Source organism: Microcaecilia unicolor, chromosome 14 (assembly GCF_901765095.1).
Source record: "Microcaecilia unicolor chromosome 14, aMicUni1.1, whole genome shotgun sequence".
NCBI classification, from domain to species: domain Eukaryota; kingdom Metazoa; phylum Chordata; class Amphibia; order Gymnophiona; family Siphonopidae; genus Microcaecilia; species Microcaecilia unicolor.
This window is the reverse complement of record NC_044044.1, coordinates 14,404,038-14,476,126: the sequence shown is the minus strand read 5'-3', so window position 1 is coordinate 14,476,126 and position 72,089 is coordinate 14,404,038. Positions and strand designations below refer to the sequence as shown.

Below are 72,089 nucleotides of genomic sequence, written 5' to 3'. Positions count from 1 at the left end.
TTTCTTCATAGGGAAGTCGTCCCATCCCCGCTATCATTTTAGTCGCCCTTCGCTGCACCTTTTCCAATTCTACTATATCTTTCTTGAGATGCGGCGACCAGAATTGAACACAATACTCAAGGTGCGGTCGCACCATGGAGCAATACAATGGCATTATAACATCCTCACACCTGTTTTCCATACCTTTCCTAATAATACCCAACATTCTATTCGCTTTCTTAGCCGCAGCAGCACACTGAGCAGAAGGTTTCAGTGTGTTATCGACGACGACACCCAGATCCCTTTCTTGGTCCGTAACTCCTAACGTGGAACCTTGCATGACGTAGCTATAATTCGGGTTCTTTTTTCCCACATGCATCACCTTGCACTTGCTCACATTAAACATCATCTGCCATTTAGCCGCCCAGTCTCCCAGTCTCGTAAGTTCCTCTTGTAATTTTTCACAATCCTGTCGCGATTTAACGACTTTGAATAACTGTGTCATCAGCAAATTTAATTACCTCGCTAGTTACTCCCATCTCTAAATCATTTATAAATATATTAAAAAGCAGCGGTCCTAGCACGGACCCCTGAGGAACCCCACTAACTACCCTTCTCCATTGTGAATACTGCCCATTTAACCCCACTCTCTGTTTCCTATCCTTCAACCAGTTTTTAATCCACAATAGGACATTTCCTCCTATCCCATGACCCTCCAATTTCCTCTGTAGCCTTTCATGAGGTACCTTGTCAAACGCCTTTTGAAAATCCAGATACACAATATCAACCGACTCCCCTTTGTCCACATGTTTGTTCACTCTTCAAAGAATTGAAGTAAATTGGTCAGGCAAGATTTCCACACACAAAAGCCATGCTGACTTGGTCTCAGTAATCCATGTCCTCGGATGTGCTCTGTAATTTTGTTTTTAATAATAGCCTCTACCATTTTCCCCGGCACCGACGTCAGACTCACCGGTCTATAATTTCCCGGATCTCCCCTGGAGCCTTTTTTAAAAATGGGCGTTACATTGGCCACCTTCCAATCTTCCGGTACCACGCTCGATTTTAAGGATAAATTGCATATCACGAGCAGTAGCTCCGCAAGCTCGTTTTTCAGTTCTATCAGTACTCTAGGATGAATACCATCCGGTCCAGGAGATTTGCTACTCTTCAGTTTGCCAAACTGCCCCATTACGTCCTCCAGGTTTACCGTGAAGTCAGTAAGTTTCTCCGACTCGTCCGCTTGAAATACCATTTCCGACACCGGTATCCCACCCAAATCTTCCTCGGTGATCTGCAAGGGCTGACTTCTACATGGAATGTTGCTAGTGGAATAGCAACATTCCATGTAGAATCTCAAATAGTAGCAACAGTGGAGGAGTGGCCTAGTGGTTAGGGTGGTGGACTTTGGTCCTGGGGAACTGAGGAACTGAGTTTGATTCCTGGCACAGGCAGCTCCTTGTGACTCTGGGCAAGTCACTTAACCCTCCATTGCTCCATGTAAGCCGCATTGAGCCTGCCATGAGTGGGAAAGTGCGGGGTACAAAAATGTAAAAAATAAAAAAAATAAAAAATCATTGGCATCAATGTAATTCAACCTTAATAAGCACTTCGCTTTGAAGATATATTTGTATAGGAATAATAATTTTCCGTGTTATGCCCAATGTGGTATATATAGGTAATGTCATTCATGCATCTACATAGTTCATGCATTTCATACAACAATGTTTGTAATTTTAGCAATGCTTTTTGCAACCACCTTTCCCTTAAGAGTAAATACACTTGTAATATGTTAATAGAAGTTACATTGCAAGTTCAAGTAGTGTTCATGTCAACGGTGTTAATAAAGTTTCCTTTTTAGTGACGTCATTGGATTATTAAGTTCCAAAGTTATCCTGCCTCCAAGGGAGCCTTTATAAGTACCACGCTGTGGATTCTCAACAAGGCTGGCGCCATAATTGAGCAAGGACACCTCTAACCCGAGTCCCTGAAGAAAGGTTTTCTGAAACCCGCAGTGTTGGGCGGATTTTCTCATCGCAGGGGAGAGTTGTTTGGTCCTAACAGTCTGAAGGTGTCTTAAACACTGGAGCCCTATACGTGGATATTGATGCAGGACTCACAAGCTAAGTGCTCTTACCTACAATTTTATTGTTATGAAAATGTTGTTCTAATTGAATCTTCGGGCTGGCTCGGTTGGTTTACAAGAGTGAATCGCATTTATATTTTTAAAGGAGTGCCCTATTGGCACTAGTATACACTTATACACGCTTTTGCACATTAAAGCATATGAGAGAGCTACCCTATGAATGAAGTGCAAAAATGTACCCGTTAGTGGTCTGAATAAGACTACCACGTGGGTGTGATCATTTGTGAGGGTGCTCCTCTTCTATGATTTATTATAGATGTTGTAGCAGGTATATTCTCCTGATTAGTATAAGGCGGTTGTAATTTGGATTACCAGAGAGGAAAGGGATTTTTGTGCTCTATGCTGAATTAGTAGTGGCTGCCTCATAGAAATAAGTAAAGACCCCATCTGGGACTCGATGGCTCATTAAGCTATGAGATATTAAAAATATGGAATTCCTTAAAGCAGGGGTGGATAACCTCCGTCCTCGAGGGCAGCAAGGCAGTCGGGTTTTTAGGACAATCCAAGCAATAAACAATATGGCTCCCTAAACTCCCTCCATACCTTTCCCAGTGGTTACTGTAGATGCCACCTAAGAGGCAAGTGCAGACCCTGATTTCCTTTATTACATTTATAACCCACCTATCCAAACATCTAGGCAATTAACCCCCTCCCCCCCCCCCCACACACACACAAATAATATACAATCTTACAAATCACTAAAATCTTACAATCTTGCCTTATTACCTTAAGAAAAAGTTCACAGATATTATAAAACCAGTCCATTGATTTCCTCCTTAACACTATAAGACAGGGATGGGCAACCTCAGTCCTTGACGGACACAACCCAGTTGGGTTTTCAGGATTTCCCCAATGAATATGCATAAGATCTATTTGCAAGCATTGTCTCCAATGTATGCAAATAGATCTCATACGTATTAATTCAGGAAATCCTGAAAACCCGACTGGGTTGTGTCCGTCAAGGACTGAGGTTGCCCATCCCTGTCTTATAGTGTTAAGGAGGAAATCAATGGACTGGTTTTATAATATCTGTGAACTTTTTCTTAAGGTAATAAGGCAAGATTCTAAGATTTTAGTGATTTGTAAGACTGTGTATTATTTGTGTGGGGGAGGGGTTAATTGCATAGATGTTTGGATAGGCGGGTTATAAATGTAATAAATAAATAAAGTAATAAAGGAAATCAGCGTCTGCACTTGCCTCTTAGGTGGCATCTACAGTAACCACTGGGAAAGCTATGGAAAGAGTTTAGGGAGCCATATTGTTTATTGCTTGGATTGTTCATGGGTCAGGAGTGGTTGGACTATGGAAGGAAGAAGGGAAGGAACACAGGGAAAGACAGTTCCTGAAACATAGGCTGGAAACAGAAAACATGAGAGAGTAAGTTTGACTGCTAGAGGGTGTGGAATACAAGTGAATTTTAAAGATTGTTTTTCAGCTCTGTCTTGACCGACCAGTGCATTCGGGATCTGTATTGTTGATCAGAAGTAATTCTGTTTAAAAATGATTGTTTGATTGTGTGAAAATAAGTTGGAATGCAGAAGATAAGACACAGCTCTAATTAATTTGGTATGTGAAGGGGAGGATGGCACTTGTTTTCCAGGCCCAGTTTGGCCACCTGGACTTGGAGAGCAGGTGACCATGTTCCCACAGTATGGCTTGTTACCTAAACAGAGAAGCATTCTGTAATTTTCCCTAGCTCTGAACATGAGTTCTGAGCCTAAATAAAAGGGGAGTATCTTTCAGTGAAATTGGGAGCTCATCTGTGAGTAACATACGTACTGCGCAGTGTATTGGCATCTGCCTCTGCGGTGCGATGTAAGCCACATTGAGCCTGACGCTGTTGGGAAAATGTGGGGTATAAATGAGATAATAAATAAATAAATAAATTATTGCTTCTTTTCCTGGGCTAAGAACACTTACCATTGCTTAGATGTAGAGACCAATGATGTAATGAAGGGCAACGAAAATGATAAAGGGGCTGGGACGACTTCCCTATGAGGAAAGGCTAAAGCGGCTAGGGCTCTTCAGCTTGGAGAAAAGGCGCCTGAGGGGAGATATGATAGAGGTCTATAAAATAATGAGTGGAGTTGAACGGGTAGATGTGAAGCATCTGTTCACGCTTTCCAAAAATACTAGGACTAGGGGGCATGCGATGAAGCTACAATGTAGTAAAATTAAAACGAATCGGAGAAAATTTTTCTTCACTCAACGTGTAATTAAACTCTGGAATTCGTTGCCAGAGAATGTGGTAAAGGCGGTTAGCTTAGCGGAGTTTTAAAAAGGTTTGGACGGCTTCCTAAAGGAAAAGTCCATAGACCATTATTAAATGGACTTGGGGAAAATCCACTATTTCTGGGATAAGCAGTATAAAATGTTTGTACATTTTTGGGATCTTGCCGGGTATTTGTGACCTGGATTGGCCACTGTTGGAAACAGGATGCTGGGCTCGATGGACCTTTGGTCTTTCCCAGTATGGCAATACTTATATAGCGAATGCTACATACCTGTAGAAGGTATTCTCCGAGGACAGCAGGCTGATTGTTCTCACTGATGGGTGACGTCCACGGCAGCCCCTCCAATCGGAAACTTCACTAGCAAAGTCCTTTGCTAGCCCTCGCGCGCCCGCGCGCACCGCGCATGCGCGGCCGTCTTCCCGCCCGAAACCGGCTCGAGCCGGCCAGTCCAGTATGTAGCAAGACAACACACTTCAAGGGAAGACACAACTCCAAAGGGGAGGCGGGCGGGTTTGTGAGAACAATCAGCCTGCTGTCCTCGGAGAATACCTTCTACAGGTATGTAGCATTCGCTTTCTCCGAGGACAAGCAGGCTGCTTGTTCTCACTGATGGGGTATCCCTAGCCCCCAGGCTCACTCAAAACAACAACATTGGTCAATTGGGCCTCGCAACGGCGAGGACATAACTGAGATTGACCTAAAAAATTTACCAACTAACTGAGAGTGTAGCCTGGAACAGAACAAACAGGGCCCTCGGGGGGTGGAGTTGGATCCTAAAGCCCAAACAGGTTCTGAAGAACTGACTGCCCGAACCGACTGTCACGTCGGGTATCCTGCTGCAGACAGTAATGAGATGTGAATGTGTGGACAGATGACCACGTCGCAGCTTTGCAAATTTCCTCCATGGTGGCTGACTTCAAGTGGGCTACCGACGCTGCCATGGCTCTAACATTATGAGCCGTGACATGACCCTCAAGAGCCAGCCCAGCCTGGGCGTAAGTGAAGGAAATGCAATCTGCTAGCCAATTGGATATGGTGCGTTTCCCTACAGCCACTCCCCTCTTGTTGGGATCAAAAGAAACAAACAATTGGGCGGACTGTCTGTGGGGCTGTGTCCGCTCCAGATAGAAGGCCAATGCTCTCTTGCAGTCCAATGTGTGCAGCTGACGTTCAGCAGGGCAGGAATGAGGACGGGGAAAGAATGTTGGCAAGACAACTGACTGGTTCAGATGGAACTCCGACACAACCTTTGGCAGAAACTTAGGGTGAGTGCGGAGGACTACTCTGTTGTGATGAAATTTGGTGTAAGGGGCCTGGGCTACCAGGGCCTGAAGCTCACTGACTCTACGAGCCGAGGTAACTGCCACCAAGAAAATGACCTTCCAGGTCAAGTACTTCGGATGGCAGGAATTCAGTGGCTCGAAAGGAGGTTTCATCAGCTGGGTGAGAACGACATTGAGATCCCATGACACTGTAGGAGGCTTGACAGGGGGCTTTGACAAAAGCAAACCTCTCATGAAGCGAACAACTAAAGGCTGTCCTGAGATCGGCTTACCTTCCACTTGGTAATGGTATGCACTGATTGCACTAAGGTGAACCCTTACGGAGTTGGTCTTCAGACCAGACTCAGACAAGTGGAGAAGGTATTCAAGCAGGGTCTGTGTAGGACAAGAGCGAGGATCTAGGGCCTTGCTGTCACACCAGACGGCAAACCTCCTCCAATGAAAGAAGTAACTTCTCTTAGTGGAGTCTTTCCTGGAAGCAAGCAAGATGCGGGAGACACCCTCTGGCAGACCCAAAGAGGCAAAGTCTACGCCCTCAACATCCAGGCCGTGAGAGCCAGGGACTGGAGGTTGGGATGCAGAAGAGCCCCTTCGTCCTGCGTGATGAGGGTCGGAAAACACTCCAATCTCCACGGTTCTTCGGAGGATAACTCCAGAAGAAGAGGGAACCAGATCTGACGCGGCCAAAAGGGAGCAATCAGAATCATGGTGCCTCGGTCTTGCTTGAGTTTCAACAAAGTCTTCCCCACCAGAGGAATGGGAGGATAAGCATACAGCAGACCTTCCCCCCAATCCAGGAGGAAGGCATCCGACGCCAGTCTGCCGTGGGCCTGAAGCCTGGAACAGAACTGAGGGACCTTGTGGTTCACTTGAGATGCGAAGAGATCCACCAGGGGGGTGCCCCACGCCTGGAAGATCTGTCGCACCACACGGGAATTGAGCGACCACTCGTGAGGTTGCATAATCCTGCTCAACCTGTCGGCCAGACTGTTGTTTACGCCTGCCAGATATGTGGCTTGGAGCACCATGCCTTGACGGCGAGCCCAGAGCCACATGCTGACGGCTTCCTGACACAGGGGGCGAGATCCGGTGCCCCCCTGCTTGTTGACATAGTACATGGCAACCTGATTGTCTGTCTGAATTTGGATAATTTGATGGGACAGCCGATCTCTGAAAGCCTTCAGAGCGTTCCAGATCGCTCGCAACTCCAGAAGATTGATCTGTAGATCGCTTTCTTGGAGGGACCACCTTCCTTGGGTGTGAAGCCCATCGACATGAGCTCCCCATCCCAGGAGAGACGCATCCGTGGTCAGCACTTTTTGAGGCTGAGGAATTTGGAAGGGACGTCCCAGAGTCAAATTGGAGCAAATCGTCCACCAATACAGGGATTCGAGAAAACTCGTGGACAGGTGGATCACGTCCTCTAGACCCCCGGCGGCCTGATACCACTGGGAGGCTAGGGTCCATTGAGCAGATCTCATGTGAAGGCGGGCCATGGGAGTCACATGAACTGTGGAAGCCATGTGGCCCAGCAATCTCAACATCTGCCGAGCTGTGATCTGCTGGGACGCTCGCACCCGCGAGACGAGGGACAACAAGTTGTTGGCCCTCGCCTCTGGGAGATAGGCGCGAGCCGTCCGAGAATCCAGCAGGGCTCCGATGAATTCGAGTTTCTGCACTGGGAGAAGATGGGACTTTGGGTAATTGATCACAAACCCCAGTAGCTCCAGGAGGCGAATAGTCATCTGCATGGACTGCAGGGCTCCTGCCTCGGATGTGTTCTTCACCAGCCAATCGTCGAGATATGGGAACACGTGCACTCCCAGCCTGCGAAGCGCCGCTGCTACCACAGCTAGGCACTTTGTGAACACCCTGGGCGCAGAGGCGAGCCCAAAGGGTAGCACACAGTACTGGAAGTGGCGTGCGCCCAGCTGAAATCGCAGATACTGTCTGTGAGCTGGCAGTATCGGGATGTGTGTGTAGGCATCCTTCAAGTCCAGAGAGCATAGCCAATCGTTTTGCTGAATCATGGGGAGAAGGGTGCCCAGGGAAAGCATCCTGAACTTTTCTTTTACGAGATATTTGTTCAGGGCCCTTAGGTCTAGGATGGGACGCATCCCCCCTGTTTTCTTTTCCACAAGGAAGTACCTGGAATAGAACCCCAGCCCTTCTTGCCCGGATGGCACGGGCTCGACCGCATTGGCGCTGAGAAGGGCGGAGAGTTCCTCTGCAAGTACCTGCTTGTGCTGGAAGCTGTAGGACTGAGCTCCCGGTGGACAATTTGGAGGTTGAGAGGCCAAATTGAGGGTGTATCCTTGCCGGACTATTTGGAGAACCCACTGATCGGAGGTTATGAGAGGCCACCTTTGGTGAAAAGCTTTCAACCTCCCTCCGACAGGCAGGTCGCCCGGCACTGACACTTGGATGTCGGCTATGCTCTGCTGGAGCCAGTCAAAAGCTCGCCCCTTGCTTTTGCTGGGGAGCCGCGGGGCCTTGCTGATTCGCACGCTGCTGACGAGAGCGAGCGCGCTGGGGCTTAGCCTGGGCCGCAGGCTGTCGGGAAGGAGGATTGTACCTACGCTTGCCAGAAGTATAGGGAACAGTCTTCCTTCCCCCGAAAAATCGTCTACCTGTAGAGGTAGAAGCTGAAGGCTGCCGGCGGGCGAACTTGTCGAATGCGGTGTCCCGCTGGTGGAGAGACTCTACCACCTGCTCGACTTTTTCGCCAAAAATGTTATCCGCACGGCAAGGCAAGTCCGTAATCCGCTGCTGGATTCTATTCTCCAGGTCGGCGGCACGCAGCCATGAGAGCCTGCGCATCACCACACCTTGAGCAGCGGCCCTGGACGCAACATCAAAAGTGTCATAAACTCCTCTGGCCAGGAATTTTCTGCACGCCTTCAGCTGCCTGACCACCTCCTGAAAAGGCTTGGCTTGCTCAGGGGGAAGAGCATCAACCAAGCCCGCCAACTGCCGCACATTATTCCGCATGTGTATGCTCGTGTAGAGCTGGTAAGACTGGATCTTGGACACGAGCATAGAGGAATGGTAGGCCTTCCTCCCAAAGGAGTCTAAGGTTCTAGCGTCCTTGCCCGGGGGCGCCGAAGCATGTTCCCTAGAACTCTTAGCCTTCTTTAGGGCCAAATCCACAACTCCAGAGTCATGAGGCAACTGAGTGCGCATCAGCTCTGGGTCCCCATGGATCCGGTACTGGGACTCGATCTTCTTGGGAATGTGGGGATTAGTTAATGGCTTGGTCCAGTTCGCAAGCAATGTCTTCTTCAGGACATGGTGCAAGGGAACAGTGGACGCTTCCTTAGGTGGAGAAGGATAGTCCAGGAGCTCAAACATTTCAGCCCTGGGCTCGTCCTCCACAACCACCGGGAAGGGGATGGCCGTAGACATCTCCCGGACAAAGGAGGCAAAAGACAGACTCTCGGGAGGAGAAAGCTGTCTCTCAGGAGAGGGAGTGGGATCAGACGGAAGACCCTCAGACTCCTCGTCAGAGAAATATCTGGGATCTTCCTCTTCCTCCCACGAGGCCTCACCCTCGGTGTCAGACACAAGTTCACGGACCTGTGTCTGCAACCTCGCCCTGCTCGACTCCGTGGAACCCCGTCCACGATGGGGGCGTCGAGAGGTAGACTCCCTCGCCCGCATCGGCGAAGCTCCCTCCGCCGACGTAGTCGGGGAGCCTTCCTGGGAGGTGGCCGCGGTCGGTACCGCACGCGGTACCGACGTCGGGGACCTCAACCTGGGCGATGGGCCAGCCGGCGCCACGCTCGACGGTACCGGTGGCGCAAGCACCGCCGGTACCGGAGGGGTAGGGCGCAACAGCTCTCCCAGAATCTCTGGGAGAACGGCCCGGAGGCTCTCGTTTAGAGCGGCTGCAGAGAAAGGCTGAGAGGTCGATGCAGGCGTCGACGTCAGTACCTGTTCCGGGCGTGGAGGCTGTTCCGGGCTGTCCAGAGCGGAGCGCATCGACACCTCCTGAACAGAGGGTGAGCGGTCCTCTCGGTGCCGATGCCTGCTGGGTGCCGAATCCCTCGGCGACCCAGAGCTCTCGGTGCCGACACGGGGAGGAGACCGGTGTCGATGCTTCTTCGATTTCTTCCGAAGCATGTCACCGGAGCTCCCCGGCACCGACGAGGAGGACGTCGAATCCATCCGTCGCTTCCTCGGGGCCGAGACTGAAGAAGGTCGATCTCGGGGGGGCTGTACCGCAGGAGCCCTCAGGGTAGGCCCACCCGAGGGCTCACCGCCACCAGCAGGGGAATGGACAGCCCTCACCTGCACTCCACCCGATGCACCACCGTCCGACGACATCAGCAGACGAGGTCCTGGTACCACCGACGTCGATGCAGCTATCCGATGTCTCGGCGCCGATGCAGAGGCCCGATGCCTCGATGCACTCGATGCAGGGGCGGCCGAGGAAGATGGTCTGGACGCTGACGACGTCGATGCACTCGAAGATCCCGGTGCCGATGCCGACGAAGAGCCCGAGAACAACACGTTCCACTGGGCTAGTCTCGCTACCTGAGTCCGCCTTTGAAGCAGGGAACACAGACTGCAGTTCTGAGGGCGGTGCTCGGCCCCCAGACACTGAAGACACGACGAGTGTCGATCAGTGAGCGAGATAACCCGGGCGCACTGGGTGCACTTCTTGAAGCCGCTGGAAGGCTTCGATGTCATGGGCGGAAAAATCACGCCGGCGAAATCAAAAGCCGAAATGGCGAAATTTGAAGCACCAAATTTAGAGGGAGAAAAATCTCGACCGAGGCCGAAAAAAAGGCCTACCCCGACGACGAAAGAAAACTTACCGGGGCAAAAAAGCTGGAAGTACGGGGAGGATTTACACGAAACCCGGCGGGGGGTTTCCGGAGCACTTCCCGACTAGGACAAAGCTTTCCCGAAGGAAAAAAACACGTTCAAAACAAATTGGACGCGCGAGGTCGACTTTCCGGGGCTCGACACGGCGAAAACACGACCGTACCGAGTGCGGACAAAAGAAGACTGGCCGGCTCGAGCCGGTTTCGGGCGGGAAGACGGCCGCGCATGCGCGGTGCGCGCGGGCGCGCGAGGGCTAGCAAAGGACTTTGCTAGTGAAGTTTCCGATTGGAGGGGCTGCCGTGGACGTCACCCATCAGTGAGAACAAGCAGCCTGCTTGTCCTCGGAGAAATGTACTTATTGTTTCTAATCATTGTGTGTATATAGCTAATCATTGTATATACCTTAATCATTGTAGAATTTAGCACCTCTAATAAAGGTTTCATTTATCTAATATGAATCCAAAAGAATCCACGGTAATTATTGAGTAGTCTGTGTCAGTGAGACAGGCTGTAAATTCATAGCAGTACAGGGTGATGTTCATGGTGGAAATTTGTTTTGAATTTATTTATGTATTTATTATGACCTTGATAAAAAATAAGAGAATAATCGCTGCACTCACGGCTAATGTAGAGGCTGAAATTGGCTAGGTACTGCATGAGAAGCTCAATGAATCTGCAGGTTGGGTAGTGGAGGTGCCATCTTGTATGGATATGTATTTCTGTGCACTGTTATTTGCTGGTCTTGGGGTTTTATATGTTTTTTATTTTGTTCCAATGAAGCTGTAATCTTTTTACCCGATTAAACAAAATAAGTGAATCAGAACGTGAAGGATTTTAATTCCCTCTCATCAGGAGCTTGGGAAGGCGTGCCTCTCAAGAGACCTCACTGAATACTTTAGGAGCCTTTATGAAGCATAATCCTCTCCGGTGTGAGATTTATAGGGCTTTGACATCTTTACCAGGTGCAAAAATTCTTTTACTAGCTTATGAGATTACACCTTGCCACATGCCCCACCTCTCTCCAGCCCATTTGGAGAGATCTCTTAAGAATACATCAGTGAGCTCATTATTGTGAGAAACTTGCAGGTTATCCTTGCTTATAGGCAATGATTATTGTAATTAATATAAATTGCATTTGAAGTGATGTTTTTATTAATTTAATTACCCTGAATCAGGAATGAGAAATGAAGGAGAACAAATTTGATTCAAAATTTCCTCAGGTTTCGTCTTCTTGGCACAACCCTCTCCTCTGTCTCTCAACATGTTTTCTTTTCTCTCTCTTCTCTTCCTTTTTCCTGATCCCTTCTCATTCCCTTCTGTTCTCTTGCTTAACCTTTCTTTTCTTTCCCCTTATTTGCTCTTCCTGTCGCTCGCTTGCCATCTTGCCTCATATTTTCTCTTTTACCTCTCATTTTCTGACTTCTTTCTCCTTTCACCCCCTCTGCCTATTTTCTTTCTCCTTGTTTCTCAATGTCCTATCTCTTCTTCTGTTCTCTCTCTCGCCTCACTTCCTGTTTATGAGGTAGAAAGAGGTGTGAGTGTATGTGTGTTTGAGAATATGGTAAGGGATGTTAGGATACATAGGTGTGTGTTTAGAGAAGGGATAGGAGGGGTGCCAGGTCAGCAGAACATATTGAGCCAGTTCTGGTTTTGCCTAATGTGCGCGCAGATTGATTTTCTTAGGGAAGTAAATGGGAGAATCACAACCAAACGACCATGCATGCAGTAGGACAAACCTAGGACTGCATCTACCCTTTGGTTGACCTGATGGGTGAGGTGGCAGCCCTAATATATGCTTAGGGAATGGATTAGGAAAGGATGTCAAGATTTGTCTGTAGGAAGTGTTAGGATGATTCTGAGTATTTTCCTTATTACTCAACCATTGTTGGGTAAAACCCATTCTTCTGATCATTCCTCTGTAATCTTTTCTCCTTGCCAAATGCCTCATTTGTCCTGCCTTTTAGTCAGGAGTCTGAGCAGATATGACATTGCTGGAGTCACTCAAATGGCAAGAATTTGGCTATAAAATGTGTTAATAAGTACCAAGTCTCTCCGGATGGATTCTACAAGACTCGAAGAGTTTAGGTTGGAAACCTGACTAAAGAGTATATTCTTCCTGAGCATGGGTAAAGTTGAACTCAATCCCAGGTGAAGGTAAGTGTAATGCAATCATAAAATATTGACTTTTATAACCAACTTGTAGTAAAATTAATTTTTTTTACTGCACGGGCTGATTCTTGCTTCTTCTTTCGCTCTTTCCCCTTGGATTTCTCCTTCACATATCTCACTATATTTCTATATTTTGTTATATTTTTTCTTTTTTATTCAGGGGAGGGGTGTGTGGAATAAAAGGTAAGCATCATCTTGTTGAGTTTACACCTCTCACACACTTTTTTAAAAAATATAGGAGCATATAAAATTTCAGGTGTTTTCCTCGCAAAATTTTCCTCCTAGAAATAAGATATATTTCCTTCCTGTGAAGAAGATGCAAGGGGGGGTCTCATGAAGATATGGAGCAGGCCCAGGAAGAGGAGAAACTCAATGATTTAAGAGACATTTCTTTGATTTTAGAAGACTCATTATCAGAAGTAACAAATAGGGCTACATTATTGGTTTCATTTGTATTTCAGCAAGACTTTAATGCTATTATGTAGTTATATTTTAAGAATGCTCATCAAAAGTTTTGTGGTCAAAAGTTATGGTTATTTCCTGATGTTACTAGATCCACTCAAGATAGACGGAAAAGCTTTCTAGATATGAGAGAAGAAGTAAAGACTTTGGGGGCTACTTTTTTCCTAGCTTATCCCTGGAGTGGAGGAGTGGCCTAGTGGTTAGAGCACCGGTCTTGCAATCCAGAGGTGGCTAGTTCAAATCTGGCTGCTGTTCCTTGTGATCTTGGGCAAGTCACTTAACCCTCCATTGCCTCAGGTACAAACTTAGATTGTGAGCCCTCCTGGGACAGAGAAATATCCAGAGTACCTAAATGTAACTCACCTTGAGCTACTACTGAAAAAGGTGTGAGCAAAATCTAAATAAATGTATAGTGAGATATTTGGGAGTACAATATGTTTTCTTTGTACCAGATCAGCTTAGAGCTTTCATAGACGTGAAGAGAGGGTGTCTGGGTAGTAACATCTGTTTATTAGGCTGTATATGGGAAAATAGATGTGGGTGGGCTTGGGCCTTACTTGCTAATTTTATACTATTGTGATATCCTCGATTTACTACCCACTCTCCCAGTGATAGTGGTCTAAGGAAGGGATAAATACGATATTATATAATTTCTTTCATGTTTTGTTTCTTTGTATCACTCTGTATAAGAGAATATTTTTATAATTTTCCCATAGTTACATGTAACAAGTTTATTACTTGTGTAATATAAATAAAAGAATAAATATATAATTCAAAAAAAGAATTCAGGTGTTTGGGTGACCAAACTATAAAAGCTGGCATCAGCAGCTGGCACAGAGCAGGAGAGATTGAGAAGGTTGAAGAAAGAAAATGTGGGGAAAGCGAGCGAGATCAGCAGCAATTCTTTTACAAAATGATTTACGAAGGCCATTTTCCCATTCTGCATCTATAGGCAAATAAAGTTTAATCAATCAGTCCCTTAAGGTACCACTACACATCACTGCCAGAAGCATGGTATCAGCTATCTGATATGACCCCCCCCCCCTTCATAGGAGAAACAAAAAGACAATTCTGAGTCCCCACCAGTATCTCCTCTATTCCCCCCTCCCATGTATGTATGTTTCTCTCTCTCTCTCTCTCTCATACTACTCCCAGCCTTCACTCTTTCTTTCATACCCCACACCAACCTTCACACAGTCTCTCCCTTTCCCCAAACCTTCACCGCCATTCTCCCTTTCCCCAGCTTTCACTCTCTCTCTCCCCCCCCCAGCCTTCAGCTAGTATCTCTCTCTTTCTCTACCCCTGCCTTCACCTAATAGAGTAACATAGTAAATGACATCAGATAAAGACCTGTACAGTCCACCCAGTCTTTCTCTCATAATCCTCCAGCTTTCCCTCAGTTCTCTGTCTCCCGTGCCCCCAACCTTTGCCCAGCCTCTATCTTTCTCTCTCTCTCTCATACCCCTCACAGCCTTCATCCAGTCTCTCTCCCTCTCTGTCATACTCTACCCCAGTCTCTCTCTCTCTTACTTCCAAGCAATCAAAGCAGACATCTCAAATGTTGATAGTGTAAATTACAACCTAGTGACGCCAGACAATCATGGGAATCTGCTATAAATTTTTATAAACATCAATTGACAGACAAAAAACCTATTATTTTAAGCCTATATACATATGACTCAAAAAATTATTTGCTTTAATAAAATCAATCACAGTTGTTGATAGACTTTGTTCTTTGGGACTCTCAAACAATCCAGCAACCTACAGCAAGAGAGCTTGCTGTTAATTTTCATAATAAAATCTTAAAAATCAGAGATCAGGGCAACTCCAGATTACTAATACTTTTTTCCTCTGGTGTTTATTGAATTACTAGTATAGAGACAATTGGAACCCTAACAGATAAAATCTGGAGTAAATGTTTGCATGTTAGCACAGAAGGAATCCTGTTCAGAAGGAATGGATCCTCAGGAGCTTAGCCGAGATTGGATGGCAGAGCCAGTGGTGGGAGGCGGGGCTGGTGGTTGGGAGGCGGGACTAGTGCTGGGCAGACTTCTACGGTCTGTGCCCTGAAAAAGACAGATACAAATCAAGGTAAGGTATACACAAAAAGTAGCACATATGAGTTATATTGTTAGGCAGACTGTATGGACCGTGCAGGTCTTTTTCTGCTGTCATCTACTATGTTACTATTGTAACAGAAGTTCAGACTATGTTACAACACTTTTCGTCCTCACATTGTCCTTTGGACATATGTCTTTCTTATTTGTTAAAATCGCCCTCGCCTGTTTTGTTCTTTAGAATGGCTCCATTTCTGGGTTGATCTTTCTTTAAAGACATTTTTGCTCCCTACATAGTTAGGAGATATATTGCTGACCCCTCTCCTAAAGGATCCTTCAGGGAAAAAAGGATGATCCCGCCAACTGTAGACCAATTGCAAATATACCAATTTTTGTTAAAATTTTGGGAAGCTTTGTTCATCAACTAACTTACAGAATACTTATAAATTCATAATATTGTACGTCCAACAGAATTTAAATTTCAAAAAGGTTCAGTTCTGGTCTCCGCACCTCAAAAAAGATATAAAGGAATTGGAGAAGGTGCAGAGAAGGGCGACGAAAATGGTAAAAGGGATGGGAGGACTTCCCTATGAGGAAAGGCTAAGACGGTTAGGGCACTTCAGCTTGGAGAAGAGGCGGCTGAGGGGTGATAGAAGTCTACAAGATAATGAGTGGAATGGAGCGGACAGATGTGAAGCGTTTGTTTACACTTTCTAACAATAATAGAACCAGGGGACATAAGATGAAGCTAGAATATGGTAGATTTAAAACAAATAGGAGAAAGTTTTTCTTTACTCGGCGCGTAGTTAGATTCTGGAACTCGTTGAAAGAATGTAGTGACGGCTGTTGGCCTTGCTGAGTTTAAAAGGGGTTTGGACAGATTCCTGAAGGAAAAGTCCATTGAACATTATTAATTTAAATTTTTGTTTTGTTTTTGGGTTTTTGCCAGGTTCTTGAGGCCTGGATTGGCCACTGTCGGAGACAGGATGCTGGGCTTGATGGACCCTTGGTCTTTTCCCAGTATGGCGGTGCTTATGTACTTATGCACTGAAACACTAACTGTTAATCTATGATGCTAGAAGCTTACTAAATGCTTCTTTTATCGAACCACGCTAGAGGTCCCCAGTGCAGTAATGCTTCGTCGGCATTCCTGCATGGGAACCGCTAGCGCAGCTTGATAGAGGAGGCCCCAAGTAAAGGAACTCAAGCTATAATTTTGCAATTTGATATTTCAGCAGCCTTTGATGTTGTAGATCATTGTTTAGTTTTGGAATTGATGAATGAGATTATGCGAGGAGTTCTTGACTGGTTTAGAGGTTTTCTGACTGCTAGAAATTACAGAGTAAAACAAAGAAATATTCTTTGAATCTTGGAAACCTCTCTCCAATTTTATTAAATACACTAATGAGTACTCTTGTAAATTTTTTGCCTCACTTGGAAGTCAGTTTTTTAAAATTAATTCCTGTGTTGCACAAAAACATTGTTCCGTTAACAAAATTCAAACCTTTATTGACTTGGTTAGTACATGGACCACACGTTATAGCCTAAAACTAAATACTGATAAGGCCAAATTGATATGGCTAGGAACTCTTTCCCCACCTTTACCTAATAATTCTTTGACTTTTAAAAATATCAGCTATCAAATGAATCAAGTTTGAAAGTCTTAGGAATAGTTTTAGATCTTATGTTGACTTTCAATGACCATATTTGTCAATCCAGCAAAAAATATTTTTGGAAACTAAAACAACTTCGCTGACTTAGAAACAAATTCGCTCCCAATCATTTTTCATTGGTAGATCATTCACTTGTGATGAGCTGGTTGGATTATTGCAATGTGCTTTATACACTGTCAGATTGATGCGACGATTGCAGATCCTACAAAATATTGCAGTTAGAATAGTATGCTGAGCAAAGAGATATAACAAGCTGATGGTGATGATTGATTGTGTAATGTATCAGGATTATTCTTACTATTTAAAAAGTGTTGTGATGTGGTATGTAAACCGAAAGGAATCCCACATAGAACATAATGAACCAAACAACAGTGGGAAGGTGGAGATGGCTTGAGAAACACCAGGAACGGAGGGTGATCATAAGTTTCCAAAAAACTTTATTTCTTGTACTTGCAATGACATGCAACTCCCGACACGGCACCATGTTTTGGAATAAAGTGCCTGCCTCGGGGGTCACGAGGTATTAATGTGTCCAGAGGAATGTTTGAGTATCGCCATAACAAAGGACTTTTTCAAGACCGACAACACGATTGTTGAAGCAACTTTCTATTACCATACTCAAACATTCCTCTGGACACATTAATACCTCGTGACCCCTGAAGCAGGCACTTTATGCCAAAACACAGTGCCGTGATGGGTGTTGCATGTCATTGCAAGTATGAGAAATAAAGCTTCGTGAAGTAGTATGTGCCAACACATTCTTTAAAGTCCTTGGAGAAACGTGATCTTGTAGTGCCTGCTCTCCAACGGTTCCATTTGGACTTGACAAGAACTGGTGCCCTCTCCATTGCTGGCCCAGTAGAGTGGAACAAACTGCCACTGAACAATGAGTCTCGGCTGTCAATGTTTAAAAAGCACTTGAGGGAGCACCTATTGGGCTGGGGTCTATATATGGCACTGTAAAATTGGTGCTGAAAAAAAAAATACACCTAGGCGTATTCTATAAACCACGTCTATACATAGATCTTACATTACCAGAATGAGGGGGAGGGGACTCCATATTTGGCTGGATGATGCACGTGAGAGATGTTTGGTCAGTAGGTGAACTTGGAGCCATAGTTCCTTAGAATGCTCTAAACTATCAGATCTCTGGGGAGGAGCTTTACGCACTTTGGAATCCATTTTTGATCCCATTGAATGGACGTACTCTCTCTTGATGATGGGCAAAGACCTGCCTTTAAGAAACGCTGGGTATTTGTTTTGTCCATCTTGCCCTTTTATTGGTGTTTCAAGTCATATTACGACATTAGGTGGGGTGTACCCCCCTTAGCTTTGCAGAATGGCAGCACAGAATGTATGAACTGGAAGTCTGTGAACTTAAGGATGCATCTCTGAAAGGTACATCTGATTGGGGTTATTATAAAATTCTCTGGCATACTTTTCATACTCTTTATAGTACAGATTGCTGCTCTACACCTCCTTCTCCTTCTCATGTGACCACTTGATTATTACATTTCCTTTCTTTGGAGGGAGGGTTTCCTAATTAGCTCTCTCCCTCACCGAGATCTTTCCTTTGCTTTTCTATGCTTCCTTTATTTATTTATTTATTTTTATTTGCTTTGGCTTTGGACCTGCCTGAATGATGTGTGCTGACGGGATTTGTGTGTGTCTGGTCTAGTGTGCGTGGGGGTTGTTGTGTGATTCAGTTTACTAGTGATGGGTTATATGGTCTATATATTCTGGGCTCACAAAAGGTCTGGAGGGTATTCTACAGGAGAACATGCATATCAATTATTTTGCACTTGTTTTGGCTGGTAAGCATATTTCTACATTCGGCTGTATTGGTTCTGTTGTATATTGTTCTCGCTCCCCATTTAGGGCTTGCATCAATTTCGTTTGCTTTCATTCTTATGTGTACTTTCTTCTAGTGTTTCCTCCTCAATAAAGATATTTACAAAAAAGAAAAAAAGACACCTAAAGTTAATTTATTTATTTGTTACATTTGTATCTCACATTTTCCCACCTATTTGCAGGCTCAATCTGGCTTACATAGTACCGGAGATGCATTTGCTGACTCCGATATGAACAAATACATCGTGAGTAGGGGTAAGGTAAAGTTCATGTGACACAGTCACATTAAGGAATCATATGGCGGTAGAGTTGTGTTGGGTCCATAGCGTACTTCAGTTCGTCGCGTTGCCAAGATCAGGCATTTAAGTTGGATTGCATAGGCGGTCGGTGGCCCAACTGTTTGGGGAGGCTAAAGGAGGTGGGGTTAGGGGTAGGGCCAGAGCCAGAGCTTACATCCATAATTGTCTGATAACACACAGAAAAAAAAAATAAGTAAAAATAAAATAGTCACAATTAATACCTTTTATTAAAGTTAGATATTAGCCACAAAACACCCTTTTAGGGTGGATAGTGTTCACAATGAGCTCCTTTTATTAACGACCATATGTAGATCCTTCAAGAGGTAGTGTGTCATGATTTAGGCTCTACACCCTTTCTGATGTTTTGATGCCACCTCAGTAAGGCCAACACACAATCTCTCCACTGCAAAACACTATACACAAACTTGTGCCAAAACACACTCATAACCTTACCAAACCATAACAGCACTAATTCCAAGGACAGGTCGAGCTACAATCTTATGCGTGGAAAGACAGCACTATAATTACACCTGGCTCTAAAACACCAGTATACAACCTAGTGAAACAAAAAAAAAATAGGGGGCGAAACACAAATTTTGTGTCAGTCTGGAAGATCATTGTAAGCGTGGAATATAAGAATACATTATAATTGCCTACCTTTACGGCAAACCAATGGACTGAGGAGTCTTGAAGGATTGTTTGTTTCAAACCGATGGGAAGAAATTGACTGATTTGAACATTTGTAGCGTGTTGGTTGGTTTACATCAGCATTCTCACCACGGACTGACTCCTGAGAACTTGAGATGTTTTTTTTAATAATGTTATATATGTGGGGAAGGAATGTTATGTTTATATTCTTGATAAGATTGCTGTGCTTTATCACTATTGAAAATAATTTGTGAAATGAATAAATTTGTACTAAATCTATAACGATGCTATTATTAATGTATGAACTTTCTTTATAACTGCTTGGATTTAAAATTGAGGAAGTATTGTTTTACTAGATTCCTGAATGAGTATTGCTTGATTTGTCCTTGCCATTTTCAGGTCATAGACCGTAGAAGTCTGCCTGGCACTGTCCGTGTTCTAAAACCTTTGAAGTTGTCATCGAAGCCCCTGAAAAGCTCCACTCCCAACCCATCCAAATCCGTTCAGCCAGGATCAGACTGTAGTAGAAGTCTGCCCAGCACTGGCTTTGCTTCCCAATTACCGGTGTATGGCATTTAAAAAAAATTGTACACAATTCTCTAGCTATGGTTCCCGACTAAGCCAAGATTATTTACACGCTGCATTCCAGATGAAGGAGTCAGTGTTAGACAGGCTCTGTGTTGGGAACTGGTTCTTTTTAACATATTTATAAATGACCTGAAAAAGGGAGACATGAGTGAGGTGATCAAATGTGCAGATGACTCAAAGTTATTCCAAGTTGTTAAATAAAAACGTATTGTGAGGAATTGCAGGAGGACCTGATGAGACTGGGAGGCTGAAATGACAGATGAAATTTACATGGATTGTTGCAATTTGATGCACTGAAAGCAAAACAATCTTAATTATAGGTACATGGTACTAAGTTCCATATTAGGCGTCACCACCCTGTAAAAGGTTCTTGGAGAACTAAATTCTTAAACTTCAATAGGTTACACCTTGGGCTTTCTTTTATTTTCATTTGGACACACCTTGACCTTACTTGGCAACAGTTGCTCCTGCCCTACAACATGCTAAGGCACAGGAACTTTCTTTTCTGACTCTGATGAACGAGTGCTGGGGTTTCCCTCACTGGGGGAGTTAGTGCTAATAACAGATGAATCAGTCAATGGCGAAGCCAGGAATTTGTAACAGGGGGTGCGCCCTGTACCTTAAAAACACCTCTGTTCCCATCTTTACCCAGGCAGTGGAACTCATAGGCTGCTTGTGGCCTGCACCAGGACTTCCTCTCTAAGCTACCCCGCCCTTCTCAAAACAGGAAGTTGTGTCAGAAGGGGCTGGATGATTCTGAGAGAAAGTCCCGGTGCAGGCTGCAGGCAGCCTATGAGTGCTGCTGCCACTGTCTGGGCAAATACTGGAGCAGAGATGATTTTAAGGCACGGGCAAGGGGCCGGGTCTGACAGGGGGTACGCGTACGCAACATGTGCACCTTGAATAAATATGCTACTCAAAGCTGTATGCATGCTGATTCATATGTGGGCAATGAGTTTTGCCTTGTCTTTAGTTTATCGTGACATCACAATCCAAGTAAACTTAGAGGGGCATAATCGAACGGGGCGCCCAAGTTTTCCTGAGGGTGTCCTCGCAGGACGTCCCTGCGAAGGGGCAGGGAAACCCATATTATCGAAACAAGATGGGCGGCCATCTTTCGTTTCGATAATACGTTTTTTTTTTTTTTTGCAGGATTTGGTTACTGGAGCTTTGTTATGTAAAGTTAGTGAAATACTCATAGAACATATGTACATGTGGCAGTGTTTTCTTCTGGGATGGCAACCCTAGTGCAGGCAGTTGACAGATGACCAAGGCAGTGAAGGGTTTAACAGTTAGGTGTGGAAAAGGACTTGGGGTGGAGCATGGGAGCAGGACAGGTGTCAGGTTTTTTTTCATCTGAATGTTGGCAACCCTATATGTGCCTAAGGAAGGGACGAATGAGGCTTGGGGTTCATATAAAGGGATGGGAAGGTGAGATCTTAGGAACAGATAGAGAACTGGAGGTGTTGCTAGGTGTCAGGGATCAAGAATGGCAGGGGGGGGCAGATAACTGCAGATGGAGGGAGAGAGAACTAGGGGGAAAAAGAGAAAGGTAGGAGATGCCCATCCTGGAAAATGGTCATTAAAAGCTGGGAGCTGAAACTACCAGGGGAGTGGAAGAGGTGCTAAGTTGAGGCAAGAAAGAGAGCTGGTGAGAGAGTAATACTGCTGGGGAGGAATGACATAGCTGAAGAAAGGATCAGGCACAGAATTCCTGATGTTACAAATAATATAGGCAGAATTTTAAAATATGATTTCCAGATTCTGAAACTGATCTGTATTGTATCTGAACAGGTCGCATTTATGGTGGGGTGGCACGATATACAATATTTAAATATCTTGTTGTTTTAACTACTGTTTCTCCTGTTGTTCTCAGGACAGAGAAGAGTAGAGAACAGCCACTCTTCTCTTTTAATCCAGCCCCCAACCCAGCCCCCCCATTCTATACTGTAGGGAACAAGAGGGAATGGGGTAAAGTTGGAGTGGACAGAGCAGAGCAGATCAATAAAAAGTCACTCTCTCCCTAATTCATAGTCAGTAGAAAGGGGTGGGTCACCGGGCCATGGTCTGATCAACATTTTGCCCCACACAGTATCAGTAACTTGAGAGCTTCCAGTGTAGGCATTGGTTTGATATTCCTCACTAACCAAAAAGGTGATCCACTGCTCCTGCACTAATCTAACACCTCTCCTACTATTCTTTTCTCCCCTTCCCAGGTAGCCTTCAGAGAATAGGAAGGGAGGGTCTGGAACCATTTCTCAGATGTCTCCAGAAAACCCACCACCCTCATGCCCAGGAATCTTCTTTATAGGTTCAACAGGAAAGGGACTGGGGAATTTGAGGTATCAGCAAGGATATGAGAAAGTAGCAGTAACAGGCTGAGGGCTTGTAACTCCCTCTTCCATCCTCTGTCTTCCTCTCCCCATCCCTGCCCAACTGTAGTTCAAAGAGTCTCATTTTCTCCTACCCTGGACTCCTGTGTGTTTGGTTGCATCCATGTACCACCATGCACCACTGATTGTGGGAAAGTGAAGAGAGAACCTGGTCTGGAAAGCTGTTTCTTTTTCATCATTCCCAAAATACAGAAGTTTCTTTGTTTCAGTTGAGATGGAGGAGAGAACACAAAATACCTACTAGACCTTGGATAGAAGGGCTGAGTGCTTGTTCATTTCAATTTAACTGGCAACTTTTCAGTAGGAGCTCAAGGTGAGCTACATTCCAGGTATAACCCCGTCACTAGCGAGATTACAATTTACATTTTTACCTGAGGTAATGGAGAGTTAAGTAAAAAGATCACAAGGAGCAGCAGTGGGTTTTGTACCAGGCTTTCTTCACTGTTAGTTCAGTGCTCTAACCACTAGGCTACTCCTTCATTTCATACCTGTCTTTCCCTTCTTCATTGCTTGCTTTCTTCATTCTGCTTAAAGTCAGGAGTGGGGATGGTGACAGCGAGGAGAAGCTTGCTAACCATTTATATTTCTTATAGATGGCCCTTGTCTTTATTTTTTCTCCTCTCTCAGAAATCAGAACCATGAGAAGGGGCAGATTGATCCTCATTAAGAATGTTCTATTTCTCTCCATGTTCTTCATCCTGGCAGTCTTGTTCTGCATAACCTCTCTAATGGCCTGGAGTGAATACAAAGAGCTTTATCCTGATCAGGAGAGTATCAAACAGGCAATACTGGACACCAGATCTAAGAATTCCAGCTACAAGTCCTGGAGAGAATCAAAAGAGCTGTATTTGGCTTTAAGAGCAAATCATTCAATGGTCCGACAATCCATCACCTTGACTGACAGCAACTTTACCTACCAGATGAACTTGAGCCAGTATCAGCTGGAGTTCCCTTACCTTCAGAGCTACCACTGCTCTCTTGTCATTGACCAGGCTGGTATTTGTAAGCAGTCCTGGGGAAAGCCACTCCTTCTCTTGGCCATCAAATCTCATCCAAAGTCCTTTCAGAGGAGGGCCGCCAGCCGACAGACCTGGGCTAAGGTGTGGGAAATTGACAGCATGCTGGTGAAGTCCATCTTCCTCATGGCCATGTCTAAGAACACAGAACATACTGATCTTGTGAATGAGGAGGACATGGATTTCCATGACATTCTCCTATGGGATTTTGAGGAGAGCCACCACAATCTATCTCTGAAAGAGCGGTGTTTCATTGAATGGCTATATCACAATTGCCAGGAAGCTGAGTTTATTTTTAAAGGTATGGAGGCTGCAGTTTGTTTTGGATGGTACTCATTCCTGTGAGAGCTGAAAGAGGGATTTAGATGTTTACTTGGCTTGGACTTTATCTCTCGAGTTTCAAAGATCAAGGATGGTACAAAAAGTCTTTGGCCAGTTACACCTCCTTCATTGGGTTAATCATCAGGATGTTATGTTCATATTCCTCCAATTTTATGGTCCAAACTCTGGCTTCCAGTGGACTTCAGATGGCCCTTTTAATTTTGGGCCCAATATTGAGTGCATGTTAATTAAAAGACCAGCACCCGTGTTTAAATTAATATGTATAGTTAGCAAGGCTGAATGTATGTGTAATGTGATCACTGCAGCTACTGCTATCCATTTAGTTTAGGCCTACCTAAACATGTTGGACCCAATATTCAAAGCAGTTTAACCAGGATGGAGAGGCTAGCCAAGGGGTGGTCTGTGGACAGAGTTTGGGTAGAGCCGCTACTTAACCGGTTAGTGGTAAAATATTTTTTAAATATTATTTATCAATAATTTCAAAATTAGTCAAGCAGAAATTTGTACAGAAAAAGTATAATTACGCATTTTAACATTATATAGGTATTAAATAAAACAAGAAGAAAATATTAAATGAAAAATCATACTCAAGTCCACAATTTGGGATTCAAGATTACAATCAACGGAAATTCTAGTTTAGAAGTAAAATAAATAAAAGGTACATAGACCTTGCATGTCACAGGATTCTTATTCATAAGAGCCAATCACTAGGTATATATTACCCCCCAGTGATCCGTTTAGCTGACAAAAAAAAAAACCTGTAAGATGTGAAGGTTAAAAATATATACAGTGGTGGAAATAAGTATTTGATCCCTTGCTGATTTTGTAAGTTTGCCCACTGACAAAGACATGAGCAGCCCATAATTGAAGGGTAGGTTATTGGTAACAGTGAGAGATAGCACATCACAAATTAAATCCGGAAAATCACATTGTGGAAAGTATATGAATTTATTTGCATTCTGCAGAGGGAAATAAGTATTTGATCCCCCACCAACCAGTAAGAGATCTGGCCCCTACAGACCAGGTAGATGCTCCAAATCAACTCGTTACCTGCATGACAGACAGCTGTCGGCAATGGTCACCTGTATGAAAGACACCTGTCCACAGACTCAGTGAATCAGTCAGACTCTAACCTCTACAAAATGGCCAAGAGCAAGGAGCTGTCTAAGGATGTCAGGGACAAGATCATACACCTGCACAAGGCTGGAATGGGCTACAAAACCATCAGTAAGACGCTGGGCGAGAAGGAGACAACTGTTGGTGCCATAGTAAGAAAATGGAAGAAGTACAAAATGACTGTCAATCGACAAAGATCTGGGGCTCCACGCAAAATCTCACCTCGTGGGGTATCCTTGATCATGAGGAAGGTTAGAAATCAGCCTACAACTACAAGGGGGGAACTTGTCAATGATCTCAAGGCAGCTGGGACCACTGTCACCACGAAAACCATTGGTAACACATTACGACATAACGGATTGCAATCCTGCAGTGCCCGCAAGGTCCCCCTGCTCCGGAAGGCACATGTGACGGCCCGTCTGAAGTTTGCCAGTGAACACCTGGATGATGCCGAGAGTGATTGGGAGAAGGTGCTGTGGTCAGATGAGACAAAAATTGAGCTCTTTGGCATGAACTCAACTCGCCGTGTTTGGAGGAAGAGAAATGCTGCCTATGACCCAAAGAACACCGTCCCCACTGTCAAGCATGGAGGTGGAAATGTTATGTTTTGGGGGTGTTTCTCTGCTAAGGGCACAGGACTACTTCACAGCATCAATGGGAGAATGGATGGGGCCATGTACCGTACAATTCTGAGTGACAACCTCCTTCCCTCCGCCAGGGCCTTAAAAATGGGTCGTGGCTGGGTCTTCCAGCACGACAATGACCCAAAACATACAGCCAAGGCAACAAAGGAGTGGCTCAGGAAGAAGCACATTAGGGTCATGGAGTGGCCTAGCCAGTCACCAGACCTTAATCCCATTGAAAACTTATGGAGGGAGCTGAAGCTGCGAGTTGCCAAGCGACAGCCCAGAACTCTTAATGATTTAGAGATGATCTGCAAAGAGGAGTGGACCAAAATTCCTCCTGACATGTGTGCAAACCTCATCATCAACTACAGAAGACATCTGACCGCTGTGCTTGCCAACAAGGGTTTTGCCACCAAGTATTAGGTCTTGTTTGCCAGAGGGATTAAATACTTATTTCCCTCTGCAGAATGCAAATAAATTCATATACTTTCCACAATATGATTTTCCGGATTTAATTTGTGATGTGCTATCTCTCACTGTTACTAATAACCTACCCTTCAATTATGGGCTGCTCATGTCTTTGTCAGTGGGCAAACTTACAAAATCAGCAAGGGATCAAATACTTATTTCCACCACTGTATATATTTAACCAATTGGTACCTGCCTACACATTTACATGGATAACATAAGAAGAAAGCAGCCCCCAACTGAAGAGCACCTGGCTTCAATAATAGGAATTGCTAACGTCTCTTCTGGGTATCTGTAGAAACATCTGGAAAAATTTAAATTTAAGTCCCAAAAAAGTTTTCTCCTTAATTAGTGGTAATATTCAGTCCGCTAACCACTTAAGTAAGCAAAAAGGCTGCCTTAACTTTATCTGCCAAGCTAGCTGGGCACTGGTTAACTTCTGGGTGACCCCACATACCTGGATATTCAATGCCAGAACCTAGGCATGGCCTAGCATTGAATATTCAGGGTCAGTGGCTGATATTACCCCCATAGCTTATCTGGAGAGCAGCTGAATATTGCCACTAATTCTTACCTCGGGCCCTTTACCCTATAGATAGTATCAGGCCAGTTAGAGGGATTTTTGGCCCAGTCCTGTCCATATAGTGGTCAGATATCCATGGCTGGTGAACTATATAACTGAACATCAGGCTCTTATATGTTTTTGGCATTAAAGATAAAAATAGTCTTACCCCAAAGTATTTGAAGGGCAAGATTGCATTCTACGAACCACGTCATATTCTGTGGTCTTCACAATGGTGTGTATCGTTACTCCTTCTAGTATCTGAGGCTCAATTATCTACTACGTGGAATCAGGCATTTTTCATGGTAGCTCCTACGGCATGGAATGTGTTGCCCTATCATCACCTGAGTCAAGAAACTGCTCTCTTGAGTTTTAGAAAACAATAGATTTGGTTGTTTTCCAGGCTTTTAGTGAGGGAGAATAAGCACTGAGTTTACTGTGTTATTGTATTTCTATATTGGACATGCATTTTATATGTATTAAGCTGGATATTAAAAAAAAAAAAAAGCTAAGGGCTCGATATTCAAAATGTTTTCCTGGCCATTTAAATTGGGCTAACCAGACACTTCATATTTTTTCGCTCAACGTGTAATTAAACTCTGGAATTCATTGCCAGAGAATGTAGTAAAAGCAGTTAGCTTAGCGGGGTTTTAAAAATGTTTGGATGGCTTCCTAAAGGAAATGTCCATAGACCATTATTAAAATGGACTTGGGGAAAATGCACTGCTTAATAAGCAGCATAAAATGTATCATACTGTTTTGGGATCTTGCCAGGTACTTGTGAACTGGATTGGCCACTGTTGGAAACAGAATGCTGGGCTTGATAGACCTTTGCTCTGTCCCAGTATTTATGTACCGCTGAAAATGCCCAGTTAGCACTCAAGCCAAAACTGGCTACTTTGGGGGCGTTCTGGGTGCAGAGTGCCCAATTAGCTGGTTAAGATAATCACATAAATAGGACCGCATAAAACACAGTTCTGTCTTAACCGGCTATGAAGAATCACATAAAGTGTTCAATATCACACTTAAACCCAATTGTACAAAACCTAACGAGCCAGCATCATGGATTTTACACTGGTTCTAGCCGATTTAGCGAGTACAGAGTTCAGTGAGACATGCACAAAGGGGTAGCTCTTTTTCTGTCACGATAGCAACTAACGAAAATTGTATGCAAACTTATTATAATGAGCTAATTACTATTCAAATGTGCATGCATAGCGATGCACAGAAGCAGCCCCTACCTTTATAGAGGAAAATTTAACGGGAGGTCTGGAGCTGTCGGTCCTGACAGTTCTTCATTGTAGCAGGTACTCCACAGCTGCTCCAGAGGTCCTCTGCCACTCCTGCAAGAGGAGAAGGACCCATGGGGAAAAATAAGACACACCAGAGCAGCCCTGCTGGCACCCACCCTTCACCAGTCAAGAAAAAAAAAACACCCTTCCAAACAACAAATCTACAGATTCATCTCCATCTCGACCTTTGATCGTTTGATTGCTGACTGCGGCAGTGAAGTAGATTGGCCAGCCCACAGCGGTTGTGGGGAAAAAAAGCTACGCCGGCTTTCATACATGCAGCACTTGTATGAATGCCGTAGACAAGTGCCGCTCTGAGCATGAGAAGAGCAGCCACACTTAGCGATTGGCTGCTCTGCGCATGCTCAGCTGACTGACTGGCTTCCCCCCTATCGAGCAGCTCGCTGCTTTTAAGAGCAGCTCATTTGCATGCGAGTTGCTTTGGGAATTGCTCTGAATTTCCAAATCGGCAATTTTTACCGAGGTGGAAATACAAAGCGATTCTTTACGGTGACCTTTGTGCATCTGGGTCTTAACCAGCTATGTTTTTGCCAGCTTCTTAAACCCGGAAATTCAGTGCCAGAACTGGGACATGGCTCAGCAGTGAATTTCTGGGTTTAACGCTGGCATTGATTAGCAAAACGCTGATTGCTACCAGCTAAATATTGGGCCCTGAGCTCCTAACTTTATACTCCTAAGTTAGGCTCCTAAATTTGTGCTCTATTTTCAGCCAAATTTACTAGCATAAGTTTTCAGCTGAAGACATTTAGGGCCAGATTCTATATAAGGGACCTAAAAAATCTGCGCAGTAAACATTTCTGGCTAAGTGTATTCTATAAGCGGCACCTAGATTTAGGCATGCTATATAGAATGTGCTTTATTGATATCTCAGCGCCTAAAACTATGCTCCTCCATTTACAAAAATGAAAATGTGGTGTAAATCACTGCGCCATATTCTATAATTATGCATGTAAATTTTAGGAATGCCCATGAAATGCCCATTTCCCCACCCATAGCCACACCCCTTTTGAACTGTGCACATTAGAATTTAGATGCAATTCATTACAAAATACGCCTAGCGAGTTGTGCACATAAGTTCTAATTATTGCCAATTACTGCTCATTATCGCTTGTTGGGTGCTGTTATCAACGCTGATTAGATTGTTAAGCCAGTTAAGCGCATTGTTCTAGAATACGCCTGGATTTCAGCACAGAACACTAAGTGCAATATATAGAATCCGAGAGGAAATGTTTAATAAAACTTGATATACCGCCCATCTTAAATAAATCTAAGCAGTGTACAACAATATTAAAAAAATCAGCGAATATCACCATTTTAAAATCAATTCTAAATCTTATGGGCAACCAATGAAACTGCACAAATAAAGGGGTTATATGATCTCTATAACATGCACCACCTAATAAACATTGTAAATGTTTCAGTTTATTCTGAGGCAATCCAGAGTAAACAACATTACCATAATCTGTTCAAGAAATAAGAAGAGAATGAATCAAGGAATGTAATGTTCTCTACGTCCGCAAAATCTTTCAGAGAATGCAATTGTCTTGATACATAAAATCCTTTCTTCAACACACTGATTTGTTCAGAAAACAATATATGAGAATCTATTATGACACCCAAGTATTTGAGGGGTGTTTTACAAAGGCCTGTTTACTAAGGTGTGCTAGCATTTTTAGCGCATGCTAAATGCTAGAGATGCCCATTTATTCCTATGGGCGTCTCTAGTGCATGCCAAAAACGCTAGCGTGCCTATATTGTGGCTTAGGAATCAGGGCCCTTAAGGAGAAGGTTGCTGGGGCTGACAGAGTCTGGGAATGGCAAAAGGTGGCTTATTTATTTATTACATTTGTACCCCGCGCTTTCCTACTCAAAGCAGGTTCAATGCGGCTTACATAGTAATTGGGATTACAAAGTATTGGTGGAGAGAAATAAGTTGAGTATTATCGGAGTAATAAAAGAAATAGGAATGTAGAAATGCAGGGATGAGGGGAGTAGGAGAAGTATGAGCAAGGGTACGTGAGCAATTGGAGAGTAGATGAGGCGGAGGGGAATGGGCAAGAGTGAAGAGAGTAGGAGAGGTGTGAGTAAGGGTAGGTGAGCATTGGGGGAGGGGATCGATGAGGCGAAAGGGGATAGAACAAGGGATAAGCAGGGGAAAATGAGGTGGGAGATGTAGTCTCCCGCTTATACTGGCAAAAGGAGTCTGATGCTGGGTGTAGGTGGCAGAGGGGGGCTGATACTATGGCTAAGAGAAAGGCCTGATATATGAAATAGGGGGGGGGGGGGATCCCTGAGTAGTTATAATATAGGTTTATGGCACCAGATCCCAGTTGTCGTTTTAATTCATAAAGAAGCCTAACAGAGCAAAAACTAACTGTTGGATCAAAAGAAATCTCTCTATATAAAAGGCAACACCAACGTTCTATGAAGCCTCCAGCCGGAAGTGTGAAGGGGGCGAGATATCCGGTTTCCCTATGAGTGTCTGCCCCGCCCTCTCTGTAACACAGTCAGTGAAGGAAAACAGCAGAGCACGAAAACAAATCGCTGGTTCTGTAACAATGAAAGAGGGGGGAGGGGAAGAGAGGCCAGAGGGCAGGGACACACACACTCCCACATGCACACAGAAGAAAACATTGCTAGCCCCCGTTTCATTTGCATCAGAAACGGGGCTTTTTTACTAGTAGTATATAAATAACACTGTGATTCTTGCACTGGGAAATGCAGGAGAGAAACTTAAAGAAATTTAAAAAATAGGATGACAGCCTTTCCACTCCTGTTCCCAACCCCATCCAGTCCTATGGTAGACATGATCTGTATGTATGCGCCTATCGCTGAGTTATGTAACTCTAGAGGTGATAGTTTTGGTGTCCAATGCCCGTGCCCCACCTCACTGATACTCTTCTTCCTTTTCCTATTCTAGGAGACGATGATGAATTTGTGAATCCTTTGTCTGTGGTGAGGTATGTCAGTGATTTTGTCAACTCCTCGACCACTGTGCATGGACATCTCATGGTGCACTCTGAGGTCATGCGTGAGGGCAAGTACAAAGTGTCAGAGACACTCTATCCACTGAAGAAATACCCCACTTTCCTATCAGGTGGTGGGTTCATCATTCCCGGGGACTCTATTCCTGCCCTCTACCATGCCTCCATTGTGCTACCTGTCTTTCCATTGGATGATGTCTACTTTGGCTTCCTGTTGCTGGCAGCAAACCTGACGTATCGCCATGATGCCCGCTTCTGTGTCTCCAAATCTTCCAAGGAAAACTGCAAGTTCCTAGAGACTTTGGTAGTACACGGCATGTCACCATACACCCTGCTCCATATTTGGAGAGGTTCTCAGCCACCTTGGAACTGGAAGACTGTGGTCATCTTTCTTCTTCTCTGCCTGTTGGTTGCTACACTTTCAAGTACAAAACTTCTCAAGCAATGTTACAATGGCCTTTTGAGGGTCTTATTGCTTCTTCCATCATACAAGACCCACTGCAGATTCTGAAGGTAGTTGTGGAAGTCCAAAACTCTGGAATGAATGGGATCTGGAGGTTGTATAAAAGAATTTATAAAAAGAAAACGCAAGAGAATATTTTATTGAACCATTAAAAGCAGTTGTTCTGCTCCCTACACTCAGGAGTAGTTAGATGGATTTCCCAAGAAACATTTTAAAGGTTTTCACATTTGGAATGTATGCATATTCTTTTCCAAGAGTGCTTTATCCAAACAAGTACAGTCTATATTTTTAAGGTCAATAATTTGCTGCATTAAGTCAAAATGGTGCAACTCTTTTGTGCCATTTAATTCATAGGAGGACGTGATGCACTAGTACTTGCTAGATAAGTACATAAGTACATAAGTACATAAGTAGTGCCATACTGGGAAAGACCAAAGGTCCATCTAGCCCAGCATCCTGTCACCGACAGTGGCCAATCCAGGTCAAGGGCACCTGGCACGCTCCCCAAACGTAAAAACATTCCAGACAAGTTATACCTAAAATGCGGAATTTTTCCAAGTCCATTTAATAGCGGCCTATGGACTTGTCCTTTAGGAATCTATCTAACCCCTTTTTAAACTCCATCAAGCTAACCGCCCGTACCACGTTCTCCGGCAACGAATTCCAGAGTCTAATTACACGTTGGGTGAAGAAAAATTTTCTCCGATTCGTTTTAAATTTACCACACTGTAGCTTCAACTCATGCCCTCTAGTCCTAGTATTTTTGGATAGCGTGAACAGTCGCTTCACATCCACCCGATCCATTCCACTCATTATTTTATACACTTCTATCATATCTCCCCTCAGCCGTCTCTTCTCCAAGCTGAAAAGCCCTAGCCTTCTCAGCCTCTCTTCATAGGAAAGTCGTCCCATCCCCACTATCATTTTCGTCGCCCTTCGCTGTACCTTTTCCAATTCTACTATATCTTTTTTGAGATACGGAGACCAGTACTGAACACAATACTCCAGGTGCGGTCGCACCATGGAGCGATACAACGGCATTATAACATCCGCACACCTGGACTCCATACCCTTCCTAATAACACCCAACATTCTATTCGCTTTCCTAGCCGCAGCAGCACACTGAGCAGAAGGTTTCAGCGTATCATCGACGACGACACCCAGATCCCTTTCTTGATCCGTAACTCCTAACGCGGAACCTTGCAAGACGTAGCTATAATTCGGGTTCCTCTTACCCACATGCATCACTTTGCACTTGTCAACATTGAACTTCATCTGCCACTTGCACGCCCATTCTCCCAGTCTCGCAAGGTCCTCCTGTAATCGTTCACATTCCTCCTGCGACTTGACGACCCTGAATAATTTTGTGTCATCAGCGAATTTAATTACCTCACTAGTTATTCCCATCTCTAGGTCAATTACATTACAAAAGGAAGTGATGCATTATACTTTGCAAGACAGGAAATGGTACAAAGGAAATAATATGGCACCATGAACATTCCAGGAAGTGAGGTGGAGCATGATGTGTTTCACTAGTACAGCTTGGTTGCAAATACAGTAGAACTCTGATTATCCTATCCTCTGCAGGGGTGGTCTGAATAATCATAAATCCGAATAATTGGACATGTTGAGCATTATTTTTTGTTTTCAATTATAAATAGGAAAAAATGTCAAGCTATTTGTGATGTTATACAATTTTTTTTAACTGTATATCAGGCATAATGCCTCCGACATGCCCCCTTAAACTTTGGCTACTCCTGCGACAGACTGCAGTTGAGGGCAGCCAAAATCGGCTTTTGATTATGCCGATTTGGCTGCACCTGAAAGAAGAGCGCCCATCTCCCGATTTGTGCTACTTTATGTGTATACCTGACTTTGATTTGTATCTCTTGTCAAAAAATTAACAAATCTGCAAAGAGCAAACTTAAATAAGAAACTAAATGATATGCTCTAAATAGCTCTATAAGGTGACTACGTTAATATCAGTAGATACACATTAAATAGTTCTTCCCATGTAGAGGCGCCTCCCATCGGATGTTTTTTTCCCGGGTTTAAAGCTAAGTACTCCAGTTACTGTTGAGTTGTTTTTGTAATTTTTTAGTCAACTTTTTCTCTTGATAATAATAACTGTTTTATTTTCCGATTCATACTATCATATCAACAAACTCTATTATTGACTGTGTTGACATTTTGGTTGAATATGTAATTAACATTACAACCTTTCTGTTTTTTTTTTACTACAGATTGTTTGAATTATTTCACTCTGTAGGTTTTTCAGAGGGCTGTTGGCCCATGATAAAAGCCTTATCAGGTGTGTCCACTGAGTTCGTACCCTGGGCTATTGAGGCCTCTTTGTTAAAACTATTTAATATATATCTACCGATATTAACATAGTCACCTTATAGGAGCTATTTAGAGCATATCATTTAGTTTCTTGATTTGTATCTGCCATTTTCAGGGCACAGACCATAGAAGTCTGCCCAGCACTAGCCCCGCCTCCCAACCAATGGCCCCACCTCCCACCTCCGGTGCTGCCACCCAATCTCCGCTAAGCTTCTGAGGATCCCTTCCTTCTGAACAGGATTCCTTTATGTTTATCCCACGCATTTTTGAATTCCGTTACCGTTTTCATCTCCACCACCTCCCGCGGTTGCTCCTCTGAATTTTTCATTTTCATCATGGAACTACACCAAAACAAAAGCTCTCTGCCTGATATTCAACCCCTGGCGGTCTGCGGCATCTGAGCCCCTCACAGCAACGGGCTGAACTGACTCTGTACATTCAATGCTGGGGTGTGCATGGCTTCTGGCATTGAATATACAGGTATCATTGGTCACCCAGAAGTTAACCGGGCACCGGCCGATATTCAGACCACTGCCTGGTTATAATGCATAAAGTTAGAACAATTTATGTGGTTACTTAGCCAGTTAGTGGATTGAAAATCACTGCTAACCAGTTAAGTAGGCCCTCAGCCCATGCTCCGCCCATAGCCTCTCCTAACCCAACCAGTTAGGAGATGGCCAGTTAGTGGTGATACCATTGTCAAGACTCTTGAGGCTTATTAACTTGAGACCTCAATATCATGGAGTATAACCTTGGCACACAGTCACACCTGGAGTCTCTATTATTTTTATGAAGACTCTTATTTGAATAAATCACAGATAATTTACTCACAGACAGATGTTCAAAAGTGCTGTTCCAGGGCACACAGACTCCTTCATCTGAGAGCTGTTGGAGGTGGAGATCTGAGGAGAAGTAGCTTTATTGCAGGGGAGAAAGATAGTTGAACAGGTAGAAATGGTTGAAAGCTGGGTGACTGGAATGTGCGATATTTCATTAGGGAGGAGATATTTTCAAGGTTAAAAACCAGGTTTGTTACAGGGAGTTTCAGCAGGACAGAGCTATCTGGAATAAGATGGTGCATGCTGCATGTCTGGCTAGATGGTGGAATGCCTCATGGCTGAAGGGACAAAGAGGTGTTGAGGCTTCACACAGGCTCAGGGAGGAGCAGATAGAGACCAATGGGGACAGAGCCTGCCATCGGGTAGCAAGGGATGGTCCTAGAGGACAGCTCTCGATTGGAGGGAAAGGTCATACCTGGATGACCTCCCAGGACACAGATAGTGAGAATGACTAGGAAATGATAGCAGGAAGACAAAAGAGCCAAGCTTGGCAGCGAGAGAGAGAGAGAGAGAGAGAGAGAGAGAGAGGGGAGGTCTGAGCAGCCTCACAACCAGTGGTAACAGTTCTTACACAGCCAAGCAAGTGTGGTTGCATTGCTTGTGAACTACATTACCCACAATGCCTTGCTCACATACATTTGCAGAGTGAGAACTGCAATAATGATTGTCCTTAGAACTGAGAACAACAGTAAAAGCATTACACACATTTTAGGATAACGTTATAATCTATTGCAAGGCTGTCAGAGGACAAAACAACCATAAACACAAACAAGATGCGTGAAAAGTCTGCAGCAAACAGGACAGGACATGCAGGAACAAAGCAGACACATAGTCTGGAAAAATTCTGTCCAAAAGGACCCAAACGGTCTTTATTCAAAAGAACCCAATGTGGCCATGTTTTGCCAAAAATGTCTGCTTCAGGAGTATAATAAAAACGACAGCCAGGGACATACACAGTGCTTCCCCTGATCATAAAGCATCCAAGACTGCTGTTGGCAAATACAGATAGCAGTAAAACAGCAGCACTAACCGGTTAAATGCCAATGAATATTGTGTGCCGAATTGTTCAGCAGGGTTTAAGCAGGCAGGAACGTCTCCTGGCCAGTAGAGGCCGACTGAAACTGCATTCTTAGTTTTGTCCGAAACTGCCAATGAAATTGTCTGCTAAGCTTTTGGCCAAAACTGAAACACAGCTGAAAGTCATTACCTGGTTTTGGCTAAAGCTGAAAGCGAAACCTCGTTTGGTTGTGCAAATGTGAACCAGTGAAGGCCACTGGGGATTGACAGAGCTTACAGTTTGCATCCCTCTGCTAAACCCACACCCCGATATTCAGTTGGGGGCAGGCAGTGCGGTTGCTGCTGCTGCTGCTGCCTCCAGCGCTGACCCCGACTATTCAATGCCAGGCTGTTTTCTGTGACTGGCATTGAATATCCAGGATTTTTTTGGCTGGCTGTAACTTAACCAGCTATGTGAAAATTCAGCACTGGCTGGATAAGTTAATAGCAGGCAAAGAGGACTGCTATTTATGCGGTGCAATTTGTCCACGAGTTTGGTGGCCATATTTGGCGACGTCAGACGCCGAACTGGATTCAACCAATCAGCACTGCAGCGTTACTTCCTTGAAGCACATGGCCACGAAGGAAGACGAAATATGGAGATGGCGGGTCGGACCTCGGCTGGCGGGGGTTCCAGCAAAAGTAAGCTGCGGGGGAGGGTTGACGGCGGGGAGGGGGTGGAGAGAGGAGGCGGCGGGGGGGAGGGAGGCAAAAATGTGCCCCCCCTCTCTGGCTCTGGCCCCCCCTACCGCTGGATTCCAGATACGCCCCTGTCTCACACACTGTCTCTCACACACTCTATGTCTCACACTGTATCACATTCACTCTCTGTCACAGTCACTCACACACTCTCTTGGTCTCATACACTCAGTCTCACAGAGAGTCTGTCTCACACACGCTCTCTCTCTCACACTGTCTCACATACGCACTTGCACACACTCATTCTCACATGCACACACTCATTCTCACACACACACACTCGCACCCAGACTCTCTCTCACACACACACACACACACTCGCACATTCACGCTCTCTCTCACACACAGTCACTCTCACATTCTCTCTCTCAAACGTACACACTCCGAGGAAAACCTTGCTAGCACCCGTTTCATTTGTGTCAGAAACGGGCCTTTTTACTAGTAGTATATATAAGTGAAGCATCAAAGCATTTCAGTGACAGTCTCACAGGACTTAAAGATCTGGGTTTTTTAGCCCATTATAAACCGTAAAATTATACTGCTTTGTCACCCTCTTATCACCATGCATATCTCCCTGTCCCTCATTCACCTGACTCTCCCTGTCTCTCACCTAATCCATCTCACCCTCATCCTGTGAGACAGTCACTGAAATGCTTTGATGCTTCACTTATATATACTGTTATTTACTAACATTTGCTTATTTCTGATCTGATGAAGGGCTACCTTCGAAAGCTAATCAAAAAAATGTATCATCTTATTTTCTTTTCTTTATTTTATTCTATTTCTACTGATTACATTTAAAAGTGGACTAACACGGCTACCATAACATAGTAGATGACGGCAGAAAAAGATCTGCACAGTCCATCCAGTCTGCCCAACAAGATAAACTCATATGTGTATACCTTACCTTGATTTGTACCTGTCTTTTTCAGGGCACAGACCGTATAAGTCTGCCCAGCACTATCCCCTCCTCCCAACCACCAGTCCCACCTCCCACCACCGGCTCTGGCACAGACCATATAAGTCTGCCCACCACTATCCTCGCCTCCCAATCACCAACCCCTCTTCCCCACACCGGCTCCGCCACACTCTCTACTATAATAAAAATGAAAGCAAATTGACCCAGGCATGGACAGAAGACTTAGGTATATTCTGTTTATCAAAGCAACCATGAAAACAGGAATTATTTTTCCAACAAGCAGATACACATTGTGGCTTCTTAGCAAAATTTAACTCTGAAACTTATGTGAGAATTAGCCATACAACTGTGAATCAGGGAAATCTGGACATCTTCCACCTCTCAGTGATATTCTTGCAAGCGAAACCCTTTATAAAACTTTAACCATGAAAACCACAAATACTTTACCAAAATGTCACAATCAAAGGCTGTGATTTGGGAAACGGTGCCATTAGTAAACGTTTTGCTCGCCTATTCTTTATATAGCTACTAGCCTTTGAGCCTGTAAAAACGGGCTATTATAGGAAGGGGGGGGGGGGTTGAAAGAACCGCCCCCGCCGCCGAGTTCGCCGCTGCCCCTCCCCCTCCGAATTCGCGCCCCCCCCCCCCCTCCCCGAGCCATCACCACCCACCTTCCACCCGGCCGGGCCCTCGCTCCGCTATTGAAACAGCGAGGGTCCGGGAACGCAGCACTGAGCTCTGCTGAGCTGCCGACGTCGGCCTTCCTTCTTCTTCTCTGCCTGTCCCGCCCTCGTGTGACGTAACGTCGTCGAGGGCGGGAGTCGGGACAGAGGCAGAGAAGAAGAAGGAAGGGCGATGTCGGCAGCTCAGCAGAGCTCAGTGCTGCGTTCCCGGACCCTCGCTGTTTCAATAGTGGAGCGAGGGCCCGACCGGGTAGAAGGTGGGTGGCGGCGGCGACCTGGGTGGGAGGAGCGTTAGACGGCAGTGTCCCTCCCTCAGAAATGCGCAGTACAGACCCTCTCTGTTCCGCCTCCCGTCATCACGTATTGACGCGGGGGCGGGGCAGAGAAGGTCTCTACTGCGCATTTGCGAGTGAGTACGACACTCGCCTTTTATATATATTGATGATCATCTATAAATATGTTGATCATGCACAAATCCAGCTTCTTGCGGTACAACAGGAAGCAGTTCGTACAGCAACACCAGACTGCTGTTGGGACAGGGCCAGCTTAACCAATAAGCAGAGTCCGACAGTGGCACCCTCTAGGGAACATCAAATAGTTGCAACAAAGGAGAACAGTCATGGCAACTGGAAGAACTCACACAACCATAGGTGCATACTTTTACCCACAGGAAGGGTGGGCAATTTTCAGTTTTCATTTCGTATTTATAGACCATCTTTTGTTGGTAGAAGCCCCAAAGCAGTATACAGCATTAAAATGTAATTATGTCAACATATCCCATTGGACCAGATAAATGGCTCCTGGAAAGTGCTCTCACCTTTAATACTTAAAAGAACGATGTCCAATTCTGCATTTTACAGGATTGTTTTGGGAGAGGTGGATGGCGATTTTTTTTTTAGTTTAATTATCAAAATGTCAAAGGGGAGGGTGGGGTTAGAGGCCTCAAAGGCAATTGAGAGAGCACGAGACTGAAGGTTTGCCCTCGCCACTTAAGACTCTTACACTGGCCCTGCGTTGGGCAGATTTTCTGTGCTTATGACATCATGAGAAACCTATGGGTCATTTTACTAAACCACATTAAGCACTCAGGCCCAGATTCTATATACGGAAACTAAAGTTGCACATGCAAATTTAGCAGTGCAGCCACACTACACGTGCAAGCAACAAGCTAATCGGCACCGCTAATTGGCCAATAACAAACAATCATTGGCACTAATTAGAATTTACACGTACAACTTTCTAAGCATATTCTGAAAAGTGATGCACATTAATTCTAATGCATGGATCTGAAAAGGGGTTATGGGCCTTCCTAAAAACTACATACAGTTATAGAATATGCCCAATCTGCGCCTATGTTAGGCACGGGCATTTACACAAAATGGTCATGCCTAAATTTTAGTCGCGGGGACAGGCGCTACCCGTATTCTATAAGACATGCCTAACTTTAGGCGAGGCTTAAATAGCGCTAAGCACGTTTTTATTTTTTATCGGCACCATAAATAGAAATCTAGCCCTTAATGTGTAGTTTACTGTGCGATAATTGCTAGCGTAGTACCACGTAAAGGGGGGTTGTGGTAATTTAGCAGTTACATTTTGCATCAGGGCAGTTAACGTGCTGCACTTACTGCTTGCTAACCAACTAACACGGAGTTAATTATGCTTCCACAAGAACCAGGAGCAGGCACTGCGTGTTAATATGAATAACACACAACCTGCAATGGAAAATACTGACAACGCTCTCAATAGGGTATTGTGTTAATCTTGCAGCTACCATGCTATAGTAAAAGGGACCCACTGGTTTACAAAATAAATAAAAACAGGCAGAGAGAGATGAATCTATATCTTAAATAAAGGTGGTGTATTTGTTAAAATACCTCAAGTCCAAAACTGAAGCCTCACAGGATGATAGTTTTCATACATTTTGTTTTGAATACCTGCAGTAATCTTACTTTAAGATGTACAGTTATTCACAGATTGTGGGATTGCTTTCAGTTACATAACTGCTGAAACACCAGCTCTCTCTGGGCAAGTCACTTAACCCTCCATTGCCCCATGTAAGCCGCATTGAGCCTGCCATGAGTGGGAAAGCGCAGGGTACAAATGTAACAAAAATAAAATAGATACTATTGGAGATTCTACATGGAATGTTGCTACTATTGGAGATTCTACATGGAATGTTGCTATTCCACTAGCAACATTCCATGTAGAAGCCTGCGCGGCCCACATTGGTGATCTGCAAGGGCCGACTTCTACATTCCATGTAGAATCTCAAATAGTAGCAACAGTGGAGGAGTGGCCTAGTGGTTAGAGTGGTGGACTTTGGTCCTGAGGAACTGAATTCGATTCCCACTTCGGGCACAGGCAGCTCCTTGTGACTCTGGGCAAGTCACTTAACCCTCCATTGCCCCATGTAAGCCGCATTGAGCCTGCCATGAGTGGGAAAGCACGGGGTACAAATGTAACAAAACAACAACTAACGGTCAGATGCACTAACTCCACGGAAAGAGCCCTTCCCTTTCCGATCCCTTAGCGAAATCGGTAAAAAATGGGCATGCATGAAGGAAATCGCATGCAAATGAGCTGCTCGCTGTTAGCTCATTTGCATGCGATTTCCTTCCTAAGGAGGGGAAGCCAGTCGGCCAGTTGAGCATGCGCAGAGCAGCCAATCGTTATGCTGGCTGCTCTGCGCATGCCAAAGACGGCTTCATAGACGTCCTCACTCTCAAAAAAAAAAAAAAAAAAAAAAAAAGGATGTCCCTGACAAGCACTTAGACGTTTTTTTTCCTTCAGATTTTGTGATGGGCGTCCTTCTCTTGGACATGTTTTTCTTACGTGCCCGAAATGACCACCACTGGAGAGAATCGGGGATGGGGACGTGCGAGAATGTCCAAATCAAAACTATTTGGACATCCCTTTCAATTATGCCCCTCCAGGACTCTCTCAGCCAATCACAGCGCGTTTAGCTGACACCAGTGACAAACGCACTGTGATTGGCTGAGAGAGACCTGGAGGGGCATAATCGAAAGGACGTCCAAATAGTTTTGATTTGGGCGCCCTCACACATCCCGATCCTCTCTGGCGGTGGCCATTTTGGTTCGGGCACCTTAGTCGTAAGAAAAATGCGTCCAAGAGAAGGATGCCCATCACAAAATCTGAAGAAAAAAAAAACGTCTAAGTGTTCTTCAGGGACGCCCTTTTTTTTTTTTTGAGTGAAGGACATCCAAGTGTTAGGCACTTGAAAGGACGACCCTGACAAGCACTTGGACGTTTTTTTTTCTTCCGATTTTTGCGACGGGCGTCCTCCTCTGCATGGGTCCCGCCCACAGCAGCCCCAACGAGAGGTGCAGACCTCCCGTTAGTTTTTCCACGGTGCATGGAGTCGGAAACAGTAGTGCATCGCATCGCATTCACATTATTCTATTTTCGTTAGCTGCTACCGTGACAGGAAAATGGCTCGGAGAACCCTTTTGTGCATGTCCTGGTTTACTACTTGAGCGCTAAACTGGCTAGAACCAGTTAAAAACCACGTTGCTGGCTCGTTAAGTTTAGTGCATCTGGCCCTAGGTGACCTCTCTGTAAACTATGATTTTCTTGGTCTCCTGTCAGCTAACACTAGCTAGAGAGAGCACACAGCCTGAGCTCTGGGTTCCAGTTTCTATATAAAGGATGTGAAAAAAAAATAACATTTAAAATAAAATAAGTTTTCAACACAAAAACTAAGCAAAAACAATCTGAACATCGCAGTTAAGCTAGACACCAGCAACAAGTGGAGTATTCAAAATTCAGGGTTTTTAAAATTTCTTTTACCAAAGTGACAATCAGAGAAAAGGGCAATTTAAAAGATTTGTTTTATCTCATCGGTTCTCATCACACAGGTGCTGTTTTGCTGAAGGGCTTCCCACATATCTATGAGCTTCTCTGGCGACAGCCTGCAAACAACCAGGGCTTCTTTGTACAGCCAGACATCATACTTCATGCCGAAGACGTAAAAACGGTCATTGTGACGATACGAGATATTGGCAGCCAGCCCCAGCAAACCAAAGTACACATCATCCAGCGGGAAAACAGGAATCCAGTTGGAAACCTCATAAAGGGGTGTAATGGCACGCTTGGGCATGATCAGAGCACCAGCTGCCGGGAAGAATGGGTATTTGTGGTAAGGAAAGAGCGAGAAGCTGATCCGCTGCCTTCCATGACGCAATACACTGGATTCTGTCTGGATGTTCCCGTGGATGGTGACCTGGGAGTCAGAGGACTCTCTCAGGTACTCGATAAGGGCTCTCAGGTTCACAAAAGAGGTGTCGTCACCTTAAAAAAAAAAGACAAACAGAAAATATATTAAAAGCCAAAGAGAATGTTCAGCAATTTTTGAAAATGAAAGCCTAAATTTAGTAACAGAAGGTTGTTTGTTCCAAAATGCAGCATGCTTTGGCACAAAATTTTTTTTTTTTTAGAGCATAAAATTTGTATTTTATTGGAACAACACTGAAAGAACTGAGTTCACTGACAAAGACGCATTGTTAAAGTGTCATTTGTCAGTTATTAACATATACAATTAGTAATGTCTCCTTTTTTCCATTCCCTTCCTCAGGCCCATCAAAATCCTTTAAAACTGTTCTGTACATCTTTTACAGGGCTGTGCTTCATCCTGAACACACCTCTGTGCAAGATCAGTACTGTTCTTGACGACACTTTCTTCAAGCTAATTAAAGGTCTTCCATGTCAAAATCATCACTAGGGTACTCTTGGACGCTTTCGGCCTAGTATTCAGCCAGCGGCAATCAGCATTTTGCTGACCACCATTAGTATTATATCCGGAAATTCAATGCTGGACCATGTCCAGGCTCCGGCACTGAACCTTCAGGTATACAGAGTCAGATAAAACAGTCAGTCAAGTGCAATATTCAGCACTTAACCGGCTATGAAGAACAGCATAAAGAAAGGTTCTATTTACGTGCTTATCATAACCGTTTAAGTGTCAACTATGCCCCCGGAATACCCACAAGATTACGAGTTTCAGCAGCATTCATCAGTTATGTGCCACTGAAAATGTCCCGTTAGCCAGGGATGGGTGATTTGAACAGCCGGGAGTCTCTCCTGGCTGTTCAAATCGAAGTGAGGCCCTTTGACTTCTTTCCACTTTGTAAACTTTCCCAAGCTAGTTTTACCAAGTCGTCATTGGTGTCTACCGGTGCTTTTATTATTAATTTTTGGTCTTATTATTCCAAACTACATTTCCTAGAACTCCACCACAGTCACTCTTTCAAGCTAGTGTATACATAGGGCTTCTAAGGCGTTCAGTATACTTTGCGAACAGGGCTGGCTTAAGACATGAGCTAGGTGAGGGTGTCAAAGGCCTGAGTACTAGGCATAGTGATCGACTAACACCTGACACTAGAACCACAAGCGTCCGCTGATACATCAAAAGTATTCAAATCCCTCTGGAATCTATGCAGATTAAGAGCATTTCTCAAACACTGCCTTCCAATTCTAGTCCAAAGCCTTGTCCTGTCCCAGATAGACTACTGCAATGCAGTGTATGCGGGATACAGAGAATACATACTCAAAAAATTACAAACAGCACAAAACAATTCAGCATGCCTGATCTGCAGAGCATCCAAATATGACCACGCCACTACTGCAACTCCTCCACTGGCTACGAATCACAGCAAGAGTGATCGTCAAAGTCTGATTTTTCGTGTACCAGATCATACACAGCAAAGCACCAAACTACATGACAGCACTCATCAAATTACCGCAACCTAACCTCAAGGAAAAACTAAGTCTACCTCATCATACACCAACCCAGCTATAAAGGAGTGACCTACAAAGCAAACTTCCCATACAATGCCGTCAAATGGTGGAACATATTACCAAAAGACACACGACATGACAATACCTACAAAAGTTTTTGCAGAAAACTAAAAATGTTCCTGTACAGAAAATTCCTGATGATCGACGCAACCTAACAAACTACAGACAACACAACAATTCTACCAAGTACACAACACTACACTACCTCTCATCTATCTCTCTTCTCCCCCTCATGCACCCGACCTGATCTTCATATATCTGAACTGTGTATCGGAATCTACTTGTACATCTGAGCCATCTTTTGTAAATCCGATAGACTCCTATCAGATGTCAATATGTAAGCAAGAATGAAATTAATGTAAGTCACATAGAACTTGGGGTATAAGTCCAATAAAGTAAATTATTTAGATATAGCTTTCGCTGATGGTTTAGTTAATGGGAGTTCAGAGGATAGTTATTTTTACTACTTGTGGCACTACCTTAGTTAGTTTATAGGAGGTGCTTTTTTTCCCCTTTCTTCTATATTGCTTGTTTGTTTTCTCGGGTTAAGCTGTAATCCTCATGATGTGGACTTGATGATTTTGCTTTCTTATAGTGGTCCAATTTGATGATTAGACCTTTTCTTTGTACTTTCTACATTTACTTGTAATCAAATAACAGAACGGATCTCAGTCCAGAAACCACAAAACTTTGTTAACATAACATTATTTTTGATTTTATGTGAATCTTTCAGTGTAAAGTAAATTTATTTTTGTTTGTTACATTTGTATCCCACATTTTCCCACATATTTGTAGGCTCAATGTGGCTTACATAGTACCAGAAGGCCTTCGCAGGCTCCGGTGTGAACAAATACAAGGTGTTATCGTGGTAAGATAAAGTTCATGTGGTACAGCCACATTAGGAAATCGTAGAACGGAGGAGTTGTGTTATGTCCATTGCGTGCTTTAGTTTGGTCGTGTTGCTGGGATTGGGCATTTAGGTCGGGTCATTAAGGTATGCCTTCTTAAACAGGTTAGTTTTTAGTGATTTGCGGAAGTTTAGGTGGTCGTACGTCATTTTCAAGGCTTTAGGTAATGCGTTCCACAGTTGTGTGCTTATGTAGGAAAAACTAGATGCGTAAGTTGATTTGTATTTAAGTCCTTTGCAGCTTGGGTAGTGCATATTGAGTGGAACATTTTCTTTGCTGTGGATGTCACTTGGCTCTCTAGTGTTGTTATGGTCCAATGTAACTTCAAGGATTTTCAGGCTGAGATAGGAAGGGTGTGATCTGGGGTGTTGATACTCGTGGGGATGTCCCTGCTGTGTTGTGATGATAGGATGAGACAATGTTTTTTTTCTTTATTGAGTTTTAGCTGAAATGCATTTGCCCATTAATCCATAATATTCAGGCTGAGCTTGATTTCGTTGGTGATTTCTGTCAGTTTGGTTTTGTAAGGAATGTATATTGTGATGTCATCTGCATATATGAAAGGGTTAAGGCCTTGGTTGGATAAGGACTTGGCAAGTGGGGTCATCATTAAGTTGAATAGGATCGGTGAAAGTGGTGGATCCTTGCGGTACTCCACAGTCTGCTTTCCACAGTGATGATATGTTTGAGTTGAATTTTACTTGGTATGTTCTTGTGGTTAGGAAGCCTTTGATCCAGTTAAGTATGTTTCCACCAATCCCGAACTTATCTAGTAATCTTATTAATATATTATGGTTTACCATGTCGAATGCATTAGACATGTCGAATTGGAGGAGAAGGATGTTTTTGCCTGTTGCTATTTCCTGCTTGAATTTGGCTAGAAGAGTGAGTAATACTGTTTCCATGCTGTGGAGGCGGCAAAAGCCTGACTGTGATTCGTGTAATATTGAGAATTTGTTTATGAAGTCAGTGAGTTGTTTGGTTACTACGCTTTCCATCAGTTTAACCACCAGTGGCATAGATGCTACTGGATGGTAGTTAGTGATTTCGTTTGTATTTTTCTTGGTATCTTTTGGTATTGGGGTGAGTAGGATATTGCCATTTTCCTTGGGGAAGAGACCTTGCTGAAGCATGTAATTTAGATGGGATGTTGGGATGTGAGGTCTGCTAAATCCTCTTGGGAGGTGCAACGTGGCCACACTGGGTTATTTATAATAAAGTTTTGTGGTTTCTGAACATTGACTGAGATATGTTCTGTTCTTTGACTGTAGTGATCTATGGACCTCTATTGCCTCTCCTTTTCTGGAATGGATGCATTTACTTGTATCAAAAAGGGCCAAGGCAGGTGGTTCGCCATATCCAATATGGAAGATAAAACAACAAAGCAAACTTTTGTTAAAAAAAAAGTTTTTATTAATAGATTAAAAGCTCCCAGAAATCTCCTATATAATAATTCGTCAATCTGCGTCCCTGGATGGCTGGCTGGGTTTGTAACCATATGCAATGAGGTATACATAATCGGCTCACCTCCAGCCTTCCCTTCCCTCTCAGTGTCCCACCCTTGCGGAAAGAGGAAATTACGACAGAGGAGGGCGGGACACAGAGAGAAGGAAAGGGAAGGCTGGAGGTGAGTCGAGCCTGCCGCTTTCACTAATGCTGCTGCAACTTCAGGTAAAATACAAGTTTTAAAGGAAGAGCGGCAGGCAGGAAAGGAGGACTGTTGTGGGAGAAGAGGGTAGGCAGGTAAGGCTGGGGTTGAACTGGAACTTGGGTGCTTAAAAGGGAGGGCAGGTGGGGGCTGGGGCGAGTTGCTGGACATGGAGGGGATGGCAGGGGAGAGAAATCGATTAGATGACAGCCTTCCTAGGGCCCATTTCACTTTTGGAGAAATGGGTTTTGCTTGTTTAACATAAAATTCCTGAATTGGCCATGTTTCGCAAGTATAAAATGGCTGCATCAGGGGCAGTGGTGTCACCAGCTGATATAAAATTCCAAAAATAGCCTGTCTAGTGTAACTATTAAAACATAGCAAGCTAGATTCTGGGATCAATCTCTCATAAAAACGCTGTGATTCTAGTGATAGCCTTTTATTACAAATCACAGCGTTTTTTTATGAGAGATTGATCCCACAATCTGGCTTGCTATGTTTTAACAGTTACACCAATAATCAAACACAGCGAAGATGACGCAAAAAACGTGGAAAATGGAAAAGAAAAAGATGAAGAACTAAAAATAAATGAAAAACAGGAAAAAAGGAAATGAAAAATTAAAAAATTCTGAGAACAAAATTGAAACCAAAAATATAAAAAATAAATAAATAAATAAAAAATAAAAAAAAAATCAGAAAGACGACACAAGAAAAATGAAAAAATTGAATCAATTTATTAAGGTGATATGACTCGACACAGCTGTGTTTCGGCCCAACTGGCCTGCGTCAGGAGTCTGTTACACCATGTATATGTTGTGTGGCAATATCAGTCCTTGAAGAATATTGAATTAAACACACCTTTATTCGATAAACACTCTACCTTTAAAAAGGCTGTGTGGACTTCCGGCGGAGCCGAGCGGCAAGATGGCCGCGGTCTAGAAGAGCTCCGCAACTCCGCTATCGGGCTCTTTGCTTCCCCGCTCCCCAGACCTACCATGCAACGCCCAAAAGATGCCTAAAGCCCTCCAGCACCGGAGGACTCTGCCGAAAGACACCCACCACGCCTTGAGAAGCGGGAACGACAGAGGATCGCGACGCACGCGGCGGAGTGGCAAGATGGCGGCCAAGGATGCAGAGTGAGAGCGTGCAGTGCACTCGTGCCGCGGCGGTAAGGCGAGCAGAACAAGTGTGTAGGAGATGATTGTTGGAGAAATCGGAGACGTGGCAGGGCATTAGGAAGCGGGAGTAAGTCGACGATGCTTCCATTTTTCTTCTCCCTCCCCCCCTCGGCGCACAGAAACGGGACCATATACAGATATGACGAGAGACTTTCTGGAAACATCTCATCTATAAAGATCCGAGTATACTAATTCATGCCCCAGCGTGCATAGACGCTGTCTCACCATAGTAGGGATAGTTAATAAAGACTATTACCACAACATGCTGGCTGAAACGAGAAGGCGACGCCGGGTGTTATAGATAATTGGTGTCTGCGGCCTGGTTCTGGGCAGTTAAATAGGAGTGAGCCCATAAAGCGAATAAAACCAACGGGCTGGATTAACGCGGAGAGTGTCTCTCCAGACTTTTATAATTGGGCTGATCACGTTGATAAGAGGGTAAAACTGGACCCACAACATCACTGAATTACCCCCGGGCAAAAAGGACTAAGCAAGTAAGATCAGTGACGAAGAGGCTAAAGAGAAATTGTAATACCCTCTGCATGGAGCAATTTTTGAGGCCCAAATCAGCAGGAACAACTAGAAGCGGAATTAAGTACGACAAAGGGAAAAATTCCCCAACATCCACTGGGATCAAGATGTCAGAAGGTAAACTTGAAAAGCTTGGTGATTTTTCTGAAAAACAACTTGCGCAGATCACCATGGCGGTCAGCGCTGCATTGAATCCCAGATTTGACTTGCTAGAACGTCAAATGAGCAGTTTAGAATCCACCATGGCTGACACGGTGAGACGAATGGGTGAAGCGGAAAGTAGAATCTCAACGGCAGAGGACAGGGGAGCGCAGAATGTTCAAGATGTCACGCGCTTGATGGAGCAACTTAAAGCACAGCAAGACAAGATCGAGGACATGGAGAATAGAGCAAGGAGATGCAATCTCCGCATTGTGGGTCTCCCAGAAGCAATTCCTGAGAGATCACTAGGACTTCTCTTGGAAAGCTGGCTTAAAAAAGAACTTGCCCTGTCAGACAGTTATGGGGAACTATGCATAGAGCGGGCCCATAGGCTTGGCCGTCGGCAACCAGGACAGCAAAGACCCAGACTGGTGATAATCAAAGTCCACAACTATCTACACAAGGAAGAAATCATGAGAGGCTTTCGACTGAAAAGAGACACCTTAAAGTACGATGGCGCATCGATAAAAATCTTCCAAGACTATTCGGCTGGTGTACAAGAGCAACGTCGCCGGTTCCACCCCCTCTGCACGACACTGGTAAACAGAAAAACAAGATTTATGCTGATTTACCCAGCCATATTGAAGATTCAACATGAAAATGGATGGCGATCGTTTCACTCTGTCCAGGAGGCCCAACAATTTCTAGAAACTGAACTACATGCACCAGCTGAGGCACCAACCTGACTCTATGTTTGGCAAAAAAAACAGAAAGAACAATGTCTTAACCTGGTTTATGGTTCCCTGCATATGACGAGGACACAATATGCAAGATAAGTCTAAAGCAAAGAATATGTTGATTAAGAAATGTTGGGTTAAAAAGTTATAACTGCAGTGTTGTTGTCTATATGAAGAGTCCCTCCGGTAGTAGTACCGGGGTGGCTTTAGCGTTATCACCGAGGGATAGGGGGGATCCTCTTATGAAGGGGAGAGAGGGGTAGGCGCGGGGAGATGAGCCAATAGCGGTCTTACACCACAAATAAGAGGAAGTTCTACTAGAGGGTAAGGGTTCTCGCAAGAGAAAGGTAATGGGCGGGGGGGAATGGGGATTTAGTGGGATGCAACACTTAGGGGGAGGGGCACTCAGAAACACAAAGGGCAGGTCCTCCACTCAGATTATACACAAGACCAACGAGTGGGTAGGATGTCAAAATCAGAATATTGAAACACAAAGCAGAGGCAACATTTACAGCTTCTGGGAAAGGGCTGGGACCCAGGAGCTGAGTTTTTTCTGGTATACTGTTATGAAGATAATATGTCTTGGCGGTAACACACTGTAAAATAGTCACCTGGAATGTAGGAGGCATCACGTCTCCCATAAAAAGGAAAAAGATCCTAACACACCTAAAGCGCCTCAACGCAGACATTGCCTGTTTGCAAGAGACAAAATTGACAGCACCAGAGCATGAAAAACTCAAGCAGGGATGGGTAGGTCAGGTGATCCACGCGTCCCCCGAAGGGCGGAAGGGAGGGGTGGCAATCTGCATACATCAAAAACTCGCTTGCACGGTAGAGACAGTACTGCAAGATCCCAAGGGGCGATTCATTTTGGTTAAAGTGTGGCTCCAAGGGAGAGAATTATACCTGTTAAATGTATACGCACCCACCCCCCCTGACAATGTTTTCTTTCCTGAACTGTCCAGAAAGTTACTTCCATATGAAGACAAGCATTTGATAATTGTGGGAGACATGAACGTGCTTATGGACCCTAAAATGGATTATTCAGGGGAGGGACACAAGGGAATGGAGAGTAGGAAGGGCACTCGGATGTTGAAGGAGTTTGGGAGCTCCCTCTCAGTGATAGATGCATGGCGGAATTTACACCCAGACTCAAGGGAGTATACACATCAGTCCAGAGCACATGGGACCTGGGGAAGGCTGGATTATATATTGATATCATCAGCTTTATTCCAGTGCATAAGAGACACAAAGATTGAAGAAATATTGATTTCTGACCACAGTCCGGTATGGATAGAATTAGGGGCACCATGCAACTTCCAATTACACAGACAATGGAGATTCCCAAATCATTTAGTGAAAGATAAATCTTTTCTAAAATACATGGTCAAAAAATGGGAAGAATATGACTCATTTAACAAAGAACATAAGTCTGACCCGCAACTGTATTGGTGTACTGGTAAAGCGGTGCTCCGGGGTGACATAATTGCCTATGTAGCAAGAAAAAGGAGAAAGAATGCAGCTAGCCTTTTACATCTGAATAAGCGACTGCAGAAAGTTAAGCGTCGATATATGCAGCAGCAAACCGCAGGAAACAGGGAGGCGTATTTGTCTGTCCAGGCTGCTCTAAACTCATTATTACAGGAAAGAGCGGTAAAAAATAGGACTTTCCTAAAATATAAGTTCCACAGATTCGGAGATAGAGTGGGAAGCATGTTGGCCCGGGTGGTGCGGAGAAGGGGAGGGGGTAGAACTATTTCAGTCCTGAAAAGTAAAACAGGAAGCATTACTAACAGTCCAGATGAGATTCTTCAAATATTTCAAGAGCACTTCACACAATTATATACTGCAGAACATCCACCCAGGGAGGCACACATGGAGGAATTTCTTAGAAGGGCCCAAATGCCAAGGCTCAAAGAAACTGATATTGCCACTTTGGAGGCTCCCATCCTGCCCAAAGAACTGTCAGAAGCGATTAAAGGGCTGAAAGCATATTCAGCACCAGGGATGGATGGGTATTCCGGAGAATTTTATAAAATGTTGCAACCCCAATTGATACGGCCCCTATTTGAATATCATCAAGCGGTAATTCAGGAAGGGAGATTCCCAATGCACGAAAATATTGCATGTATATCATTATTGTTGAAACCAGGGAAGGCAGTAGAGGAACCGGAGTCTTACAGGCCCATATCATTAATTAACGTTGACATTAAGCTTCTTGCGAAAATCTTGGCCACACGGCTCAATAAGTTGTTACCCAACGTGATTGAGCCTGCGCAGGTGGGCTTTCTACCTAATAGACAATCCGTGCTGCACACCCGGAGAGTATTGCTCGCAATGGCACGCTGCCAAACTGAGAAGATTCCTGGAATCTTGGTAAGCTTAGATGCTACCAAGGCTTTCGACAGGGTAGGATGGGACTTTTTATTCTATATGCTAGATTGGATTGGGATTCCTCCTGGAGTAAGACAAGCAATAGAGGCTTTATATACTAACATGGAGGCACATATAGCAGCGAACGGGGGGCTCTCGGAAAAATTTCAGATAGGCAGAGGAACACGACAGGGATGCCCCTTGTCGCCACTACTGTTCGATCTAACATTGGAACCACTACTTCGTCAGTTAAATTCTGACCCTAGAATCAGTGGTGTACAGTTGGGAGAACAGGAGGTTCGTGCGCTGGCTTATGCTGATGACGTCCTCCTAGTGCTGACTAATCCGAAAAAGTCTTTTAAAATGGCCTTGACTTTGATAGAGGAGTACGGAGTGTTATCGGGGTTTAGCCTTAACCTATCCAAATCTTGTGCGATGCATATGGACATAGGTACTAAATTACAATGGCAAGGAAAAACCACACTTAGATGGGAGACAGCGAAGTTGAAATATCTAGGGGTACACATTACAAGTGATAGAACCTCCCTGTATAAAGAAAATATTTCCCCACTATTGGAAATGACTAGGAGTAAACTGTCGATGTGGAGGGAACTGCCACTCTCTATTTGGGGAAGAATAGCATTATTTAACATGATGATAGCTCCCAAATGGCTCTATGTCTTCCAACAGTTACCACTTTACCTGAAAAATAGAGATGAAAGGCAGTTACAGCGTTTAATACAAGCATACCTGTGGCAGGGTAAAAGACCTAGGATACCTTATCATCAGATGGCAACCCCAAGGGAGGGGGGCGGCATGGGACTACTGAATATAAAATTCTTAACAATAGCGAGCTCCATGCGACACATAAACGATTGGTACCGGGGAACATCGGATTTCTCCGTTACATCAGTGGAGACCTCGATGTTCAGGGATATCCATTTTAGTCACTTATTACACTCTGGAACCCCCTTACCCACATCAGTATTTCAGATACACCCATTATTGAAATCCCTCAGGGAAACTTGGAGATGGGTGTGCAGACGCCGCCGCTTCTCCCCCCGAGTGTCCCCTTGGATGTCAATTTGTGATAATCCTGCTTTCCCCCCAGGCCAAGGGCCCAGTATATTTAGCAGATGGGCAAAAAAGGGGATTATATACTTGGCGCATATAGTTACAGAGGAGGGACACATACACACGTATCAGGAACTTCAGTCACGATATGGGATCCCAAAGACACATCAGTTTGCATACTATCAATTACACCATTATGTGGCCTCCCTGGGCTGGACAGACCTTACGGAAGATGTGGTGGAAGTCTTATCGGAGGAGTTTACCCTGGGAGCGCAGCTTAGGGTGCCCCTGAAATTCCACCACCAGCAACTCAAAGATTCCACAGAAGAGATAGACTTCCGGCGGCTAGCGCATGAGTGGTCAAACGATTTAGGGTGCACACTCACTGAGGGAGAGTTTAGAACTCAATTGAAATCTATTTACAAACAGAGGCTGTCTATCCCACAGAGGGAACGACTATATCGGTGGATGCTTAGAACACATATTTCGCCCCATAGAGCGCGGAAAGCGGGGTTTGATACAACAGGGGCATGTCCTAAATGTGGCCATGAGGAGGCATCACTCGGCCACATGTTTTGGAGCTGTCCCGGTATTGAAAAATTCTGGAAACAAGTCATAGGAGGGATAGGTCAATTATGGCATTGCACCCTTGTGCGGGAACCTACTATCTTATTCAATATTTTTAGCTACACCGCAGACCCCACAGAGGGATTCAGGGCATTTGCAAAGATAGCAATCTATTTTGGAATAACAGCCATATTGCAATATTGGAGAGTAAAAGAAGTTCCCCCTCTGCAGCTATGGCGATCCCAATTAGTGAAACAAATGAGAATTGATAGATGTGGAGTACAGGATCTGGACAGTTCAGCAGGCCATAGGTTTAGGGCGCAATGGGAGCCATTGTGGGACACCCTCCCGCCTAGAGCGCGAAGTTTACTGCTAAATTCATAATCTGGCACTCTTTGACCCTGCATCAGTCAGGGAGTCTAAGACAAGGTGACAGGTAGGACAGCACTTTATAGCAAGGCGTAGACTGGTTCATATTCTGATGTACAGACAGCTAATAACATGTTACTTTGGAACAAAAAAAAAAAGAGTTGTGACACTGCCCTAATGTTGGTTGACAATGTAGGGAGGGAGGGAGGGAGGGAGGGTGATTAAGGGAGGAATAAATAAATGCAAATATGGTAACTCATTTGTTGAAGATATGACATCAGAGAACATCTCCTGTAATGTAGTTTCTTTGATAAGTTTCAGTGAAAGGTTCACTACCTCCGTTATTAAACAAGATTACTATATAAACCCACAAGGAAGGAAGGGTGGGGGGAGGGGGGGTTCAGGGATAAAAGAAGAAAATGATTTGATGAATGTGGAAGGATTACAAGTTGTCTATGATATTAGTTGGGCTTTATGCCGGATAATAAATATATAGGTTTCCTATAATACGCCAATAAGCAGATTTAAACTTAATGACTTCCAAAGAAGACACCATATGGAATTTCAATCAACAGATTTATTGAGAAATCAAACTCTGTATCACATGTTGTATCTTCGTATATCGTTGGTTCTGTATTGTATTCCTTATACTCTTAATAAAAAAGATTTAAACATAAAAAGGCTGTGTGTACAGTTTGGCAAAAATCGTTGTGGAAGACTCTGGTGCTAGGAATATATGTATATCTCATTAGAGAAAAGCTGGGCCAGTTGGGCCGAAACACAGCTGTGTCGAGTCATATCACCTTAATAAATTGATTAAATTTTTTCATTTTTCTTGTGTCGTCTTTCTGATTTTTTTTTTTTTTATATTTTTTGTTTCAATTTTGTTCTCAGAGTTTTTTCCTTTCTTGTGTGAATTTTTTAATTTTTCATTTCCTTTTTTCCTGTTTTTCATTTATTTTTAGTTCTTCATCTTTTTCTTTTCCATTTTCCACGTTTTTTGCGTCATCTTCGCTGTGTTTGATTATTGTTGTTTTTTTGCAAAGACAGGTTTCTTCTGTATTTTTGTTAACAGTTACATCAGCCAGGCTATTTTTGGAATTTTATATCAGCTGGTGACCCACTGCTCCAAATGCAGCCATTTTATACTGGCGAAACATGGCCATGTTGGGAATTTTATGTTAAATTTCTGGAAGCTTTTAATCTATGAATATAAACGGTGTTGTTGTTGTTTTTTTTTTTTTACAAGGTCTGCCTTGTTGTTTTATCTTACATTTACCTGTATGCAACTATTTTGTTAAAGCAATAAAAAAAGGGATCAGTATAGATCTCTCTCACCAACTAACTATTCCACAGTTTTGCAATATCTTGCTATACAAACTGACTTACGAATTGTTTGTAGTTCATAAGTCCTTGAAAACGTGGCCTTCTGAAGCATGGGAGTTAGCTGGAAAGGTGCAAAGACAATGATGGGGCAGGTTCTTTCTTAGTTGTTTTGACTGTATGTCATTTTGTATGTTTTAAAATGCAAGTGTAATCCACTTTGTATGTTTGTATGAAGTGCAAAATAAGGGAAAACACTGCCACAAAAGTGGCTTCTACAATCTAGAGATTTTTTGGTTTCTTATTCCTAATTACTTTTTGAATATTTCTATAATTATTCTATCACATTGTAAGTGTACAGTATTTGAATAAATTGATGAAACAAACTCCTATTTTAAAGCATTTTAAATTATACTTTTTAGATAGCCAAAAGTTTAAAAATAACATGCAATGATGTGAAGACTTTTGCAAGTCACTGTACCAAGGAGAAGCCTTCTTTCTATGTGTCACACCTTTGTAAATGAAGTCGACAGTGCTGCAGTAGAGAAACAGCCACTCCAGTAAACAGCGCTCCTTCAAAGACAGGTAGGCAGGGCTCTCAGGAAAATCCCACTGTAGAATATCATTGAACTTTTCAGCTTCCTCTAAAACCAGTGCCATGTGCTCGAAATCAGTAGTGGCAGCGATCAGGAACAGAGGCTTTATCAGAAAACCCATAATCTCCTGTTGCTGGGCCCAAGTCTTCCGTAAGGCAGCTCGTCTGTGAAAGTTCTCTGGTTGGGACCTGATGGCTAAAATAAGCATCAGTTGGTTAACTGGTCTCCGGCAGTAGCCCCCACGGTCAATGGTCACACCGCAGGGATAGCTCTGCAGGTATGGGAAATTAGCTTCGTACTGGGTGGTGTTCAAAACATAGGTATGCCGACCATCAAACAGGTAGGAGAATGGCCCCACCAGGCGGAGGCTGGTCCGACGGTAGATTGCATAGGAGAATACCTGTGTGTAAGGAGGGCACCAGTTTATTTTTGGTTCTGCCACGGGAGTATGGAACCATGTCTTCAGAAAAGGTAAGAAACAAGAAAGGGCCATGAGGGCAAAGAAGCCCCAAATTATGATGTTCTTCTGCCTTCGTTTCATGCTGAAATGTCCCCTTTATTTGAGAGAGAAAACACACACACAAAAGTTTCAGTATTTTGATCAGCCCATCGCCTGCCCATCTGACATTTCCTCAATAAAGAAAGATAAATCAGAAGACAGGAACACAAAATCAAAATTCCTACATATAATCAGAAAATACACTAGTGAATGGAAACATAACAGATCAACAAAAGGAAAAACAATCCCATGCTGTGACACTGAGGACCCAACATAATAAGCTAAGCAATACTTTTGGTGTGGAAATTTAGTTTTGATTTTCCTGCACTAACCTTACTCCTGATACAGTAAAGGTTTGAGCATGGAGAAATCAACAGTAAAACAATCTAGCCACAGGGTAGCACGGTTGGCATACAAATTCGTATGTAAACCGGTTGAAATGGGAATTGTTCCGAGGTAAAAAAAAAAAAGCGCACTGAATTTTGACACTTTTTTTTTTAAATTTCTCTCTAGCACAGCAATGTTCTTCTATTACAGATGTTTTCTGTAGACAGCTGGAATAAGTTGGGCACACAAGTAGGTGCTATCATTCAACAGCGCCGGGACAGAACTGCTCTCCCAGAGTTTAGAACTAACAGGAAAGTACTGAGCAAGTACAGCCCTTCCCGTAGACAGCGGTCTCCTCAGCTCCTCAGTTAGTTCCCTATAAAGAGGCATTTCAAAAGGTCATACAGCAGAGCTGTCAGAACTTCCCTATTGCTTTTGTCTACCTTCTGTTTTGCTAGCTCCTCATCAACACAGTCTTCTCAAAATTGTTAAAGATCTTCTACACTTCCAGTTCTATTTATGTTCGACTTATACGGTCCTGTTCCCAGCCCTTCCTCCGTAAACACAGAACAGATATATTTGTTAAGCAATTCTACTTTATCCTTATCGACTTCTACACATTCCTCCCCTTCATTCGAGTCTCATAATTCCACTTCTGTACTTCCTCTTATCACTGATAATTTGCAATATTTTCTATTTCTCAGTTAAACTGAGTTGTTGGATGCGTATTTTCAAAGAACTAAGACTTACAAAGTTACATGGAAGCGCATTTTCAAAGCACTTAGACTTAAAAAATTCCATTTGAAAATGAGCCCCATAGTAACCTATTGAAATTTGTAAGTTTAAGTGCTTTGAAAATGAGCCCCAAGGTGTCATCAATTTAGGCAAGAACTTAGGATGGGTCCAAATAACAACGTTATGATGATGAAACTGAGCGTAGGGTTCCCATGTTACCAATGCCTGAAGTTCATTTATTCTCCTAGCAGAGTAATTGCTAATAAAAAGGAGTAGTTTCCAGGTCAGAAAATTGGAAACAACTTCCAAAAGTTCAAAAGAGGTTTCACAAGTGAAGCAAGCATCAAATTTCAGTCCCAGGAACAGGTGACCTTTCATGAAACCAGCAACCATGATACTGCAAAGTTAGAAATGTTAGTAGTAGTAGTAGAACCCTCTGGAGAATAATAAGAAGACAGCGGAGTGAAGTGTACTCTAACAGAGGAAGTTTGAAGGCCAAAATATTGAGCTTTGATTGTGTCCAGGGAGGGATCCTATTGGGCTTAGAACCTCCAATCATTTTGAAAAGGTCATTTTGAAAAGTTGGCTATGTCTATAGTCAGAACTAATGTGGCCACAGTGCAAAGGGTACTCCAACTACTAAGGTTGGGTTTGTGAGTCCACCACTGTAGCATGAGGTGCAGCCAAGAGCATAGGCAAAGTTTCAAGGAAAGAGGTTGAGAGTGGTGATCCCAATGGAATTTGAGATCCCATTGTGGACATCACATTTTTAAATAGGCTAAGGAACAGACATGAACATCTGCAGCCAAGTGCTCCAGCATCTGCAATTATACTCTGCCTGTGACTTTGGGTGTTGACTGTATACCATGAGCATGGACCATCAGTACTTAGATCCTGTCCTCTGGAAGGAAGGCTTAGTATCCAAGACTACTACTCCCATAAAGAAAATGTTGGTCGACCATTGGGTGAACTCTTAACAGTAAATAAAGAGGTGTGGTAGCCATGTTAGTCCACTTTTAAAGGTAATCAATAGAAATAAAACATGAAAAAGAAAATAAGATGATACCTTTTTTATTGGACATAACTTAGTACAGTGAATAAGAAATCCCAGAAACTGAAGATGAACAATGGTTGTCCTCGGAAGCGTCATGACCTGCGACTTTAAACCACTAGAAGACAGTCATCCAGGTAAGAGAATATACACGATCTTGTTTGTGAAGGTGGACAACTGCCACCAAGAGGCATCCCATAAACACCCTGGGGATTGACAATAGGCCAAAAGGGAGGACTTAGTACTGGAAATAGCTGGATTGAAGGGCAATCTTATTTCTTGTAATGAGGATGTTTTGGAATATGTGTACACGCATCCCTGAGATCCAGAGTACAAATCCACTTTGTTAAACTGCGGAAGAATGGAGAAAATTGTGCTCATTCTGAACTTCTCCGTGATGAGGAAACAGCTGGTCTCTGAAATCTAATATAGGTGATAATTCCCCCAGAATGCAAATGTATCTTGAGTAGAAACCTTACTTCTTCTCCTGTGGTGGTACAATTTCTATAACCTTGGCCTTGAAGAAGTGGTGAACCTCTTCTTGTAAGACAGTAAAATGGTTGGAGGGAGGTTGGGTCAAGCTGTTGTCCATCTCCTGCCAAGCTGGGAGGAAAAATTGAATCCAGCCTCCCAAAGGCAGAGAAGGATAAGCATTCTGCAGTGATTGGAAGCTTAGCACATAGCAAAAAGAAGGCTGTTGTACTGTTAGCTTGGGTGACAGCTAATAACAGAGTAATTCTGAAGGTGTGATCATAGACGTTATTGATTGGCAGAATATGACAAGCTGTGTTTCAGCTACAAGGCCTTCCTCAGGAGTCTTTGAGATACTGCAGCAGTGTCGCTATGCACCGACTTTCTAATCGGTAACACATCCAACAGCACAATGACAGAAAAACACTATCACAGGCTTTAGTGATCAGAAACAGATTAAATAACAGCAAGAATGAACAGCCAGTATGAATTGTTGCTGGCCCAGCACTGAAGGATTTAAAAGGTCCTTTGGGGGGGGGGGGGGGGGGCGGGTAGGGAAGTTAAACACCGGTTCCCCACCAGCCACAAACCATCTCTGTAGCTCCTGGGTCAGTGGCTATGCCACTGCAACAGTGGACTGGACAGACTTCAGAACATGTTCACTGTTTTGGAAATTCTCTCTGGGGCATTTACGTACTTTATCAGATCTTGGTTCCATTTCCTGCTAAAGCAGAAAGGGAATTTCTTTAGCCCTCTTATGAATAAATTTTGGATATGAAATGTCCCTAGTACGCCCTCCCGCAGGAGGTGGTGGGGATTAAATGGTGACAGAATTCAAAAATGTGTGGGATAAACACAAAGGAATCCTGTGCAGAAGGCATGGAACCAAACAAGCTTAGATGTGATCAGATGGCAACACCAGGAATCAGGAAGCAAAACCAGTGCTGGGCAGACTTCTAAGGTCTGTGCCCTGAAAATGGCAAGGACAAATTAAGATCAAGTTATACATATATAGAGTATCACATCATACTTTATACTGATGTTATCTTGTTGGGAAGACTACATATATGGAAGCAATTCCAGAGAGTGGGAAGGAAGTAAATATGAAGGCTCATGTTCATATTCTGAAGTAGCTAACGGTGAGACAATAGGCTCTGAATGAACGTCTCTCTGCTCTGGCATAAGACCACAAAGACGTGAGAAGGCTCAATAGCCCATGATAGCAAAGGATCTATTTAGAGATGGAGTCAGATTTAAGGTCATTCCAGCCTTCTTGGGGGGCTCTGGACCCCTAAATTTACAACAGAGGAAAGGATTAAGAGGATAGGACTCTTCAGCTTGGAAAAGAGACTACTGAGGGGGGATATGATAGAGGTCTACAAAATACTGAGGTGATCCTAGAAAAGAGCAAAGCTTCAAACGCTGATATTGTAATTCACCTGGGGACAAATGACCTGGCCAACAATAGCAAGTTTACAGCACAGACAGCGTTCCAGAAGCTTCAGGAGGGACTGAAAGCTTTGGTTCGGACTGTGGCTTTTTCTGAAGTAATTCCTATGTGGGGGAGGGGAGAGGATACGCAAAACAGAGGAATTCAATAAGTGATTAGGCTCATTGGTCTATAATTTCCGGGATCACCTCTGGAACCCTTTTCAAGAACTGGCATTACATTGGCCACCCTCCAATCTTCCGGTACCATGCTTGTTTTTAAAGATAAAATTACCAATAATAGCTCTGCAAGTTAATTTTTCAATTCTATCAGTAATCTGGGATTTATACCATGGTGATTTGCTACTCTTCAGTTTGTCAAAATTCCCCTTTACATCTTTCAGGTTTACAAAGATTTGTTTCAGTTTCTCTGACTCGTCAGCATTGAATACCATTTCTACACTGGTTTCCCTCCTCCATCTTCCTTGGTGAAGACCGAAGCAAAGAATTCATTTAATCTCGCCACTATGGCCTTGTCTTCCCGAGTGCCCCTTTTACCCCTCAGTCATCTATAGAGGTCTAACTGATTCATTTGCCAGCTTCTTGCTTCTAATGAGTCTTAGTGTAAAGACGGTTTTAGATACATTAGGAGCATGGGGTAATACGTGAAAAAATAACAGGCTGTACTGTAATGATGGGCTACATCTTTCTGTGATGGGAAAAAGGATCCTTGGGGAGAAATTCAGAAAATATGTTTTTAGACATTTAAACTAGAGGAAGGGGTGACAAAAGGAAACAAGGGATTTCATAAAGTCACCTCCAGAATAAACATGATGGCAGAGAGAAAGGTCATGTAAATATAGAAAACCTCCTAAACTCACTAAGCACATGGAAAGCTATGTGCACAAATGCTCGTAGTCTAAGTAAAAAGGTTCAAGACTTGCAAGCCCTGATGTTTGAAGAAAACTTGGATATTGTTGCTATTATGGAGACGTGGCTCAAAGATTCCCATGATGTGACCGTGCCGGGCTATAATCTTTTTAGGAAAGATACAGAGGGCCGAAGAGGTGGCGAAGTGGCTCTGTATGTGAGAGACAATATCAGAGCGGCCAAAACGCGGGGAACCTGGGGAAAGGAAGAAGCTGTACGGATCATCCTGGAAAGAGAAGACGGAACCTGTATCCACATGGGGGTTATCTACAGACCTCCTGCACAAAAGGAGAAGTTAGACAAGGATCTGATAGAAGATATTCAAAAGACAGGTATGAAAGGGGAGATGCTACTGTTGGGAGATTTCAATTTGTCTGAGGTGGATTGGAACATCCCGTCTGCAGAATCGGAAAGAAGTAGGGAGATTGTGGATGTCTGTCAAAGTGCCTTGCTCAGACAAATGGTGACAGAACCACGAGGGAAGGGTCAATGCTGGATCTAGTGCTCACGAATGGAGGTAGTGTTGCCAATATCCGGGTGGGTGCCCACCTATGTATTAGTGATCATCACACCGTATGGTTTGATATAAGGGCGAAGGCGGAGTGCGGACACACAAAACTCAAAGTACTGGATTTCAGACATACTGATTTTGATAAAATGGGGGAATACCTGAAGAAGGAACTGTTGGCGTGGGAAGGCGTAGGAGATGTGGAAAAACAGTGGTCCAACCTAAAGGCTGCTATAAATATGGCGACTGATCTTTTTCTGAGGAAAGTAAACAAAAACAAGAGAAGCAGGTTCCCAATGAAATAGCCACCAGTCGGAGAGGAAACCCTGCGAAAACAAGGAAACACCCCTTCTGGTGAAAGAACAGTCGCCCAGCGAACCATAAATCCCAGGCGAGCAAGGACAATGAACCACCAACTTAACACTCCTCACCTGAAGGGGAGAAGGGACCCACCAGTACCACACAGGCAGTGGTAGCCACAAGCAAAGGATGAACTAAAGCCATCCTACAACAGCATGGTCCAACTCGGCCAAAGGGAGCCAGTGCTCGACCGACAGAGATAGAGATGTGAACTACAGGAAGAGATGGTGCTGCGCTCAAGACCCATAGATGAAGCAGCGCCCTCCCTCTATAAAAGGCAACATATTGTATTGTCAGAGAAGGAACAGCGTAACCTAAGTAAAGAGGAAGCCCCTTCCCCACAGCCAGAGGAGGATGACAGGCATAGACAAATGCAGCGCTGAGGGAGATGCTCTCTACCCATAGAGAAAAAGCATACAGGAACAATATGCAGGAAACGCAACAGTCAGTAAAAAAGGAATCCTCACCCCTCGCCAAACTGCCAGAGACAGCGCTGCAGTACCCAGTCTGGAGGATACAGCACAGAAAGATTAAACAGTGCTCAATGGACAGCGATGGGACAGCATTCCCTCACTCAGAAACCAAGCTGCTATCCCAACCGACTAGAAGGCCAGCTATCCAGCTATCCCCCCCCCCCCCAAACACACACACAGTCAATATCCTAAAAAATGACAATACTATAATGATTAAGGAGGCAGATAAAGGAGGTGAAGTTGTAGTTATGGATAAGCAGGAATATGTGAATGAAATCTATAGACAGGTCCATGACAAGGACTTTTATGAGGGCAAAACGAAAGGGGAGTAGCGTGACCAGCAAGACTGCTCCAATGAAACCCAGAAGATGGGTTTCATTGGAAGAGTCTTGTAGATCAAGCTACTACCCCATTTCCGAAGATCTCTATTATTTATATTTTACCTAAAGTTCACAAATCACTTCAAAATCCTCCAGGCAGACCTACTGTGTCTGCAGTTGGTTCATTATTTTTTTTTGTTACATTTGTACCCCGCGCTTTTCCCACTCATGGCAGGCTCAATGCGGCTTACATGAGGCAATGGAGGGTTAAGTGACTTGCCCAGAGTCACAAGGAGCTGCCTGTGCCTGACGTGGGAATTGAACTCAGTTCCCCAGGACCAAATTCCACCACCCTAACCACTAGGCCACTCCTCCACTTGAGGTTCTACATGGAATGTTGCTATTCCACTAGCAACATTCCAGGTAGAAGTCTGCCCTTGCAGATCACCAATGTGGCCGCGCAGGCTTCTGTGAGTCTGACGTCCTGCACATATGTGCAGGACGTCAGACTCACAGAAACAGAAGCCTGCACAGCCTTCTACATGGAATGTTGCTAGTGGAATAGCAACATTCCATGTAGAATCTCCAATAGTATCTATTTCATTTTTGTTACATTTGTACCCTGCGCTTTCCCACTCATGGCAGGCTCAATGCGGCTTACATGGGGCAATGGAGGGTTAAGTGACTTGCCCAGAGTCACAAGGAGCTGCCTGTGCCTGAAGTGGGAATCGAACTCAGTTCCTCAGGACCAAAGTCCACCACCCTAACCACTAGGCCACTCCTCCACTGTTGCTACTATTTGAGATTCTACATGGAATGTTGCTATTCCACTAGAAGTCGGCCCTTGCAGATCACCAATGTGGCCGCGCAGGCTTCTGCTTCTGTGAGTCTGACACTCACAGAAACAGAAGCCTGCGCAGCCTTCTACATGGAATGTTGCTAGTGGAATAGCAACATTCCATGTAGAATCTCCAATAGTAGCAACATTCCATGTAGAATCTCCAATAGTATCTATTTTATTTTTGTTACATTTGTACCCCGCGCTTTCCCACTCATGGCAGGCTCAATGCGGCTTACATGGGGCAATGGAGGGTTAAGTGACTTGCCCAGAGTCACAAGGAGCTGCCTGTGCCTGAAGTGGGAATCAAACTCAGTTCCTCAGGACCAAAGTCCACCACCCTAACCACTAGGCCACTCCTCCACTAGCAACATTCCATGTAGAAGTCGGCCCTTGTGGCCGCGCAGGCTTCTGCTTCTGTGAGTCACAGAAACAGAAGCCTGCACAGCCTTCTAAATGGAATGTTGCTAGTGGAATAGAATCTCCAATAGTAGCAACATTCCATGTAGAATCTCCAATAGTATCTATTTTATTTTTGTTACATTTGTACCCCGCGCTTTCCCACTCATGGCAGGCTCAATGCGGCAATGGAGGGTTAAGTGACTTGCCCAGAGTCACAAGGAAGCTGCCTGTGCCTGACGTGGGAATCGAACTCAGCTCCCCAGGACCAAAGTCTACCACCCTAACCACTAGGCCACTCCTCCACTCCTTTCCATTTTTACTGATACTTTAAGACCTTTGGTACCACTCATTCCATCATATACCAGAGACAGTACTCATATCATTAATATCCTTCAAGATATTGAATTACTTTACAAGAAATATTTTTGGCAACATTGGACATGGAATCATTATATACCAATATTCCCCAAAATGAAGCACTGGAAGCGGTAAGAGCTGCTCTTAGCAAAAGAACAGTAAATCAGAGTGTCACCACAGAATACGTTATTGAATTGGCATCACTAACACTTCAAGAAAACCATTTCTGTTTTGAAGGCAAGTTTTACAAACAAATCAAAGGCACAGCTATGGGATCGACCATAGCCCCCTTCAGTCGCTATTCTTTATGTTGCCGATTTTGAAATTTCTTAAAAGACTGTGGTTTTAAGGACTATAATTTTACTATGGTGAAGGTACATGGACGATGTTTTTATGACTTTGGCAGGAGCACAGGATAAACTTTTAGAATTGTATTCATGGTTGAATTCCCAAGATAGCAATCTCAAATTTAAGATCAAATTATGATAATCATGATATCTCATTCTTAAACAAAGATATTATTCACAAGTGGCCATTTTAATACCACCATTGAAACAAAAGATGTTAATAAACTCTTACACTACAATAGTTGCCACAATAAATAGCAACTTACCTTATAGTCAATTTCTAAGATTGAACAGAATCTCTGTTCACAGAAACAAGACATGAATCAACAAGTGAAACACATGGCTGCCAGATTTTATGAGAGAGGAAGGATATCTTAAAAGCTATACAACGGGACAGAAACACCCTCTTAAAGCCTAAACAGAAAAAGGATTTTGAAAAAAATAGTATGCACACTTTATTATGACCATTTCTCTCATGAGATTATCAATATATTGAAGAAAAATTGGACTATCATTCAGTGTATACCTGGTTTTGAAGGCAAAGACATCATAGTTGCTTATAAAAGAAACAAAAACCTGAAGGATATATTAGCAATTTAGCTCTGCTAGTTAAGGTTGCACCTGTTTGGGAACATTACCCTCTCAGTTTGTCATGTTAATTCAAAAATGAAAGGTTTTTATACATCCCAAAACTGGTGAGAGATTCCAATTAAGATAATACTCTAACTGCAAAACCACTCATGTTGCTTATGCTGTTATATGCCCTTGCAAACTGTTGTGCATAGGTAAAATAAGCCGTGCATTCAATAAACGTATCATAGAGCATCATAGTACCATTAAAAGGAATGCCTCAGAAAAACCATTAGTGGAACATATGCAAGGAAAAGGGCACAATTTTGACCAAGATTTACTGTATTGCACAAGGTTGTCTGTCATTGGAGGGGAGATGTGGATAGGATTTTGATACAGGAAGAACAAATATGTATTATTAATTATAACCTTGTTTTATATGGATAATTGAAATTAAATTGCTTTTAAGATTTCTGCAGAGAGTCTGACCCTTGACCTCACAGAACATAAATAGTGCATAAGTACATAAGCACTGCCACGCTGGGAAAAGACCAAAGGTCCATCAAGCCCAGCACTCTGTCTCCGACAGCGGCCAATCCAGGCCCCAAGAATCTGGCTAAAAACCCAAATTTAATAACGATCAATGGACTTTTCCTTCAGAAATCTGTCCAGACCCCCTTTAAACTCAGCAAGGCCAGCTGCCGTCACTACCTTCTCTGGCAATGAGTTCCAGAGTCTAACTATGCGCTGAGTAAAGAAAAGCTTTCTCCGATTTGTTTTAAACCTATCACATTCTAATTTCATCTTGTCTCCCCTGGTTCTATTATTGTTAGAAAGTGTAAACAAACGCTTCACATCTGTCCGCTCTACCCCACTCATTATTTTGTACACCTCTATCATATCACCCCTCAGCCGCCTTTTCTTCAGGCTAAAGAGTCCTAGCCGTCTTAACCTCTCCTCATAGGGTAGTCGTCCCATCCCTTTTATCATTTTCGTCGCCCTTTTCTGCACCTTCTCCAATTCCTTTATATCTTTTTTGAGATGAGACGACCAGAACTGAACACAATACTCCAAGTGCGGTCGCACCATGGAGCGATATAACAGCATTATAACAGTACTCGGCAGATTCAGTGCTGTTAGTGAGAAGATGAATCTGCTCTATTGGTGAGGAAGTGCTGCAATGTAAGTACCTTGAATTGGTTCATTTCTACTTTTTTTTTCAGAAAAGCTATGCTTTACTGCTATTTAGTTTTTTTTAAATAGTCCTATTTGGATTTCTTATAATTTTTCATATATACAGATATGTAGAGACATTACTATTTGGGGAAAGCTGGGTATTTTCCCCTATAGGTACGTGTTCCTTTCACATCTCTTGTACCTCCTTTGGCTTTATATACATTTTCTGAGTAGACACATTTTTACATGTAATATGTGTTTTTACATGCAGTTTGTATATACATGTTCAAATTTTAATTAATCAAATACATTTAATTGGTTTTTGTTCCTATTGTTTCTCTATTTATAATTGTTTTAATTTGGAGATATTTCTAATTAGGATTTTCAATCAATGTTATTTATTGATGTTCTTGTGATCAATTAGATACATTGTTTTAATTTGCTTATATTTTTATTAATGTTGTTTGCTGATTTTATCATTTTAATTAAATATTTTATCTGTTTCTTATTATTTGCCGTAAGGCAAAAAGTGGCCATGTCGGGTATTTGTACTAATAAATTTGCCCAGCACTCCTGTATTCTTGGTCTGCTTTCTGCTCACCGTCACATTGATGTGCAGATCATCGCCTCCCTTCTTGGTTGCTATTGCCAATAAAGTAAAGGAGCTCCAGAGGTGGGTTGGACACCTGGATTAAGAGCCATGTACCGTAACCCTCAATGGAGTTGTGTTTCCCCATCCTAAGACCGGAGAGCTCCGAGAACCTGGAGAAAAAGTGGTGACCGCAGCCAAATCCTGCAAGGCAGTCAACATCCAGAGAAGGAGTTGAGATCTATCATCAGAGGTGAGGGTGCACTACACTAGAATAGGTGGAGGTGTGCTCCCTTTCCAGGGCTGGGAAAGATCACTCCCACCTCCCCCCCACCCCGTGCGTTCTCCAGCACAAGACAAGAGGGGGGACACCCTGAGAGAAACAGTTGCATGCTCGGTTACCAAGCATGGAGAAGCCCTCCATAAAACGAAGCCATGCCGCCCAACCAAAGATGGAACCGTACTGCTCCCACATAGGAGATGTTTCCTACATCCAATGCCAACTGGAAGACAAAAGGCAGAGACCAAGCAGTGCCCCGACATAGGGATGGCTTGCCCACCATGAACTGGGAAATCCAGAACAGGAACAATCCAGAAGACGAAGCCAGGAGCTTGAGAGACACCATCCATCCGCCTGCTGGAGATAGAGAATACTGGCTGGTTGGCCAAGGTGCATAACCATCCTATATGACAGAGCGTCACAACCCGCAAGTCTCTGAATTTATCTGCTGTTGACAAGAACTTCTCGTTTTCCCAACAAACCCTCTTCCCCATTTTTCACCCTCAGAACCCTTATCCACTTCATCACCTCTCACTTATACCACTGCAGCTTGCTCCTCATAGGACTCATTACACCATCTTTCACCAGTGCAGTCTATTCAAAAGTCAGCTACACAACTACCATTCCACCATCATCACTATAACCATGTAAACCTTCTCAAATTATGACACTGGCTCCCTATCCCCCAATTCTGTTCAGTCTTCTTTTACTCACCTATAAGTGTGTTCATGCTGCAATTCTTCATTACCTTTGCTCTCTCAACATGCCTTACACGCTTCCTCCTGAACCCTATGCCCTTCTCCTCTTATCACCAATTCCCGGCTCCTTACATTCTATCTTGCTTCCCCAAATGCCTGGATCAATTTTTCTAAGTTATTGCATCATATTCTCTAGGACTAGATTTAAATTTTCATCTAGAATATCACCTTACAATTCCTAATCTAGCTCTCTCAGATCAAAGCCTTGTTGTTCAAGTAGTTTCTATGGCAGTGTTAGCCAGAAGACAATCTCGCAGAGCAGGAAATGCCTCCTGTGAGTGGCTGTGCTATGTTCATTTACTGGTGCTGCGGAGATGTTTGCTACAGCAACAGTGGCAGCCAGAGCTGTAACTATGCACATTTGAGCAGACAGCAGGTAAGGCAGGTAGATTTTCACTCCTATACCACTCCTTTCACTTCCATTCAAGTTCCCGCTTTTCTCTACCTTCACTTTTTCACTCTGATTCAGTCCTTTTCTCATTCTCTCCACTGCAGGTGCTGGGTAACTACATCCTATCCACAGATATTTGAATAATCCCCTCAATTAATGGAACAGTACAAGTAGTATTCCCCAAAGCAAACTTCTTACCTGCATTTCCAACACAACATATACTCTCCTGCAGAACAGGATCTGCCTTTTCTAAGTTCCTAATGATCTAAAAGCCTTTCATTCATGCACGGAGGCAGCAAAAAGCCTGCCTCTGGAGTCCTGCAACATGGAACACAGAGCATTTCCGAGAATGCTATCCTAGAGGTTCTCTGGAGTTTAGTTTCCTACCCAGCAGGTACTCCTGGGGGAATTTTGCAAAAAAAAAATAATGTAGGATTTTCCACAAGTTTAATATTGCCACTAAATTTTAAAAATATTTGTGCAGAATTCTCCAATGATAAAGGCCAATTCTTAAACCAAGTCTGAAATTTTCCCTAGACTCTTATCTCCTCAGGCTCAACCCTCCCAAGAAATATTCTCCAGGTTCTATCCTCCCCAGTTCATCTAGAACCCCCTCCCTTCCCCTAGTATGTTCATAAGCACATAAGTATTTCCATACTAGGACAGACTGAAGGTCCATCAAGCCCAGCATCCTGTTTCCAACAGTGGCCAATCCAGGTCACAAGTACCCAGCAAGATCCCAAAAAAGTACAATACATTTTATACTGCGTATCCTAGAAATCAGTGGATTTTCCCCAAGTCCATTTTAATAATAGTCTATGGACCTTTCCTTTAGGAAGCCATCCAAACCTTTTTTAAATCCTGCTAAGCTAAATGCTTTTACTACATTCTCTGGCAACGAATTCCTGAATTTAATTACATGTTGAGTGAAGAAACTTTTTCTCCGATTTGTTTTAAATTTACTACTTTGTAGCTTCATTGCATGCCCCCTAGTCCTAGTATTTTTGGAAAGAGTAAACAAGCGACTCACATCTACCCTTTCCATGCCACTCATTAATTCTATAGACCTCTATCATATCTCCCCTCAGCCGTCTTTTCTCCAAGCCCTAGTCGCTTTAGCCTTTCCTCATAGGGAAGTCGTCCCATTCCTTTTATCCTTTTTGTTACCCTTCTCTGTACCTTTTCTAATTCCACTATATCTTTTTTCAGATGCGGTGACCAGAATTGAACACAACAATCGAGATGCAGTCGCACCATGAAGCAATACAAAGGCATTATAACGTCCTTATTTTTGTTTTCCATTCCTTTCCTAATAATATATTCTAACTCCCATCTTATTTTTTAGGTTTCTCTCTGCTCCTAGGTCCCTCTTCTCCCCCTATCTCCCAGTAAGATCCCCTTAAATTATATCTCAAAAGTCTCCCTTCCCCCAAGACAGAAATCCCCACCTCTCCCTCTTTCTCCCCTTCCCCACTCAGCACATAAACTCATCTTTCCTTCTTTCTCCTCCTCCTCCCCCAGGCACATAAATTTACCTCTGCTTTCTGCCTCACCCTCTGTGGCACACCCTCCAGCTTGCTCCAGATCCCATCCCTGGTGCACACCCTCCTCTAGTTTGCTTCAGCTCCCTACCTCCATAGCACACTCTCTTCCAGCTTGCGCCACACTCATTCCCATGATGTTCCTTCCCCCAGGTTACTCCAGCCTGCCTCCTCCCATTGCAGCATAAGAGGAGGTGGTGAACAGTTGTACACTGGGCTATGCCATCCTGTGCCAAAATGCTTATTTGAATTGTGAGGCATTCCTAGTTGCTCAGTTCAAATAAGTAGTTGCTTAATAAAGCAGAAAAAGATGACAGCCCAGTGTACAACTGATCATCTCCCCCTCTTGCCACACAATCATAATTAGTAAGTGGACAGGAAGGGAGCAGGGAAAGCCACTGCTTTTGATGGTACAGAATTCTGTACAAAATTCCCCAGGAGTAATTTAGCTTCCATACCTCTGTGTGGCACTGGAGTCCAAGTAGACCACAACAGCCAACTCCTCCCAAGCACTCTCTAAAATCTTGGTGGTGCATGAGATACCTTTGCACAAAGCAGGCAAGTTACCAAGTAATCCTTATGGCTGCTAGGTACCCAGTCCCTAATAAAGAAATCACCAATAACTGTAGTTCTGTTCTTACACTCCTTGACACACAGCCCTGAGGATATATCCATGGTGCAAGAGGGTAACATCAAACTTTTAACATGTCTCCTACATAGTCCTCCTTCACATCACCAGAGATTGTATTTATTTTTATTTATTTAGTTACATTTGTACCCCGCGCTTTCCCACTCATGGCAGGCTCAATGTGGCTTACATGGGGCAATGGAGGGTTAAGTGACTTGCCCAGAGTCACAAGGAGCTGCCTGTGCCGGGAATTGAACTCAGTTCCTCAGGACCAAAGTCCACCACCCTAACCACTAGGCCACTCCTCCACTGTATTGTACTACCTAATGCTAAGTATCCTTGTTATGTTGCTTTATCTCCCAACAGCCAAGGATGTAAACGAGAATGGAAGGAATCTTTCAAGGAGTCATCATCTGTCCTGACTGGTCCCTTCAGAGAACAGATCAGGGCATAATCCAGGCTCCCTGCAGGAACATGCACAGAAGACTGGATATTAGTCCTAGTTCCATCAGGATATCCAGCTCCTGTTTTTCTTTTAATAATTTATTTACATTATTTACAATCCAGAAAGTTCTTGGCAGCTTACAATAGTAACATACATTGTTAAAAACAAATACAGAAAAAAAAAAAAAAACATTCACCCCATGCATCTGATAAATACAAAACATCAGGTAAAGCTCTTCCTGTAAAATAAGCCTGCAATGAGCTATTGTGTTTTGAGTGAACGTAGGCCACCTTTGATACCATAGTGGGGCTTTTTCAAAAGAATGTCCAAGGCAGAATAGAGATGCCCAGCTTATAACTTCCAAAACTGATGTCCATCTCACATGTATTTTCCAACAGGAAATAAGAAAAGACTTCCTGTTGGAAAATATATAAGGCAGACATCCAGCATGAACAACAGCTATTTTACAGACTGGAATCTCCAACATATGAACCAAAAAAGCAGGGGGGGGGGCAATACATCAGTCTGGCAGCATTTCCCCCCCCCCCCCCCGTGTTAAATTTGAGAACAGGGTTTATTACATTCAATACCAATTCCAAACAAAGCTCAACATTTGAAAACGGAAATTCTTAAATTATGTTGCCTCTCTCCCTCCCCACCAATTACATCATGATATCTACTTACTCGAGGCAGTAGTTCGTTTGAATAAAGTCGAAGACTTCGAGGCATAAATGCACCAACCGCCACGGGTCTCCTGCTCCTGTACACGGCGCCCGCCTTCACAGCTCTGCCGCGCGGCCACGAGGGCCTTCTTCCTGCCTTAATGCCGACGTACTTCCGGTTTGTCCTTTCCGCATAGGCGGGAGGGGAGGGACGCAGTAGAAAGAAGGACCCGCCCCCTGGCCGGACCCACCCACCTGGGTGAGGTCCAAAAGAGAAGAGAGAAGGGGTAGCACTTGTGTTGTGATGAAAAAAAAAGTAAGGCTGGCCTTGTACACGCGGAAGTTTAGTCGAAACCAGGACTTGTGTCTGGTGCCATGAGACTTATATTTGCTACTACTCGCGGATTTTTTTTTTCCTGGCTTTTAAAGTCCCAGTTCCCATAGAAATCACGTATTGTAGACTTGTGAGAATAGGGGATTTTAATCGACGTTTTGTAAGATTTCACAGGCAATGTTTTGGACCTCTTTTTTTTTTTTTTTTTTTTTTTACGTTTTCATAACTATTCAAGTTCTTCCACGAAGTCTTTATTTTGGGCTGACCATGCACGTTGGATTTTAAAATGTGCTTCTTTTGGGGAAACCCAGGTACCAGGGAATTTATTTATTTATTTGTGGCATTCATACCCTGGGAGACAGAGTGAA

At 43.8% G+C, this 72,089-nt stretch overlaps 2 protein-coding genes across 2 annotated transcripts; one reads left to right on the top strand and one right to left on the bottom strand.

Moving 5' to 3' along the window:
- Window positions 1-23,341: 23,341 nt before the first annotated feature.
- Window positions 23,342-31,551, top strand: LOC115456990 (N-acetyllactosaminide beta-1,3-N-acetylglucosaminyltransferase 2-like). The gene is made up of 2 exons (XM_030186416.1): window positions 23,342-23,930; window positions 30,977-31,551. The coding sequence occupies exons 1-2, from the start codon at window positions 23,342-23,344 to the stop codon at window positions 31,549-31,551; spliced, it is 1,164 nt and encodes a 387-aa protein (XP_030042276.1).
- A 10,326-nt stretch (window positions 31,552-41,877) lies between these two features.
- LOC115456988 (N-acetyllactosaminide beta-1,3-N-acetylglucosaminyltransferase 3-like) lies at window positions 41,878-71,475 on the bottom strand. The gene is made up of 3 exons (XM_030186415.1): window positions 71,410-71,475; window positions 55,218-55,855; window positions 41,878-42,350 (listed from the first exon to the last, which is right to left on the bottom strand). Exons 2-3 carry the CDS (start codon window positions 55,840-55,842, stop codon window positions 41,878-41,880), a joined length of 1,098 nt encoding a protein of 365 aa, XP_030042275.1. The 5' UTR covers window positions 55,843-55,855; window positions 71,410-71,475.
- Between the last annotated feature and the right edge of the window lie 614 nt (window positions 71,476-72,089).

Excerpts from the sequence above, each read along its gene's own strand:
- LOC115456990 (XM_030186416.1), top strand. The coding sequence starts at position 23,342 with ATGGCCTGGAGTGAATACAAAGAGCTTTATCCTGATCAGGAGAGTATC. Across the intron at positions 23,931-30,976 it reads AGCTGAGTTTATTTTTAAAG|GAGACGATGATGAATTTGTG; the intron begins GTATGGAGGCTG and ends TTCCTATTCTAG.
- LOC115456988 (XM_030186415.1), bottom strand. The coding sequence starts at position 55,842 with ATGAAACGAAGGCAGAAGAACATCATAATTTGGGGCTTCTTTGCCCTC. Across the intron at positions 42,351-55,217 it reads TGTCGACTTCATTTACAAAG|GTGACGACACCTCTTTTGTG; the intron begins GTGTGACACATA and ends TTTTTTTTTAAG.